At 40.4% G+C, this 72,089-nt stretch overlaps 3 protein-coding genes across 7 annotated transcripts; 2 read left to right on the top strand and 1 right to left on the bottom strand.

Annotated features, from left to right (window-relative positions):
* Window positions 1-6,807: 6,807 nt before the first annotated feature.
* gpcpd1 (glycerophosphocholine phosphodiesterase 1) lies at window positions 6,808-19,066 on the top strand. Of its 2 annotated transcripts, XM_046060461.1 has the most exons (23): window positions 6,808-6,948; window positions 7,176-7,248; window positions 7,515-7,605; window positions 8,015-8,105; window positions 8,262-8,346; window positions 8,528-8,553; window positions 9,363-9,402; window positions 9,530-9,605; window positions 10,568-10,609; window positions 10,869-10,992; window positions 11,878-12,115; window positions 12,256-12,418; window positions 12,502-12,631; window positions 12,795-12,849; window positions 12,937-13,029; window positions 13,229-13,306; window positions 13,621-13,660; window positions 13,948-14,006; window positions 14,096-14,161; window positions 14,272-14,408; window positions 14,629-14,764; window positions 15,454-15,614; window positions 17,878-19,066. In XM_046060461.1, exons 3-23 carry the CDS (start codon window positions 7,548-7,550, stop codon window positions 18,065-18,067), a joined length of 2,088 nt encoding a protein of 695 aa, XP_045916417.1. In that variant the 5' UTR covers window positions 6,808-6,948; window positions 7,176-7,248; window positions 7,515-7,547; the 3' UTR covers window positions 18,068-19,066. The 2 variants fall into 2 exon arrangements, with proteins under 2 accessions (XP_045916417.1, XP_045916418.1); XM_046060462.1 differs by lacking the exons at window positions 8,528-8,553; window positions 9,363-9,402 and having other exon boundaries at window positions 6,835-7,248.
* A 4,685-nt stretch (window positions 19,067-23,751) lies between these two features.
* napbb (N-ethylmaleimide-sensitive factor attachment protein, beta b) lies at window positions 23,752-31,446 on the top strand. 2 transcript variants are annotated; one of them, XM_046061019.1, is made up of 11 exons: window positions 23,752-23,983; window positions 25,938-26,017; window positions 26,264-26,380; window positions 27,169-27,215; window positions 27,685-27,762; window positions 27,889-27,944; window positions 29,092-29,176; window positions 29,283-29,387; window positions 29,470-29,538; window positions 29,639-29,689; window positions 30,216-31,446. In XM_046061019.1, the coding sequence occupies exons 1-11, from the start codon at window positions 23,883-23,885 to the stop codon at window positions 30,315-30,317; spliced, it is 891 nt and encodes a 296-aa protein (XP_045916975.1). In that variant the 5' UTR covers window positions 23,752-23,882; the 3' UTR covers window positions 30,318-31,446. The 2 variants fall into 2 exon arrangements, with proteins under 2 accessions (XP_045916975.1, XP_045916976.1); XM_046061020.1 differs by lacking the exon at window positions 27,169-27,215 and having other exon boundaries at window positions 23,928-23,983.
* Window positions 31,447-33,078: 1,632 nt separating this feature from the next.
* On the bottom strand, window positions 33,079-40,045 carry gzf1 (GDNF-inducible zinc finger protein 1). Of its 3 annotated transcripts, none has more exons than XM_046060599.1 (8): window positions 39,716-40,045; window positions 38,154-39,154; window positions 37,357-37,540; window positions 37,074-37,243; window positions 36,587-36,681; window positions 36,219-36,386; window positions 35,912-36,069; window positions 33,079-33,962 (listed from the first exon to the last, which is right to left on the bottom strand). In XM_046060599.1, the coding sequence occupies exons 1-8, from the start codon at window positions 39,719-39,721 to the stop codon at window positions 33,240-33,242; spliced, it is 2,505 nt and encodes an 834-aa protein (XP_045916555.1). In that variant the 5' UTR covers window positions 39,722-40,045; the 3' UTR covers window positions 33,079-33,239. The 3 variants fall into 3 exon arrangements, with proteins under 3 accessions (XP_045916555.1, XP_045916556.1, XP_045916554.1); XM_046060600.1 differs by lacking the exon at window positions 39,716-40,045 and adding an exon at window positions 39,618-39,702; XM_046060598.1 differs by lacking the exon at window positions 39,716-40,045 and adding an exon at window positions 39,315-39,561.
* Between the last annotated feature and the right edge of the window lie 32,044 nt (window positions 40,046-72,089).

Here is a 72,089-nt window from a genome sequence, read left to right as displayed (position 1 = left end):
TCCCTGTCCTTGGTAGGACATCTGCAAAAGGAGAGTTAGCAACAAACCTCCCCAACAACCGAGTGTGCATCAGCAGAACAGATTTTCACCACTATTGCAGGACCCTGGATCTCCGTCTGATGACCTGGATAACCTCCCGTCCTCACACAGAAGGGTAAGGACTGAGAGTAAATCAGGAAGTAAAAGGCTGCAGGGAAAGCTAACAACTGGGCCTCAAACTCTGATTGTGGGTGACGCTGCTGTAAACGATGTAAGAAGCATGTGCAGTAAGAACACCAAAATACTCTGCTTTCCGAAGGATACGGTGTCTGACTTGGCAGAAAGAATCCTGCATATCGTGGCTGAACATCCTACTGTGAAAAACATCATACTGCACATCGGGGCCAATGATGTTGTTGTGGTGTCCGAACAATAATGCTGCGATGATGTGTTGAGAGGAAACCCGCTTGACACTGTTCTTGATCATAAAAGTTTATTACATCAAGGCGTTCAGCATCAATTACAAGCTCTGCAGCAGCTTGGAGAGTGACCCAGCCCGATGGCCACCCTGTCTCTCTATACATCAAACATAGCTTATATAGGATATGTTTAGGTATCTGTTAGGTACCATAGAGGGGTTTGAGTCTGCAAAATAAAAGGTCAAACCCATAGAAGGGTACAGTGCTATTCTGAGGTAACAAAACAAGGGGTTAGAGGTCAAATTCTATGGAAGGGTTCAGTCCCTACATAACCACCAATCACTGCTCTCCCCGTAGAAGGTCACTGACCTTCTGTCCTGCTGCTACAGTGCTATTTTGAACTGTTATGAGTCAAATGCACAAATATTGGATACCACATTGTGAAGCAACAGTCTGAAGTGTTGAAAAAGGACTTTAATAATCTGTTGAACACGGTCAGCTCTTTGAATGCTGAGGTGTTTATCAGTGGCCCTATACCGCCAATCCGAAGAGGAGCTGAGAGATTCAGCAGACTGATGGCATTGAACACGTGGCTATTAACGGCATGTACTGTCCATTCAGTGCATTTCATCGAAAACTTTTACTTTTTGTGGGACCGCAGACATCTTTTTAAGGCAGATGGACTTCGCCTTAACAAGTCAGGAGTAAAATTGTTCAGCTCCAACCTGTTTCACTTTCTGCGTCACTCATCTGTTCCCTCTGCCAAGGACAAGAGACAAGAGGAATCTAAACAAGAAGAAGACATAACACAACACGCCAGAAACCTTGAAGGAGAGCCACCTCAGCCCCCGCCGGAAGAGAGCTCTGATCACGGGAGACAACTGAGCCAAGAGGAAGAGCCCCCACCTCCCTCACTGAAAACCAACAGTGAGGATTCACCATCTTTACCCCCCCCAATCCCCATCTAGGTCACCCTTATCTCCAGACACCTTTTGTCCCCTCTCCCCCCTGTTGGATTTCACTGATCACATGGAAGACCTGGTTAGAGCTGGGACAAAATTTACTCCCCGCACCTTCCCTCGCTCCACTCCCATTTTCTCTACCCTAAACCCCCCTCACCGTCCACCTCCACCACTGGTTCTAAGTCCTCCAGGTTTGACACATCTGTCAAAAGTACAGCGCCCAACCCGTCCTCCCGCTCCACAATGGCAAAAAAGCCCAGTAAGCTCTGTCTGATATGTGCTGGGTCCAGGCTACAAGGAAAATAGCACTCACGACTCTTCCCAGTACAAGCCGGGCCCAATGTGCTGGTAGTCTTCTCCATCCCTGTCTTGATAGGTAACAGAAAAAGCATGGTGAATGTGTTAAGAAACAGGAAGCACTCCAAATTTAGTATTAATTCCTCGTCAGCCGCAGCCTGTCGAAAAAATTTACTGAGGCTTTCTCCTCAACACCCGCCCTCTCATGGGTCTCATTCAATGAGCTTGTAGATAATTTCAATTCTAAAATTACAAATGTTATTGATGCCAATGCACCAGCCAAGGTGAAGGTGGTCTCTGGTAAGAGAAGATCTCCATGGAGAAATGCCTCGCTGGTTAGAACTCAAAAAAGAGTGTCGAAAAGCTGAACGCAGGTGGCGGGAAACAAATCTCCAGGTTCATTATGACATCTATAAAGAGAGACTTCGCATTTATAATTTAGAACTGAGAAATGCAAGGCGGGCCTTCTTCTCTGACATCATCACCAAAAACACTAATAATGCACGTGCCCTGTTTGCTACTGTCGACAGGCTAACCAACCCTCCTGTGTCTGTAGCCTCTGAATTTCTATCTACCAGAGCCTGCAATGAATTTGCTTTCTTCTTCACAGACAAAATTCAAACAATTAGGCAAGCAATCAGTGCCTCCATGTCAGTAACAGGATATGTCTTGTCCCTGTGTCCGCTTAAAAACAATTCATATAGCATGAGACAATTTGATTCTATTAACCATAAAAACCTGGAGGACATAATACAACATCTGAAATCCTCCTCATGCTGCCTTGATATTCTGCCAACAGGTTTTTTCAAAAATGTTTCTAAATGCATGGCCTCAAATTTACTACAAATTGTCAACATGTCTCTTCTCTCAGGTTTTTTCCCACAGGCCCTGAAAACTGCAGTCATTAAGCCACTCTTAGCAATCTAGACAGTTCACTAATGAGCAATTATAGGCCCATATCAAATCTCCCATTTTTAAGTAAAATCATTGAAAAAGCTGTTTTTCAACAGCTTAGTGCTTTCTTGGCACTAAATTACTGTTTTGATGTCTTCCAGTCAGGTTTTCGACCACACCACAGCACTGAGACGGCTCTCTTTAAACACTGACAGTGGCAGAATTTCAGTCTTAGTATTATTGGATCTCAGTGCTGCATTCGACACGGTCGACCACAATATATTACTAGACAGACTTGAAAACTGGGTTGGACTTTCTGGCACAGTACTAAAATGGTTTGAATCCTAAGGACAGGGACTACTTTGTGTCTATAGGTAATTACACATCTGAGCTGACAAAAATGACATGTGGAGTTCCCCAAGGCTCCATTCTGGGACCTCTTTTGTTTAACATTTACATGCTTTCACTGGCTCAGATTATGAAAAACAACAAAATATGTTACCATAATTATGCAGATGACACACAGATTTACATAACCATTTCACCAGGGGACTATGATCCCATACAGGGGCTGAGTAACTGTATTGAGCAGGTCAACGATTGGATGTGCCAGAATTTTCTTCAATTAAACAAGGATAAAACCGAAGTTATTGTTTTTGGAGCCAGGGAGGAACGATTGAAAGTCAGTGCTCGACTTCAATCTGCAATGTTAAGAACCACAAATCAAGCCAGAAATCTTGGTGTGGTCATGGACTCAGACCTGAATTTGAGGAACCATATTAAGACAATTACAAAGTCAGCCTACTATCACCTGAAGAATATATCAAGGATTAAAGGAGGTATGTCTCAGCAGGACCTGGAAAAGCTTATCCATGCATTTATCTTCAGTCAACTTGACTACTGTAACAGTGTCCTTACAGGGCTCCCTTAGAAATCCATCAGACAGCTGCAGCTGATTCGGAACGCTGCTGCTCGAGTCCTCACTAAGACCAAAAAGGTGGGTCACATCACTCCAGTTCTGAGGTCTTTACATTGGCTTCCTGTATGTCAAAGAATTGATTTCAAAATCCTGCTGTTAGTTTATAAAGCACTAAAGGGTTTAGGGCCAAAATACATTTCCGATCTTCTGCTTCGTTACGAACCATCCAGACCTCTCAGGTCATCTGGGGCAAGTCTGCTTTCTGTCCCCAGAGTCAAAACTAAACAAGGAGAAGCAGCATTCAGTTATTATGCTCCCTATATTTGGAACAAACTCCCAGATAACTGCAGGTCTGCTGAAACAGTCAGTTCTTTTAAATTAAGACTGAAGACTTTTCTTTTTACCATTGCTTTTAATTAAATATTTAAGATTTTTCTTTTTATTGATAACTTACACTGCACTGTAACTTTTACTGTCCTGTTTTCTTTTTCTGTTTTTAGCTTTTTATCATAGCTTTTTTCCATTTAACTCTTTTAACCCTGATTGTAACACTGTAACTTTTATTATATTTTATGTTGCTTTTAAACTTTTTTATATTTCCCTGTTGCTTTTATGTTTTATGTAAAGCACTTTGAATTACCTTGTTGTTAAAATGTGCTATACAAATAAACTTGCCTTGCCTTACATAATTTATTCCATGACCAACACCATCCATAAATTAACTATGCACAGAGAACGAAGTACTAGGAGATAAGAGAACTGCTACCTACTGCTCTCCACCACACTACAGTTATGCAAATTAATGCTTTGGTACAACATGTATTTTGTACAACAGGACTCAACTTGTAAAGATGTTTTTAGTCAACAGTCAAGGATACAGTGTTCATGACATAACTGTCTAAAACATCAGCTATTTAAGGGACCTCATTTTTAAAACAAGCCATATTTTCAGAGAAAATGTGCAGGTTTATCAATTACATATGGAAGACCATTTCTGCAATGGAAGTAGACATCAGAAATGCAGTAGTATTTATCATTTTTTAATATGTAAAGTTGTTTAAAATGTTGGTATGTTTGCAATCATTTCTTTATATTTATTTTGTTTAGATTGGATTGTCATTTATTATCAGAACATGTTATATTTGAGTAAAATGAATCCTTTAGCCATTATTTTGTTGTCAATAAGACGTAGGCCTATATATAGTCATTCAATAGTCATTGATGGCTAGAGTATACTTAGGCTATGGTTACACGTCTACTAAACTTTCACTAAAAGCCCTAATTTAGCCTGTTTTAAGCTAGTCAGAGGATAGACCACAATTAGATGCATATTAGACACTGCCCTCTATAGCCCAGTTTGTAGCGACAGCACTTGTTACCTGACAGTTTTAATTTGAGTAAAGAGCCATTATTTTGGTGTCTATTAGACATATAGCCTACTCTATGTAGTTGTTTAGCTGTATAATTGCTTGTGAGGCCATGGCATTTGAGTTTATGGGGTATTTACAATGTCTCATCAGCTGGCCTGCCTGTTTACTACAGTCAGACACAGAGCATAGGCCCCTACTGAAATTATGGAAGCCCAAAGTCATGAAAATCCTGTAAATCATTATAATGAGAAACTTTCTCTAAATAATGACTTAGTATCTCAAAGTAATGACAAACTCTAAAAAACAATGATAGTACAAAGTCATTATTTTGAGATATCAACTGATTTTAAGAAAGAAAGAATGGTTCGTGCAGCAGTCCTTTGCGAATCCCATACTCGTCCTCTGATTGGCATTGCCTTTTCTTTCACACTTCACACTGCAAATAGTAATAATAATTTATTTTAAATGCAGGACATTTTTGCGAGCTATGAATTTAATGCCATATCTTGAATAGAATAAACACAGTGTTTGAAACAGCAGTAAGCCATGACTAAACATAACAATAACACAAGGATCAATGGGTGCACTGCCATTGATTGATCTGACCTGGCTATTGCGACCTTGATATTTATTCAGATTAAACAAGTAAACAACATGAACCATTTAAACAACACAAAACAGTCAGCCTATAATGTAAGAGTTAAAAGTAAATATGCATTAAATTCCATGAAACCCTGAAACCCCTTCAACTAAATTAAAAATAAAAACACATTAAAAACCTTTCTTGTATAAATACAATGGTGGTTACAATAGAAACATGAACCAACCACGAGAAGGATGCACTTTTTTTCTCACCATCCACAGCTAGGTTCCTACCTAGACTGTGAAAAACTGGACTTCTGCATTTCGAAGAAGTTATTACAGCAAACAATTTAGGGCAAATATTCCGAATACAAAAACATCCTGTTCTGCAAAACGTCATGCTAAGCTAATCAGAAGCAGAGCAGGGCGGGCCAGATCCGGAGCAGAGCGGTATGAACCAGCTTCGTCAAGTAGTCAGCGGAAGTCAGAACACAACGCGAAACATGGAAACAGTACATTCAAAATAAAAGCGCTAAATGCCTGTAAAGGTCGAATGTAGATGAAAGGTTTGAGTTTATATCTGGAAGTATTGTATCTGAGATACATCAAGGATATTAAAGATACTTAGCCCATGTCCCCAGTGTAATTTAACCTACCTAAGAATTTTTGTATTTACTAGCATAAAAACTGGGAGAAACATTCACAGAAACAGTAGTTATGGCCCTGTTAAAATGTTTAAAATCCACCGTAGTGGAGAAAGTCTACAAATTGTGAGCTATGGATATGGGGCTCGATCGGGGCTGAACTGTCCACTGTCAAATTTATAACTGATAAGTGGGGGCATATTTTTCTCATGTAAAGCAAGCAACCTATTTTAGCAGAACAAATGTGCCTAACAGTGTGTGCCAACCTCTTTTGTGTGTAGTGTGTAGCTATTTGACATTTAACGTATATGTCTCAAATTAAAATATGGCAATTTATATGATTTGTGAAGGATTTCAATCCAGAATTCCCGTGCCGTGTTCTTGTCAGCTTTTACACAGGAGCAATAGAAAGCATCCTGACTGGAAACATCACAAACTGGCATGGGATGTGCACGGCCACGACGAAATTCATCCTCAGCACTATAGTTTATTTCTGTTTACCATGTTTAAAATCGCTGCTGTATTAGTGTACATTATCTGCTACATAGCAGAAGGGAGTTACAAACACAATTTTACTCTATAACTTGTTATATTGTGACAAAATAAATCTTCCTACCTACCTACCTAGATACTGTAATTGCCTCATTGCTCAATCCAAATGATTCCTTGATTTATTTCATTTACTGCCACGTTTGTCAATACTTTCTTTTATTTTGAAAGTATATACCGGAAGCCTTCCTCTTCATTTTGGGAAACTGGACACTAACGTTTGTTGTTTGTTAGCTAAACCTCCAAGTAGCTCAGCTTGGTTTAAGATCAGGTCATACGGCGATGTTAGATATTCTTAAAAGGATTACATAGCTAGGGATATTTGGCAGTTTTGTAAGTACTGAGTTACATCCGGGGTTGTTTTTCAGTAAAGGTCAATCTTAACGCTACCGTGATATCGATTCACTACTTGACAAACAGTAACGTTAACGATAATGAAAACATGAAAAAGGGTCAAACTGTAGCTTCTTTAAGCGATTATTGGCACATCCACTAGTTCTTCAGACTTGATCAAACTGGTCCGATTTGTTTTCGCTGACTGATGTCTCTCTGCGGGACAGGCGAACGTGGTTCACTGTGAACTCTTCATCTTTGAGGCTGCAAAGAGCCGACTCAGCCTCAAAAATCAAGAAGGTAACGTTAACGTTGTCATATGATACGTCGGCTTCAGTTCTTTTGAACGTGCTTTGCACCAGTGTTGCTGTTTACAGGACGTAAGCTAGCTAACGTTAGAATTTAGACGTGAAAGGTATGTTAGCAACCAGAATTAAGTTACCTAACCTTAAGTGACGCCAGTAGTCACACTTCGCACAGGACGATACTGTGCTTCTGTACATTGTTCAAACTGTGTTACTGTCATTAAGTAAGACTGTTTACTAAAACCTCTTGATGTTTTTCAGCTTGTTTCTGTCGCCAGTCTTTCTCGGTGAAAAATGTCAGCTATGGAGACCACTCAGGTGACTTTGGCTGTCAGAGGAGAAACATCCCCAGGTATGTCTGTGTTACACTTGACCGTAGACGCAAGTTGCCGGCCACAGTCGACATGTTCTTTAACCTACACATTATACAATTACCTCCAAAATATTATACCGTGTATCCCCAAATATCGACAAATTATCAAAGCTGTTATGTGTATATGTACATATTTCCACACAGAGTTGAGTCTGTTAGGGTTGTGGAAATTCGGTATTTTCCAAGTTTGCTCATATTTATTAGACACAGGACAATATATCTGAGATGATTTGAGGCCCATGTCAGCGTTTCCATTTATAAGTAGGCATCTCAAATATGTTTACATCAAAATATTGTAGGTAAAACTGAAAAGGTTATTATAAATGTTAGTCATATTTGTTTTTAAAAGTTTTGTTGAAGGTAACAGGCCAGTTTTGGACATTTCTAGGGCAAGTGATTGCAGTTGTTGGTAACTGTGAAGCCCTGGGGAGCTGGAACCATCAAAGAGCTGTGTCCTTACACCCTCATGGGAGTGATGGGTAGGTTAAACGTTGTGTGTAATTTCTTGCTCAATAAAAACATGCTGTTAAAATATGTCAGTATGTATGACTCCACCATGGTACACAAAGGTGGTCTGTTTTTCTTACTATTTTATCCTGCTAAAAAAATTAATGTGGATGTTGGCTTCCTGACAGAAATACATGGACCACAACAATCACTGTACCAAAAGGAGTTGTTTCCAACTACCGCTATTTCAAAGGCTTTATTCTGGATTCAAAGGTGAGTGGAGTCTCCTCTCTGTGTAGTGGTTTACTAGGGCTGAACGATATGCAAAAAAAACAAAACACATAGCTTTTATTTTGACATATACTGCAATATGAGTCAAAATTTTAGCGGGAATGATACAATTTGAATTTCATTTTCACTGGAAAAATGTTTTGAAAACCTCTTTGTTTTTCAGCTTGGCGACAGGAAGGGGAGAGACAGGTGCTATTAGTGTGTTTGTTCTGCAGATTTTGAAAGAGTGTGTTAGAAAGCACTAGAATTACTTCAGTTGAAGCTAGGACATGTCACAAGATTTGTGTATCACGTTACCTACATAGGTGTTAATTTCCTTAGAAATAGCCAGTTAGTCAGTGTTGTGGAATAGCCAGCTCTGGGCAGACTGCCAGCGGACTTGCTCTACTGTTTGTGAGCCTCTTCTGAGGCCCTCTATGTATATACTCTAGATGTACACAAACATACCACGGGTCAAATTTCCCTGGTAAAGAATGGGACAGAAAATGTGTCAGACAATTCCCTGAAAAACATTATCGTGTCTAGCTCTCTCTTAGTATTCTCTCATAGTACCGGTGTATTATTGTTTTTGGATGTCAAGGGTGGGGCTCACATTGTGTGAGACTAAAGCCCATCCTGACTTGATTGTGAGACGCCTGACTTTGTAAATTCCTCAAAGGACTTTAAGCTGAAATTACAAGATTACAGAAGTTAACATTTCACATTTATTCAGGCCGTCTGAGTCATGCTTGAAATTGAATAAACTAAAGTGATTCCCATGCCTGTAGCAGCAATATAAACATAAAAGTTCTTAAACTCATGGGCCATGTTTTTCATAATTGTGGACTGTATTCAACTCTGTAATGATAGTAAATTTACAGAGGTCAAAATGTGATGCTACAAACATATTATTGCTATAATTAATGATGGCTTTATTACAGATGAAGACAGCAGCTTAAAGTGTAACTGAAGAAAGTTTATTTTTTTTTTTTTTCTTCACTAACAAATCCACTTTTCAGATTTCAACCCGTGGTCGCTGACTGCCCTAGCTGGGGATTGGTGACTATACCAACTCTTATACCTTTCTCGCAGTCTGGTCCAAAGACAGCTCTGAGGCCAGACAGAAAAGTAGCCAAATGTATCTGATTTGAAAACCCTAACACTTTACCAAACATTGGAATTGCAGAGTGCAGGTGGTCCCTGTCAAGTGATAGTCAATATGTGGGAGACCCATCATCAGCCCCGCACGATGAGCCCCACAGGTATAGAACAACGAAAAACTTTGCACCGTGTAGTTGGGTTTGGTAACATGTGTCATACTCAAACCCCCAACACACCTCCCGTTCCCTGCCCTAGCACTATATGCAACAATTGCCCATCAATACTAAGGTCAGTTCTTAAGTATCCCACTGAAGAAAAGGGTTAGTATTTCAGGGATAGTCAAATCTGACCTTTGGTTGGACGACCCGCATGTCAAAATGAACACATTACCACCTGACTGCAATGTGTTCTCCTCCAACATCCAACAATTTACTGGTAGCCTCTGGAGGATCTTGCCAAATAAGGCAGTGTGTGTATGCTTGGGCAAAGATCAGGGACAACACTTGCTGGAATAATATATAGCCATAGAGGAAACACTGCAGTACAGTAGATGTCATGATCACATATTGTAGATCCCTCTAGTGCACATGCCATTGTGTTGGCAGACAAAAAACAATCACAATGAGCTTGGTAGGAAAAATAGTTGCAACCATGTCTGCACCCTGCTTGATGTCCTTTTTAACCTCAGCCTGGCACCCCATCCTTGTTTGTTTTTTTTATTCTTTATTTGAGCAAATCCTACTGAAACACATTTCCTACTAGAATAGTTAATTGTTCCAAATATGAGGTTTACTTTTATATTCAAGTGTCCTGTTTTGAGTTCTGAGTTTCAAAAACATCCTGCTAAATTAACCTCAACGACATGCTCTTTCTCTTAAATTGTAGTTTAAGATTTTTTTGGAATCAAATGTATTTTATTGCTCAGGCGTCTCTCTTGAAGTTGCGGCAAGTCAAAGTCAGAGCAAACCAATGAAGTCTTGAATTTGGCATCTTGTTTTTAATTCAAACTATGATTTGGGGATTTTCCTCTTTGTACACAGAGAATTCACTGGTTTGACCTGTCCTCCTTTGTACTGTTGAGATTTTTGTATCCTGTTTCTAATGCGCTTTTCCTTTATTGTAGCATCACACCAGAATATCAATGATGGACAATTTGGATTTCGCAGTAAGTTGGGGGGGGGGGCAAATATACTAAGCTAACTGCACAACCAGAACTACTAACTAAAGTGTTCTAGAGTAGCTGAGACAGAAAATGCTTATTGATTTGCAGCAGAGGCTTTGAGATCATTCATTATAGCAGAACAAACAGTTGTCTCCTCCCTGCTGTTATCGCTGCCAGTAGTTCTCTGGTCTGCAGTAATGGGAGACAAAGTGGATATACATTGTCATGAAGTGCTTCCTGTCGGTGTCCTCCCTTTTTACAGATGGGGAGTTTTGTGTTGACTCTGGGTTTCTGACGTGCCAGACAGAGATTCGCCTGCGTCTGCACCATTCTAGGGTGTCGCCAGTGTCCATGACAAAGAAGAAATTTAAGAAGTCACGCTTCAGGTAGGGGTGACCCCAAGGTCGAATTTCACACCACCCAGAGAAAGTCTTCGTCGTGAGACGGCTCAGTGTATCATTACAGTGCTACTATTGAATAAGTGTAACAGAAATCAAGGTACAAGGTTGTTCACTTGTCATTATACAGCACAAGGCTGCATAACGAAACGAAATTTGTTGTTCCTTCATGCTACACACACAAAATATAATTAAGCGTAGGCCTATATTAACATACGGTAACATAAAATAAAACATTATATACAGTTATTTATATACATATATCCATACACGTAGATACCCCGAACATTTCACAGTGCATTTTTTGAATTTGCCTCTGGGGTGAATGTAACTAGCAGCAACCAGATGATATGAAAGTTTCATCTTCACAATAAACAGTCTGAGATTCAGGTACCAGAGTCATCTTGACTGAATTTGAGCACCAAACATCACTGATTTAAAACGCTTCCTCTCGTCTTGCCGGAGTCTTGCGCTGGCAGCTCTGAACATGGACCACCTGCCGAATGCTTGATCCGGGATGTTGATGGGGCAGGTCTCTGTAACGATGTGGGCACAACAGTCTCTGAATTCTGTTCCTTGGTTCACATGAGTCCCATTTTGTCCAGACCGGCTGTATTTATGTTTGTGGTAAAGCATGTTTTGGCAATAAAACGGATTAAAAAAACATTAGTGTAGCGAAGTTTGAAGGAGTTACTGGCTGCTGCTTCTACAAGCGCTGCCGGTTGCCATAGCTAGAGAGAAGAGTCAAACATACAGATGTAACCTATTTTCTTTATGTTTTGCATGATGCATTCTTTTTTTAATATTGAATATATGTGGATTTCCGTATCACCATATTGTGAATTCAATTGATTATTTTGCCCACCTATACAGAATCAAGCTGACATTAGAGGGTGTTGAGGAGGAGGAAGACGAGGAGGACGGGCACAGTCCTTCACCTTGGCACAAGATGGCCACCACTCTGGAGACCAGTATGATCAGTGCCAATGGCTATAAGTCACGCCACTCGCAGCCAGAATGTGGGTATGCATTGGAGCCCTCCCAGTGGATGGAGTACATTATCCACACCATGGACCCAGATAACCTAGAGCTAACGTTTGAGTTCTTTGAGGTAATACTCATGGGAATACTACCTCTGATAAACCCATTTCTTGATAAGTATTACCATAAATATTCTTGACTAACAAGTGCACATGGAAAAAAAGTAAGGAATGAGGCATCATGATTAAATATCTATTTTAACTTTTACAGGAGGATCTGAGTGAGCATGTAGTCCAGGGGGATACTTATGATGGGCAGGTGGGCACAGCTTGCCTCCTCTCCTCTTCTTTTTTGGAGATCGGTAAGGACAACGGAGTAGCCACACTTCCAATAATGGGTCGAAATTCCAGACAGACCATCGGGAAGGTCAGAGGTAAGATTTTGGTTTTTAAAAGTCTTTCTTTGCTCATCAGTTCACACAATGTACACAGCACCTACTTTGGTACTCTTCTCTAGTGGATTACCTGGTGATCCGGCCCATTCAGGGGATGCAGTGTGACATGAGCTCCTCATTCAGCAAGTACTGGAAGAAAAGAGGTGCTCTGGACGTGGGTCACAGAGGAGCAGGCAGCACACACGCAGCCAAGTGAGTCATAATACCTTTGACTTGCATAGGACAGAGTGCCTTGCATAGAACGCAGACTGAAAAGAAATAGCACAACAGTGTGTGTCAGTACGGGTAAATACTTCTGTACATCCCGCATCTGTTCCTTGTCAACAAAGTCTTTTTTTAACTTGTGTTTTTACAGGCACCACAGAGTCAGGGAAAATACAATAGCCTCATTTAAAAGCGCTGCTCAGCATGTGAGTTACGCAGATGATTAAAGCACAAGTAAATGTTTACCTTTAACATTACGTCTGCCTTAATTATGTGCATTTGTGTACTTGTAGGGTGCAGCCTATGTAGAGTTTGATGTTCACCTCTCCAAGGATGCTGTTCCCATTGTATACCACGATCTGACGTGCTGCATCTCAACCAAAAAGGTAAAATAAAGGCCTGTTGTACTTGATGATGGACATGTGAAGTGTTACAATCTGGTATGTTATACTTCTTCTTTGTTGGTATTTTTATTTTCCATTAACTACTCATGACTTGACAAACACACTTAGAAAAATGGTAAGCATACACAAATGTGTCTCTACTCAAAACCAATTCATGTAATTCTTTCTATCCCCTCGACAGAAAAATGACCAGACTTCTCTGGAACTCATTGAGGTGCCAGTCAAAGACTTGACATTTGATCAGCTGCAGCTTCTGAAGGTACAAACCTGGAATGTTGGACAAACGATGCAAATAAACAAAACTTCATTAACCTTTTAGATGAAAGTGGACAATTGTTAATACATAGTTGTTCCAACAAAGTACAAATGGGCAGACTGCAAAAAGTTCAGAGAATTTTTTCATGACAAAAAAGATACACTTGTAACTCGACTGCCAATTTATTATGAAAATCTGGAGCGGACACGAACTACTAAAATCTGCCTACCCCACCCCTTTGCTGAAAACATAACCTGGGGATACAGAATAAATAATTTCAGGATTTTACATAATGTGTGCTTTGTTTTGTTGCACAGCTTGCCCATGCCACTGCATTAAAAGGCCACGATGTCAAAGGTATGCACCTGTTGTTTGTGTTTTTTCTCTCTGTATTTCATCACGGCCTTCGTGCTGGGGAAAAAATTTAAGCTACGTGACATGTTGGAAATCCATGTGCTTTCAAGCTTGTTTTGTTGCATACAGTATGCTGTCATACAAACAAGACCGTCATGAATTCCATTTTGATCAAAGACCGCTTGGTATGCTCCAGCTTGCATCACAACAGAGTGATGAAGGAGCGCTGAATGTGTAAATAGCAGATAATTTGGATGAAGTACATTAACACTGATGTTTCGTTTGTTCAGATCTGCTGGATGATGAAGAGGAAATCGATGAGCATCAGCCGTTCCCCTCACTCTCACAGGTAATTGACTTTATGATGATCATGATTTATTAAAAAGCAGTAGCTGTTCCCCTTACATCACAAATATATTAACTATACTTTGTCCACAGATCTTCCAAGCTATTCCTGAGCATGTGGGCTTCAACATTGAGCTCAAATGGATCTGTCAGATGAAGGTGGTTATACTTAGTACGATCAATGGCATATTTTGATTGTAGAATTCCGTGTAGATAAAAATGTAAAAAACAATCTCATAATAAACTCAATCAATGCTTTTTATTGACAGGACGGGTCATGGGACGGCAACCTATCATCCTACTTCAACATGAATACCTTCCTCGATGTCATCCTGTCCTGTGTTCTGCAGAAAGGCGGGAAAAGACGCATTGTCTTCTCCTGCTTCGACCCGGACGTCTGCAGCATGTAAGCACAGTTGGATTGAGGATGAAGTATGCCCAGACTTGATTAGCCTGTAGAAACTGCATAGTATCCAGAAACATAATAGCTTCTGAGTTATTGTTATTTCGAAAGCATCAGTCATTTGGAAATGTTTAAAGATTCTTATTCTCTTCAGTGTGCAAGAAAAAAAGAAAAGCAGGTGCTCTCCAGCTGCTGCTAACATCTTTTCATGTGTTTTCCTCAGGGTGCGTCAAAAGCAGAACAAGTACCCCATCCTCTTTCTGACTCAGGGAATTTCTGAGCGGTATCCTGAGATGATGGACATCCGCTGCCAAACCACTCAGATCGCCATAAGTTTCGCCCAGAGTGAGAATATTCTGGTGAGCAGTTGTGTCAGAAAGTAAAAATGATGTGTTGATGGATTTTCCCAGGCTTTTTTTAAACTTCAAAAACATGTAACGGTTCTTAAAATGCCACACATAGCTCGTGTCAATGTCATTTATATTCATAAGCACTACTCTATAAGTAGTAGACAATAATGTGTCAGTGTCCATTGCAATGGGAAAGTGCAGATCTTCACCCTTACCAGCTAAAGCAAAAATGTCATCAGTTCACTGCTAGTTTTAGTGCTACAAGTGCACAAATGTAGACACTGTTACGAAAATGCTGTTTCAAAAATAATTCTTAATTCTAAAAATAGCAGGATTTGTATTTTGAAAGGATATTTAGCCGATATTAGAATATTCTGCACCCTCTCTTAACAAGCTGCAGTGTCCTTGAGCAAATGGCTTCCTGACATAGCCCACCACTCTCACGACATTCAAAACGACATAATTGACATGTCAGCTAGCATAGCACTATGTCAGCTGTCTCTAAGACATCCTAAGGGGTTTTAGCAATTGCAAAAATTGCCACTTCTTATGTTGAAAGACCTTATGGAGATAAATTAGCCTATGTGTTTCGAAAACACAAACTTTACCTGTGTTGAAACCAACATGAGAGTGAGTAGGTAAGAAACTGAGATGAATTTAACAAGACCACTTTTTTCTTACTGGACCTCCTTCTTTAGGGGATCAGTGCCCACACTGAAGAGCTGCTGAAGAACCTTAACTACATCAGGGATGCCAAGGCTAAAGGCCTGGTGGTGTTCAGCTGGGGAGAGGACAACAACGACCATGAGACGAGAAGGATGCTGAGAGAGCAGGGAATTGATGGGCTCATCTACGATAGGTAGGCTAAAATGCACCATGCCTATCTGTGGATTCTTAAGACCTCAGCTCTTGTAGTGTAGGCCACAAACACCAACCCTCTCTGTTAAGTGTTAATGTTCAGAATTTAGTGTGTGTGGCCATGTAGTCAGGCTACTCCAGTCTTCTTCTACGTCATCGTCTATTCAGACATTCATTAGCACTCTTTCTTGCTGTTTTAGTTATGATAAACATTCTCATAATTTTGTTTCCAGCTATAATCTGCACCACAAACTGTAGAGTACACCCTGTGCTGTCGTGTTCAGCCACACCCGAGTTATTAAGCATTCATATCAGTTCCATAAATGTGATTACGGCTGCTCCTTGTCATAGAACTGAATTATTACGTGGCCTTTATTTTTTAATCAGTTACAGGGTTCAAGGTTATATAATATTCACTGGCAGACATGTTAATCACTTGGCAGCTGCTGTAGCTGTTGATTGATTTGATTATTCATTGAACATTTTTCTGTGCGAGTGTGAAATTGGTGCACAAGATGTGCCAGTGCTGTTATATAAAGCACATAAAGCTTTGTTGGTTAGCAGAATGAAAGAAAGTATCCTCTGTCGTTAGCAGAGCTGCGTGGTCAGCTCGGCCTGTTTATTCAGCCGTTCAGTTCTGGGTTTTACAAAACAATGACATGTGCTCTACATTTATGTCTGCTCTTTGGCCCAGACTTTTCCAGACCCCCGCAGAAAGCAGACCATAGGCATTGAACCTTTATATTACAACCCAGCAGTCTCTGCAGATTCCAGATGTGACTTCTTTTAACATCTCAAATCAAAAACATGAACATGTCCAGGTTGCTGTTATAACTGTTTCTCTTTGTTACAGAATTTGTGAATGCTTGGTGCCATATTTTGACTCAAGTTCTCCAGATTCCCGTAATGTCTCTCTGGTTCCTGGCTGTGTCTTGTTAATTTACTCACTCTACATACCATGGCTGGTTTTTGGTTTCCCACCTCAAATACTGCCTGACAGCCCGTGTCTTACTCATCAAAATGCAGCAGGAACAAAAATTTGTTTCCTGATAATGATGCAAGATTGACTTCTCATATGCCGTACAGCTTAATAGTATAGTACTTGAGTGACAATGATTGTTTTATCTTTCTGAATTTTCTTACATTTTGGATTGTACTAAACACTGTTGTTTGATTAGTCAGCTGCCATGTTTTTCATTTTTGAGGCTAGTTCTCCTGTTTTCTTGGTATGCTTTGCAAAGGTCTCCTTATCTTGCGCTTTGTATGCTATTTGTGTGACATTCCACTTAATTTATGAAGCAAAAGAGGCACCAAGAGTGAATGGCTTCTTTAGTGCATGAAGGGATGGACTGTTGAGGGTAGATTTGAGCTGGGTGCATGAACTGAATGCGCTTTGGTGGAGGTTGTAAAAGAGAGGTACTCAAATATATAGACTGATAAGCCACTTATACTCTATTTGCACTTATGCCCTGAATGTACAGATGGCATCCACAATATTTTAACACATTAAAACTATTAGAAAAGGTTCCTTCTTACTGCCAAAATGGCGACCAGTACAATCATCCCCCTATCCTAAATGAATGCATTAGTCATTGCTGGTTCCATTAACATGGGTGCATGAAAAGAGTGTAGAGCCAGAGCATTAGCCCTTTGCTAGTTGGTTTAGAGCAGAAACTGGAGTGGTCTTTATATTTTTTTGCATCGTGCCTTATGATTGTTTCACAGTTGGTGACTGAACCCTTTAGCCATAATTTAAGAATGAACTGGGCAATTCACGATTTCACACACATGTTGACTGAGACAACACAGTGAGTGAACAATATATAGCACACAACGAGCTCTCCTCCATCTCGTCTATTCTGCCTTTCACTTGCTGCATTATTCTGAATTCCGAGCGTCCTCAGAATCGTCTGATTTCAAATGACATATTGGAGCGTGCATAGCTATTTGTGATTCTGTTAGTGAGTGACTGACTGAGTTTGATCCACAGCTCAATGAGAAGCAAGCACCGCATTTTGTGTAGATATACTCTATTGGAATCCATCTTTAGATAATTATTAAGTACAGGTAAACTGCAACTTGACTGGTTGGCGGAGGCATACAACAGCGAGGTGGTATTTCTAGTTTAATGTTTGTGAGCAAAATGTTTTTGGATCAGGAAATCTCTGTCACTTTGGTTTTTGAATGCCGAATAGAAATGTAGGCGACAACAGTATAAACTGTCAGTAATCTAACTGAAGGATGTCTCTTCCCTTTTGCTTTAGTATCTGTGAGGCCCAAGGGGAGGAGCCAAACATCTTCCAGGTAGAGGAGCAACACTCCCTGCAGGAGGTTATCACAGAGGAGACCCTAAACAGCCCCAGCTGTTCCTGCTACTCCATTCCCTGCTCCATGGCTCCCTGCGAGGCCCGGACAGGCAACGCTGAGTATGACTCTGGCCTCGGCTCTTCATAAACGTCTACCTCGCTGCACATACAAACTTAAGAGGACACTGGTGGGAATGAATGAATAAACAAAAACATAGCTTACAGTAGGTTTTCCCCCTTCATACATGATCAAGTGTAAAACCACTTAAACCGTCTCTACTCCAGCATACTTGATTACAGATGTTTTTCCTTTTGTATGATTCTTTACAAACGTTTTGTTGAAATGTTTTGCCAAACATTAAAGCAGCCATGTACATGAACAGGGATCAGAGCGGGTCTTCATAATAGTGGAACAATATAAAAATTGGAAGATGCTTCACATGGGATATTTAGCCAATATGTTGCATCTCTTCATAGTCTTAAGTGCTAAGCTTTTAATGTATATATTTCACAAGTGTAACATCACTGCAAATTGTATGTCATAAACTTTATGATGATGCATGTATCCATTACCGTAACGGTTATTTTCATTGTCTGAAATTGCAATGAGTAATAGCTACAGAATTTCAGGTAAGTGGGTGAAATTGATGAATGTTTTATTTGCGACAGTGCACATACATACCACTGTCTTAAGCAGGAAATAATAATTGTTTGTATCTTGCCTTTTGTTTTAAAATCGCCAATACCTCACTCATGTATTAGAGTACACAAGTGTTGAAATGTCTGTAAAGAATGATTAAATTCCTATACTGCCTTCCTACAAATCCTATTTAACGTCACAACACCCATGCTTTTTATTGCATGGCAGATTATTTTTTGGGCACTAATTGCACTTGAAGCAATTAATCATTTGAATATTAAAGTGTGCATTAGTATAATTCAGTGAAAATGCTGCATTTTGAACACAGCAAAACAAATCAGTTATAGTGTACTGTCTGTATATCTGTCTCACTGCACATGTCATCTCTTGACGTCAAACTCTTACGATTGAGCCATGCATGGTCTGTATATTTGTATGAATGAGTCTAAGGTGTAAATTTATCTGCCATTTCAGGACAGAAGAGTGTAAATAAAATCCAAATCTATATTTGTTTATTTTTTCATTTTTCTCTTTCACATCACTTGAGGTTTGGTTGTTGTTTCTTGTATGTTGTGATTGTTTTGAATAACTAGGAGGTTGTAGATCCCGTGAGCTGACATTTATTTTGCTCTTTTACTTAATGGTGTTACAGGAAGTTATAACAACTTCCTGTTTAATGGTGAATAATCGATATTCAATGCCACGCCACAGACACGCCCTTCAACGAAAACTCACAAATAGCACAACTTTTCATTGTCAGTGCCTTAAGATTGCACCACAGCAAACATCTGAAGACGATCCGATAAATTCCCGTAGGAGCTCATTGAAGTACAGACTTTGTAAAAGGCGAAAAATGGGCTGAAAATTTACATTTAAATCAAAATGGTTGATTTCCTGTTGGGTGTAGGCAGATACGTTTTATAGAGCCTAGAAGGACTTTGGCGTAGGTAATTGCTCCAAAAGGCTTTTTTTACGTGTCTTGAAAGTTTCATTCGTCTCAGTGAAACAGGTTGTCGGGGTTGCTTTGTTAAAGGGTCCCTTCCTTTTACCAGTAGGTGGCGCTATGAGTATCAGTGAAAATTGGCCTGTAGATTGCCAAAAATGAGCATTAATGCAAAATGACAGACCTACAGTTGGGTTTAGGGCATTGCTCCAAGAGGAAAAAGCTGGCCATTTTGCCATGCCCACACGAAAACAAATGACAAATGAGTTTTTGAGCTTGTTTAGCCTGCCAAAATGTGCTTCATTTACAGAAAGAAAGAAGAAGAAAAATAATTCCTTCAGTTTCAATAGGGTCCCTGAATGTTTCATGCCTGGGCCCTAATAATTATACACAAAACTAAGCTTTAGGCGCCAGTTAGCTCACTGCTAGATCGTGCGTCCCATGTACAAAGGCTTGCCGTAGCGGCCCAGGTTTGAGTCCAACCTGCCGCCATTTGCTACATGTCATCCCCCACATCCTACACACATTTCCTGTCTACCTGAACTGTTCTTAAATAGGCTTTAAAAGACCCCAAAATGCTTATATATTATTTAGTCACAGTCACAGCGCCACCTACTGGCAACAGGAAGTAAGCCCTGTGTGATAACAAAGTCCTCTAAATTGTCTCCGGTTATAATCATCATTTGATTTACAAGAAATATTAAAGTGTGGTCTACACTTCAGTACCATAGACTATATAAAAAGTACTAGGACATAACCTGTATTTAGCAGATGCTCTCTAGCGCCACAGAGGGGACACAGGAAGTGACGTTTAACTCTTTTGTGAGACGTCCAAAGCACATGATATTTTAGAGCCGCATCAGCAACATTTAAATTGGCTTCTTTTCTGCTTAATATCATGAAATAAGGTAAATATTGTGGGGTCTGGAAACTCCTCATAGGCATCATCAAAACACTGCAGTTTAGCTGATTAACAAGATTAACACATGCACAGTCAGTAGCAGTAGGCACCACTGGGAATATGAGAATATTTCTTTCTTACCTTGGTGGTGACTGTCTTTGGCAGTAGTTATCAGCATGAACCTTGAAACTGACTCATCACTGATCAATCTTTTCAGTTACAACACCCTGGGCAATTAGGATTAAAAAAAAAGCACACATCATTTGGCAAGTGCCAGGTTGAAGAAGATACAAATGGACAAGTAAGGAGAACCAGGCAGCATACATCTTTCTACAACTGATCCTGCAAAATTATAGATCATGAACTTCAACAGGACATGTCTTTGGTTAAGGGTACAGCTTTATGTTCCCATTTGACCATGTCTTGTTTAAGTTACATATTGCATAATTCATATGATTGTATATCTTTACATATTACAGCAGGAAAGGCCCAAGTGAAATTAAGAATATGAATTATGCCTTCTTTCCAAATAGGTATGCTAGTGGCTGTGGCAGTGCTGACTCACAGACATGGCTACTACATTCATATGTTTACATTACATGACATTTATTCATTTAGCTAACGCTTTTATCCAATTGTAAGTCTCGCTTTTAGCAAGACTTACAAACTGTACTAATATTGTGTAATTATTACTGATGCACTAACATATTAGTCCATTATAATGTAGCATGTTGAGGTGGAGTTTATTTTACCTACTTACTGTTGAGAATTTTGCATCATATATTTTTTTAAATGACACATTTAAAAAATTAATTGTCTGTACATAAAACTGTATAACTAATGTTATTGAGTGGAAAAAAGTACAATGTTTTTCTCTAAAATATAAAGGAGAAAATGGTAATACATAGTAGTACAAGTACCTCAACATGTAGGCAACTTAACTGGTGCCATTATTCATCTTAATCTCATTCATCTTTATCCCATGTAGTAGCAAATAACAGCCAGAGGCCTGAGGTTCTTTTCAATGTCTTTAACTCTCTTGTTAACCCTCGCAAATCAGACTGTGTTGTGCCATCTACAATTTTATGTGAAAACTTCCTGAAATATTTTATAGACATAATTGCAGTTTGAGCCAGTTACATTCCCCCTTCTTTCTGACATAGTCAAGCAACTACGTCCTGCAAACTGCCCCCTTGACAGTATTCCTGCACGCTTTTTGAAAGATGTTTTTAGCACTGTTGGATCAAGCATTGTCGCCTTGGTTAATACATCTCTCAGCTCAGGGTGTGTTCCAGTTGCTTTCAAACATGCAGTTGTGCAACCGCGTTTAAAAAACAACAATCTCGATACTTCAAACCTCTCTAATTTTAGACCTATCTCTAAGCTCCCCTTTTTGTCAAAAATCCTAGAGAGAGTGGTTTTTAATCAACTTCAATCATTTTTAGATGATTTTAGTATTTATGAAAAATTCTAGTCTGGATTTAAGCCCCGTCACAGTACTGAAACTGCCCTTTTAAGAGTTTTTAATGATCTCCTTTTAGCTGTTTTGCTTGTTCTGCTTTTAGATTTGACTGCTGCCTTTGATATGGTTAACCACTCCATTCTCATATACCGACTCGAACAGTGTGTCGGCATTAGGGGCACAGCCCTCAAATGGTTTCAATCATATCTGGCAGATAGAAGTTTCTCTGTTCACCTTGGTGAATTTTCTTCATCTGCTGCCCCTGTTTCTTGTGGGGTCCCCCAAGGGACCATATTGGGCCCCATGCTTTTTTCACTGTACACGCTGCCATTGGGGTCCATTTTCAAAAAACACAACATCTCCTTTCATTGCTTTGCAGACGACATACAAATCTATTTACCAGTAAATTCTAATGACAAAGCTGCAACTCAGTCCTTGCTCAACTGCCTGAGAGATCTTAAAATATGGTTGAATCAGAACTTTCTCTGTCTGAATGAAAGTAAGACTGAGGTTGTTGTGTTCAGTCGACCTGGGGATTTAAGTGCTTGTATAGATGTTCTTGGTACTTTAGGAACATATAGTCGTCCATTTACCAAGAATCTAGGTGTGATCCTTGACAGTGCTTTTAAGTTTGAAAAACAGATTAGTTCTGTAGTAAAAGCCAGTTTCTTTCAGCTGAGACTGTTGGCCAAAGTCAAGCCCTACCTACCACGCAAAGACTTTGAAAGAGTAATACATGCATTTATAAAGTCTCGTCTCGACTACTGTAACTCTTTGTATGTTGGAGTGGATCAGTCAGCTCTCCATCGGTTACAGTTAGTCCAGAATGCAGCAGCCCGACTCTAACAGGAACTAAAAAGCGTGAGCACATTACGCTTAGCCTCGCTCCACTGGCTTCGTGTCCACTTTAGGATTGATTTTAAGATTTTATTGCTTGTTTTTAAAATTTTAAATGGGTTGGCAGCTTCTTATTTATCAGAACTTTTACATGTACACACTCCGGTCAAAGCACTGAGGTCATCCAATCAGATGCTCCTTGATGTCCCCAGATCCAGGTTAAAAACTAAAGGTGACCAAGCCTTCTCAGTAGCTGCTCCTAATCTTTGGAATACTTTACCTGTTCAAATAAGAAATGCACAAACTCCTGACACTTTCAAATCCTTGCTAAAGACCTATCTTTATTCATTGGCCTTCAAACAGAGTTGAGTAGTGACATTTATTTTATTTTTTACTTTTTCTACTGTTGTCATCTATATATTATATAGTATATATAGTATAATATATTTGTTGTCTATTGTGGAAAGCACTTTGGTCAACTAGTGTTGTTTTTAAATGTGCTATATAAATAAACTTGAACTTGAACTTGAAATTATTAGTGACACATGTGCTTTAATGGCTCATATAAATTGGCCTATTAAAACATTGGCTTTGGAGAAGCTTTTAATCAACTTTTGGATGTTACAGTATGATGTAAAAAGGTATTGTGCTAAGTATCGACCTCAAAAGTCTACCCAGCTCTATTTTGGAAAAATGAACACAAATGGCTTCAGCTGACTGTGCCGAGTGAGTTATGATGTTTTAGCGCCCTCTGCTGTACAGGAAAACAACGTGCACTGATTATGATGCTTCTTTAGAAATAAGGTAGAGTATTTTACCTTTACGGAGAAGTGAAAGTAAAACGTCATTTCATACTGTGTGAAATGTGATGACAGAAAAGTAATACGTTAAATATAGCTTCGCTAATTGCCAACAGAAACATCGTTACACAGGCTCTAAAACTAGCTTCATGTGTCACTGGGAGTTGTAGTTTGTTTTTGCCTCGAAGCCAACTGCGTTTGTCACGCAAAGCACTCAAACTCCCGCGATGCCACGGTGCTCGCCTAAGCCACTAGCTGGTGCAAGCCTACGCTAAATAAACCCGTCGACTGTAATCCGTACTGTACACAGCGGAATCCTCTGCGGGTATTTATTTTCTGCCTCACTATAACGTTAAGTTTGTTCCAAATAAAGCAAAGAAATGGACAACACCGGGAAAGAGAAGGAAGCGATTCAGCTAATGGCGGACGCTGACAAAAAAGTCAAGTCCTCTGGCTCTTTTTTGGGAGGGATGTTTGGAGGGTAAGACAGCACTGCACCAAAGAACAAACAGCTAGCAAGCGTTAACTGTCAGCAGCAAAGTTGGCACGCAGCCTATTTCTGTGTAGACATACATTTAGTTAGTTCTCGATGTGTTAACCTGCAAAACATTGTACAGGTTTAGTTAGATATTAAACCAGAGGGAGGCGACATATGACGTTCAGAGTAATAATTCCTTTAAGTAATATCAGTTTTCTGAGTTAGCAGTCATTAGCATTGTAAACAAGCAAGCAGATCACGACTGGCTACGCAGTAAACATTTTGCAGGTAACTCAGAAGGTTAAGATATCTGCTTAGACTTTATTTGCAACCCTTTCCTATAGTTTCACTCAGTCTCTGCCATTATACTAAGTGACATATAACGTTAACGTTACTGTATGTCAGTAGACGTTGTATTGTGAAATTGTGTGAACAATTGTTTTTTTATAGTTACATTTCTTTTCAGCTTCAAGTCAAGAAATCTGTTTTTTTGGGGGGGAGGGGGTTGTGACCACATTTTATTGGTTTACCTCTGGTCTTACCCCACGTTTTGCATTCATCGTTGAGGAGACATCAACATATGATAATCAGATATTCATTGTAAATGTATCTCAAATTTACATTCACATAGTGACATGGAAGAAAATAAAACATTAATGGTGTGAGTAATACAGCAAAATAATTTATACCCAGGAGAACGGTCCGTTTACTTTGTACTTAAGCTATAAAATTATAATTGGACTTTACATGCTGAAGGGTTCAGCAGTCCCACTCAGCCTATTTGAGTTTTGCCAGTAAGGTAATGACAATGGCACCAGGCAGGAATAAAGTGCAACAAAAATTACTTGAAGAGAGGCAAAACACTGTTCCAGAAGGAGGTAATAAAAGCAAACCTAGGACGGTTCGTAAGTGCTTTTCCCTATTATTCATTACGCATCATACATTTTTTTTTAAAATGGTTTCTTATTTCTCAAACGGCTCATGACAAAGCTTACAAACACTCTGACTCCTATCCAAGACTTATTATCTACTGTTGACCTTGGGGAGATCATTGATATGGTGCTATTTAAATCTGATAATGCATGTTATCCATCCATCCATCCATCGTCAACCACTTATCCTGCGTACAGGGTCGCAGGATAATACATGTTGTGTTATAATTAAATATTTTACCATGTAATAGAGACAAGAGCAAGCCTTTGTTTGTATAGGCCCAAAATAGAAAAGGCCAGCAGATATTGTCTTTTTTCCAAAGCTCTGTCCTAGGTGATCCCCAGATGTTACTAGTCGGCAAATGTCATGTGTGAAAGCTCTTGGCGGGCTTTATACTGGTAATTCTGGTAATCCTCTGCCGTGATTGAATGGCCAGAGCATTATTACAACTACAGGGAGCTCCCAGGGGTCCACTTCTTGTCATGGAGGGAGGGAGAACTATAGTGCACAGAGGGATTTACATAAACCAGTCTACCAATCTCAGCAGTGCATCTCCCCGAGAAATGAAACAGCTTGGCACGTCATACAGTTCATCATCCCATGGTGCCATTTAGGCATCATTTATTAGAACTTCAATATGTAGGTCAGACCGATGATTCCCCCCATCAGTTTAACTTTAGTATGTTATGGAAGCGTATTGCTGCCTTGCCAGAAAAAGAAAAATGGATCAGTATTTTTTTCATGTTTTAACAAAAACATTTCACGTTCTAACCATAAGTTGTACAAGATATGTAGTATAACGTTATAAATAATAATTTGTATATCATAATAACATGAAAAACCTCTTGTTATAACAATAAACTATTCACGTTTAACATGATACTGATCATTTTTTCTTTTTCTGGCGTGGCAGCAATACTATAATAGTAATAATAATAATAGTATGCTAGGGAGCCTGTGTGAAAATGTGTACTATATTAAATTGTTTACATCTGGTTTATTTTTGTTTCCTTGCTTTGTCTAGAGGACATCACAAAGTGGAAGAAGCATGTGAGATGTACTGCAGAGCAGCCAACATGTTCAAGATGGCCAAGAACTGGAGCGGTGTGCTAAGCAGTTTTCAACTTAAAATTATCCAACTTATCAATTTCAACACACTTGAGAAGCTGTAGGATTATGTGCAGATTTTTTTTAGCACTGTAATTGCAAAGCGCAGCCCTTGTGTAGGTGCCACAAGTTTAAAAAAAAAAAAAAAAAAAAAATGCAGAAAAGTGAGTGTGAGCTAAATGCAAAGTGTACTGTGTGTGTGTGTGAACGTTTCTGTCCCTCTCTTCTTTCGTGTGTCTTCAGCTGCTGGAAATGCATTTTGCAAAGCCGCACGTATCCATATGCAGCTGCAGAACAAACATGACAGTGCCACCAGTTTCATTGATGCAGGAAATGCTTTCAAGAAGTCCGACCCTAATGGTGAGACCGTGTGGTAACGAACAAAGTTCAGACCTAATTTCAAACCATAGCTTACATTTTAGTGCCATAATTTTTATTTCCCTTTTGTTTAACTGAATATTTGTACTGTTTAATATCCACATGTTGACTACAGTTGCTCTCATTTATCACATCAATGTCTTACCATTTAAGAGTTTTTTCATGAATACCATTTATTGTAAAGTTGACTTGCTAGAGGATTCCCTCATCTAGCATTGTGGAGAGGAGGCTATATAAGTGTCGGACAGAAAATATGTCATCATCATTATTCTAGATTACCAAAACATTTGGCATCCCCAGCCTGAATTCTCACATTTTTGACAGCAAGCCAGGGCAATTTATTACTGACTCTCTAGCTATGATCCTGTAGTTCATAAGGAGGCTGATCTCACCTTAGTCTGCCTTTTAGTTGCTTTGCTGTTGATACTTGGCATTTAACATTAGTTGATTTATAGTGGTGCTTTTACTCATTTACTATTTACATTTACTCCTAAATATAAATGTAGCCATAGGGCTGAGGGATGGTAGCTGGCTGATTTATTTGTTCTGTAGGAAAAAAAAGAGGAGGGTATTGCTTGTGGTTTTGTTTAGTATTCTAGTTGTCATACATAACTGCATGCAACATATAAGAACACCTCACTTTTCCCAGTTGAAATAACACCGCTTGTAGACGGATACAGAATGGGGTGCTGTGCAATGTTCTGTTAGATTTAAACAAAACTAACAGCATGTCTAACTGTTCCCTCCTCTTCCCTTTATGCTGGCAAAAGAGGCAATCAAGTGTTTAAATGCTGCCATCGATATATACACAGACATGGTAAGATGCACATGCAGTAGAAAGTGTCCATCTATGTTGCGATTCACATTTGGCCATATCATTTTTATTTTAATGGTTAGAAGTGCTTAGTTGTAACTTCTACTTTCCTTTGACTTACAGTTTTAGTTCTGGATATAACATCATCTAGAAGAAAATCTTCATGCACATTGATGTAGCACACCCTCCCCGCTTGTCCTCCCACTCCCAGATTTTATTTTTGGGCTCATATCAACGTATTCATAGCGCACACATGTGTTTGTTTAATACTGATACTTTGATCAAATGGACTACTTGTTATTCCCTTCAGCTGGGATTAATTTCAAAAGCTAAAATCTTGTAGACATGAAGCCACAGGCTACTACTTGACCTCGCCTCTCTGCAATGAGAATGTAACACAACCCTTTCATTGACTTGAGAGGCGCGTGTGGATAGATCCAGTTAGTAATGATTTCTCCTCCTCCTCCTCCAGGGAAGATTCACCATCGCAGCCAAACACCACATCAGTATCGCAGAGATCTACGAGTCTGAGATGGTGGATATCGAAAAGGTAATATTATATAAACAGAGGTTACGTAGTCGGTTAACACTACTAATAATTATTAATACTACCATTACGAGGCATATTTGTTTTGAGGAACACAAAACAGTGTTTGTTATTTTTATTATTGTGCAGGCTATTGCCCATTATGAACAAGCAGCAGACTACTACAAAGGAGAAGAATCCAACAGGTACTGTTTTTTTATTGTTTTTTTTACTAGATTAAAATATTGTTGATCAGTCAGTTTTCAAACGCCCTAAAATAAAGCCATGTTAATGTTTGATCAATTAAAGCAAAAAGTGATTTAAATTTTCCAAGTGATGTTTGTACTCTGACCCCCAGTGTAGAGGTCTAAGACTATATTTCAAAAGAAAAAATGGATCGGTACCTTAATTGAATAATTCTCTCAGTATTAGCTGTTTTATTAGTAGTTCTATTGATTTATATCAAGCACTGTTCACTTTTATACCAGTTACTGTAGTATTTATCACCCAAACTAGTTGATTAGTGATAAGAAAATTTGATAGAATAATAGTCTTTAAAACTACAATGCTGTAAAGAATTTCCAAGATATAGATTTTTTTAATGTTAACAACTTCAGCAAGTACAAAAAAGTGTAAACAAGTTGTTGCGTGATGGATAGTTTCTATTCCAGTCTCCAAATAGCTTGTCAAAGCGAGGAAAGCACAGCTGTCACTAATAACATTGACAAGCGTGTGCAAGTGAGCCAACGCGCACAACACCATGAACTGACTGCATGGATTGCTGTCATTATGGTTATTAATTACACCTGTGTTTTACCTGCTATGGCATGTGAAAATATCTGTGTAGTGAAAAGTGGCCCGTATGCATAATTATATAACTTTGCAAGTGGAGAGTTTGCAGTATTTTAAAAAGTAGTTAACCTTCATGTGACAGAGTTAGCGTATTTTGAATGTTACAATAAGTCAGAATGGGTACACACATTTGCATTTATTTCAAAATGAGCCTATCATAGATTTCTCAGCCTTGTGCTTTCAATACTGCTTCAGCAAAGAAACTAATATAAATACAGTGTTGTACTGTAAACAGTCTGCTTTTGTCACAAAGGACATTTGGACATGTTGCAGAAGGAAAATCACAGGTGCAAATAATAAAGTTAATGATGGCCGATTTAAATTTACAGTGGCTTCTCCAGGTTCAGGACTTTTCCTTCTTTGATAAGTTAATACATTTTATAGTGTCACATGCTATTGAGCTGTACACTACAAACCTTTGAAATAACACATCAATTGATAGCACATACTCCATATATTATAGTTTGTGTTATGTAAAATTTGTTGTGCAATTGTCCTTAGTTCTGCGAACAAGTGTCTGCTGAAGGTGGGGGCTTACTGTGCTCAGCTGGAGCAGTACCAGAAGGCTATTGAGATCTACGAGCAGGTGTGTACTACATATGATTGTGTGTCATGCTTGCACTTTCTCAATCAACACTGACTCGGTGACGCTGATATTATTAATACATTTTGAATGATTTGGATGTATCTAGGTCGGAGCCAGCACGATGGACAACCCATTGCTGAAATACAGCGCCAAAGAATATTTCTTCAAAGCCTCCCTCTGTCATTTTATTGTCGACGAGCTCAACGCTAAGGCGAGTTTATACCTTTGCGGTTCAGTCTCAGGATTTGGCACGGGGAGTTGAGGTAGATTTTTAACACTCTGTGTCTCTACAGATTGCTATTGAAAAATATGAGGAGATGTTCCCAGCTTTCTCAGACTCTCGAGAATGCAAACTGTTGAAGGTAACTCAATGCTGAGAACTCTGAGGAATCTGATGGCTTACTTTTTCCCTTAATTTATTCAGTTTCTATGAGTAACTTAATTTTCTTTGTGTCTCAACAGAAACTTCTTGAAGCTCATGAGGAACAGAACAGCGAAGCTTTCACAGAGGCTGTAAGTTTTTTTTTTTTTTTTAATACCCTGAGAAAGGTCTGAAGTTTTAAAACAAGGCTTTTGGTGAGCACAGGAATCCCACTGCTTCTGCTTCTTGTCTGTTTTTTTGGATCCCTTGTGTATTAAAGAAATTTGAAGGCTGGATCTCAGGTACCTATTCAGTCTCCCAGGACTGTGTGTTTATGTGAAACTGGTACAGAGTAATGGAGTGCTTCACTATAAGCATACAAAGCTGAGCTAGATATTTCAAAGTTAAGTCAAAGTCAGAGAGGGAAGAGTGCTCATCTACAGTATGGTACATACTGTGCAATATTCCAGTCGGGTTTAGAAACATACATCACTTTTACTGGCTGTGTTAGTTTATACATATACAATGCTGGTGGTAGAAATTGAAATGAACTGAATTGGGTATATTGTGTTGTTTCATCTGAAAATAAATAACCAGTAATGTGTAACAAATCAAATGATCAGAACCTTCTAATTGAAAGGGGAAGTCTTATCTCTGTGTCCCTTGGCCCATCTGCAGGTTAAGGAGTTCGACTCAATCTCACGCCTGGACCAGTGGCACACAACCCTCCTGCTGCGCATCAAAAAGACCATCCAGGGTGATGAAGGGGATCTGAAATGAAAGAAACCTGGGGGTAGAAATGCAGCAAAGAGGGACAAATCCATCACGCATGCGTTCACACACACTGCCACTCACCTCACTGTGTATAGCATCTGGAGATGAGTGTCTGATTTTGAATATTCCACTGCTCACTGCTGTTCTGTCAGAGTACTATCTTTGCTTTCCTTACAAGCATTTCTGAATCTAGTCAGAATGTAAATCCTCTCGCCCTCACCTCTTTCCAGAGGATTGCTGCATACCTTTTCTGCTGAAATCTGTCCTGGGGGATTTCAGAGCGGTATATTGTATTGAAACTGATGTTAGTATTGACAACAAGCACTGCATGTTTTGTACAATTATTGTTTCCTAGTCAGATGCAGCTTGTTTTTTTTTTTTTTTTTGTTTTTTTTTAAATCTAGTTTGCTATATATTAAAACAGATTATTTAAATGTTTCGGTTTGATGTACATAAGATTATCATGGTGTGTATGGATTTCAAAAATGTACCAATATCTTAAATTTTGTATTTGTTGGAGTTGAAGAGAAGGCATAGAATCAATGTTACGGTGGTTCTTTAAGCTGAAGTCATCACAGTCACAAAAGTGATTTTGTTTGCATTTTAACGGGGAGAGACTCTTGAAGGTCAGTGATATGCAAGTGTAGACTGTTAAACATTTGTATATAATCCATACACATTCATACTTACATTAGGATTATGTATTGTTAATTTAGGATTTGTTTATGTAATAGCATTTTGAATTTTTTAATCTGTAAGCTGTGATTTATAGTTTGCCTGTGAAAAGTGTATTTTTTAATCAAAAGCATTGACATGGAAACAGTTACTCCCAATTTGCAGGGAAGTAATCTTGGACTTAATGGGCATCATTAGTCCCTCATTTCATGCTGTGTTGTGACATGAACTTCTCATTGAAGGTCTACTTCTGCAGTGCACCTTCCAAATGGCCAGTTACTAAGCATGTCATTGGGTATAGTTTAGTGGTGGTGTACATTCACTAGTGTGAGCCAGACCAAAGTTTCTACAAAAGGGTCAGTCGCCCTGCATATCCAGCTTCTTCCAGATGGGATGACAATGGACCTTGGATATGATCTGTATGCTTGTGCGAATGGACAAATAAAGATGTTATATCCCAGCTGTTCTGACCTGCCTTTGACCTTACTATGAAACAGAAATATGTTATATGTAATAAACTTCCACTTGCTTTTGAATACTCTTATGGGTATATAATGCAACATATATTTGATTCGCAAGCCTGTCGTCAAACTGTATTAAGTGTTTAGGTAGGATGTTTCATATTGTACACCTGACGATCTGGTAATTTGATATTGTTCCAAGGAATGTCAGAAACTTGACAGTTTTCAAGGTCAGCCCTGAATGGATTAATTGATTGTAACACTGAAATGCAACCTGTACTATCAGGTATGTGTCATTTAATAACTTGATGAGGAGTGGAAGTGTATTTTAAATAACCTAAATACAAAAAGTCACATTGAACTTGTGAATTCTTGGCCTCAATAATACCTGTCTCTCCTCTCCTCTACACAAGCACAATAATACAAGCTTGTATGTATATAACATGTCAGGAGGCACACTTTCTGTTTTGAAATTTGGGCAATATAATTTTTTGTATTGATTATAGAGCACTAACTGCATATCATCACAAATTCAGGAATTGCTCCAGTACTATTTAGCACGTCCCATGTGTTGCCTATGGAAAGTGAAATAAGAAAGAATAATTTTTTCTATCATAACTCGTGTAAATGTATTAAAGATAATATTTTGAGTTATATTTATAAGACTACTAAATACATTATCTGTTGCTTTTGTTAGAATGAATATATAATCAAATTCATATAGTCCTCTATTGATTTATTACATTCCTGTGTGTCATTCAAACATCTGATTGGTGGAGCTTGTCGGGGTGGTAAATAAAAAAAGCAATCATCTTTACAGTCTACTATGTAACCTAGTTCTGACATTGCTGTGACACGTCCTTATACAAGAGCGATCCAATGTCCACATTATGTTTAGTGTGCATTTCCTTTCTCATGCCTCTATTGGCAGATTAACATGTCAGCCTACCCTCTTAGCAAGTGTCCAAATTGACAATATTGTTTTGATGGTAAATTATTAAAATTTACATTTTATTGTCACGGGACCCATTTGAAAAAACGACACCAAGTGATTTAAAAACAGCCTGATCATTTTTCAGTGAGTTAAAAATGTCAAACTTCAGAGGTCATTTGTCTTAAAAGTTTTCTTTTGTAATTGGAGGCAGTCCAATAAAACCAGTCTCCTAAAGATAACAAACAGTGCCAGACTTGTGAAGGATTTAAGGTACCTCATGTACATTCAGATCAACATAAATCGCCAGCAGAGTTGCAAAAAGTATGCTGTCATTCCAAAGGTGTGTGGAAAGCTACCTGAAGATTCACTGGGGTGCTGTTCTGCAGCTGCCAAGGACTGACAAGGTTCCCAGACCATCATAAAGAATATCAAAGCTATAACTCCTGCAATACATGATGTATGGGGAACTGATATTAATGTGAGTGGTAAAATGTACTGAGCCTGATGTCCAGCATTATATGTAAAGAATCAACTTACTTTTATTAATATTCATTTCAACTTGTGCCACAGTTCACCCTTTGTAAGATATGTTATTTCATTAATTAAGTATGTACCTTAGTTATATCTCTTAAACGTGACTAAAGCAGTTTTGATGACATTCCAAAACAGTGTGACAAACACTACACATCACATCCAAGTCTGTTAATGAAACACTTTAAATGATGTATCAATAATGATGAAACACCACATGGTCAGAACACACATTCAGACACTGATAATGCTCGTGTACATACAACATGAAAAGGGATTTGAAATTCCCTACAACCAAATATAATTATTTATATTGACATGCATGTTCTACACAACATCTTCAGCTAGGGAGACTTTAGGTTCAGCTAAGGGGTTATCTGCTGTCCTGTCACTTGGGACAGCAGTCGTTTGTTCTTCTCCACAAATGTTGTCATCGATAATCACAGCCTGAACATTAGGCGGCAAAATGTCCGTCTCAGAAGTGGCCTTAGTCTCTGAAACAGGAGCCAAAATGGTCTGTGAAGCAGCAGCTTCCAGGACAGATGGTGTAGAAACAGTTGGGGTATCTGAGACTGACACCAACATGCCATCAGAAACAGGAACTGAGAGAGTGGGTACAGACAGAGAAATGGTGGAAGCTTCAGAGGACAAGGGAATAGCGTGTGCCATGGACACTGGTATAGAGAAGGGGACAGGGATGGCGGATCCATCTAAGGAAATGGGCTGGATCTGAGTCCCAGGTGGCACCTCAGTGTGGATGACCGTGATCCCGCCGAGGGCTCCGTGGCTGACTAGAGCAATGGCCCCATGAGTGGTCCATTCAGAGGGGATAGTGACTGGCTCAGCCGGCACCACAATGTCGTCAGTGTTGTTTTTACCAGGACTGCCAGAGGTACCAGTACTAGTAGCAGCACAACCGCTTTTTCTACTGGTGCTCTTTTTCTCGCCTGTCTCCACTTTTTCTTTAGTGGGAGTTTTGGTTTTCTTGTCCTCCACATTTCCCTCCAGCACCACAAGGTAGGTTTTCCAGGGAGCATCGGAGTCATGAATCTGTATGTTAAAAGAGGTCACGTTATTTTCACAGCAGCCTGATGTGTCAAAGTAATTGAAACACAAGTTATTAGGTGATAAACACGCATTGGTGGTCATTGTACAAAAGCCTCAATCCTTAAAGGGATAGGTTCAGGTATTTTTAAGTGAGATTGTATGAGGAACTTATCCATAGTCAATCTACCTACAGTAGAGAAGCAGACAGCTGTGCATAGCATAGCTTTCCTGCCGGTACTTCGGTCTGCTTCTGGGGACGTGCTACTATATATACTGACAATGGATAAGTATCTCACACCACCTCACTGCAAAATACCCAAACTATCCCTTTAACAATGCTCCTTTTTTGATCGTGACACAGTACAAGTTTAAACGAGACCTATTATATATACAGTGTGTATGTGTATATATATTTTAAAAAATGTCGGAGGTTCATATTAAGTATGTATATGTAAAAGTAATCCCTGTGAGTAAACAAGTCAGGCTTCTGACTGCTCCGAATACTAGGTTTCAAACGTTTTTTTATACTTTCATGCCTAGCTGACATCAGAGCAGCACAAATGTCGTTATACAGTCATCTGCTCAGGACACACACCCATCCACCTGCTTAGTCTGTCTCTGTTATTCGACTGCTCTGCTCATAAAGGCCCTGGCAGATAGGAAGCAATTTGTGCTGCGATGGCCGCAATTCAACTATGTTGAAGCGAGCACACCAAGCGGTGCGCTGAGCGTTTTGTCGATGCAGCAACAAACCACCCAGTCAGCATTTGAAAATAATGGGTTTCATAGCTCAGAGATGCTGTTGTCGCAGTGTCTCTGTCCAACGCTGTGCCAGCGCTAAAACATAGTGTGGAGATCTGGTCTGGCTATGTGAGACTACTCTGCTCAGGACTACTATTCAAGTTTTTGGAGGTTGTTCAGTATGAACGGAGAAATTGCTTTTTCGGTTGTGAAGGAAAGCCAAGTGCTAACTGTAGCTTCTGTTAGCTAGTTAGCTGTGCAGCTAGCGGTCCTAGTAGCTAGCTGACTCTGCCTCTACTGGGAGCTGCACACGGCAGCAGTAATCAGGAAATCAGGATTAATCAGGAAACGCCGCAAATCACAGAGAGCTGAGGCAGAGCAGCTGAAGGGCAGCCGAAGGACATCGTAAGAAAAAGACAGAAATTTTTTCTCTATAAAATATGATCAGGTTTCACCAAAATCAGTGAATGAAGTTATAAAAGTTGTATGTTTTTGTAGCATATTCAGTATCCGTGGCCCCAGAAACAAGAAGGATCTATCTGCAGTCTAGCACGTCACACCCATTTTACTACACGACACGCCTCCTGAGATAAAACATACTTATTTTAACCCAAACCATTAAGTTTTCCTAAACCTAATGAAGTAGTTTTGCTCAAACCAAACTGCAACCGTTTTGAGAGTGAGTCATGTAGTAGGCCTGTATTGTAGTACTGTGGACCCGCAGATAAACCTACTTGGCAGCTACACTCCCCTCTGACGTCTACTGTTTTTCCAAACTGTCTCATTTGTGGTCTGATAAACAGTAAATTCATCAAAATCAGTGCTCCTACGCCTTTTCCAAGCTATACTGTAGCTGTCATATGCCGTTCAGCACACCGGCAAGAGAATGACGCGGTGTGGGTAGTGCAGGCCATAAGCACTAGGTGCTGCGCCCCTCCACAGGCTCCCTGGAAGTTGGCCAATCTAAAGAAAGTGAGCTTTTAAAGAGACAGGTGCTAAATCGTCTTGTTTCAGACAGAGGTCTAAAAGACCAGTATGAGATAAATAAATAAATAAGGAACTGTGAATCATGCAAAGCTACTCTAGTGGAATCCCAGAATAAAAATAAAGAGCTGGATATTAGCATAATAGGTCTCATTTTATTAATACCCATACTATTGAAAATACCCTTTCTGAAGGTAGCTGCTGCACACAAGATAAGCACTGCTCACCATAGTGTGCCTGCGAAGGGTGGACTTGTCTGTAAAGGTGCGTCTACACAGACCACACATGTAGGGTTTCTCTCCTGTGTGAATACGCTGGTGCCTCTGGAGGGCATTGAGCTGGGTGAACTGCTTGTCACAGTCTTTACAGCTGTACGGACGCTCACCTAACAATCAACACAGAGAGAGCAAGCATACAGCAGAAAACACACATGTAAAATTTTTAAAAATTGTAAGGAGGGAACAGTAAGGAAGAAAACAACAACAAAAATGGCAAATTAACTAGAACTAAAATGCCAGTGGTTTATACAATTACCTGTGTGTATTTTTAAATGCTGGTGAAGGGAATTCCTTTGAGCGAAGCCTCGACCACACTGTTCGCACTTGTATGGCTTGGATCCAGTGTGGATGTTTGAATGGTGTCTCAGATATTCTTTAGATGCAAAGCTTTTCCCACAGGCCTCACACATGAAGGGCTTCTCGCCTAACAGGAGAAAAAATGCTTCAGAACAATCTTTGCACATCAGTCTGGCATGTGTAGACAGCCTTGTCTTCATTGGGTGCAAGCTTCGAAGCCCACTTTTAAAAAAGGTTCCAAACAGAGGCAGGATTAACAGTTCCAAAATCTACAGTCAAACTTAGGATGGCAATGTAGAAATAGTTTTGAAATGAAATCACGCTTACCTGTGTGTGATCGCTTGTGATAGGCCAACATGTGCTTCTGTGTGAACCGGGCATCACACTCATCACATGAAAATGGCTTCTCTCCAGTGTGAGTCCTACTCATAGTAAAACAGACAAGTTTAGCCCTCATCTATGTTATACATATAAACATATGTCATTAGTACATATAAATGAACATTCACATCTCTCATTGTCAAGTCATTATTACTCTCTGTTTTCCAGATTTTTCTAGCTGGAAGTGTTTATTTTTACAATTGATGACTGACAGTCAAAATCTGACTGGAGTTTCCCTGTGATCACTTCTGTTTTGCATGTACATGGCATGCCAATAAAGCAGTAGGATGCTAAAGTCAAGGTAATTGTCAAAGAGAGGCAATAATTACTTATACTCTTCCTCACTAACTCAAGATTAAAACCCTTCCGTTACAAACCCGCCTGTCTTTAGCAATTACACAACCTACACTCTAATTAAGGATCAGCTCTGTACCTGCGGTGCATCTTGAGGGCAGAGTTCTGGGTAAATCTGGCCCCACAGTCTGTGCACTCAAAGGGCTTTGCACCCGTGTGTGTCCTTTCGTGCAACAACAGGGCAGTTTTGGAGCTGAGTCCCTTTCCACACTCAGGGCAGACATGTCGCAGATTGTTACGTTCATGTACCTGAGCAGCAGCAGGGTTATAAGACAGAAATGATCAAATCAGGAAAAAACATGCAGATATGTGTGACTCAAGAAATCAGAAATTTTAATGCTGTATATTTCATTCATCCTCACCTGTTTTTGGTGGCGGACAACATCTTTCTTTCGTTTGAAGGTCTTTGTGCAGGAGTCACAGGTAAAAAGCCTCTCGTTACTATGTACATGCTTTTCATGGATCTTCAGGTTGCTGCGGTTAGCAAAGGTTTGCAGGCAGGTCTCACAGCGATAAATGACATCTGCTTTCACTCCGTGGTACATACTGGCCAAATGAACAGTTACAGCAATATCAGAAGACAAATGTTATCTTAGGTATCATGATAAGATGCATTGATGATCATCTCACCTTGTTGTCACTGCTTGTGAACAAAATAATTCTTATAATAACAACTTACGTCACACATTAATCCATATAGTTAGAAAAGGACAAGCCAACCAAACATTTGACAGTTAATTTTGCCGTAAGCAAGCCCACAACTGTTGAAAACCTGTGTATGGCAGAGTGTTTTACGCCAAAAAGTACAGCGGCGCAGCTTGTGTCGTCACAGATCCTTATATAGCCCATAGAGCCACTGGAAGATTGACCGGGAAGCTAAGGTAAGACCAAATGCCTACTAGATGACTCACATTTCCCACCATAATTACAAGTGTGACATTGGAACAGTGCACATACTCCAAGAAGAGTCAACAACATGGGGTAGCACACTATAAGACCAACAAAGAAAATATCAAAATTGTTTGCAAATGCAAATCCTTAAGATCTGTTACAGTCCTGTCAAATAGAGCTTTTCTGGCCAAAGTCTAGAATACAAGTTTCAGTCCGTACACACTGTACATAAAGAACTATGGTATCAATCAATACCTATTATAACTACCTGATGTGCTTTAAGTAGCTTTTCTCATAGTGGAAGGTCCGCTGGCACTTGTTACACTGGAACTGGGCCTTGGATGTTCTTTTTAATGTCTCCTTGGTCTGTCCCTCCTCCTCCTCCTCCCCCAGAGATAACACCAAGGGGTCTTCAGGATCATTACTCTGCACATCCTCCTCAATGTCCCAATCATCCACATCAGAGACTGGCATTCCCAACGATGACTCGTCTGCTTTCTCTGGCTGATTCTCTGGCTGAGCGTCGGCTTCAGTCCTGTCCTCATGCTGCTCTTTGTCTTCATTGCTAACTTGGTTTTCATTGTTAAGAGCTGATTTCTTTGTATTTAAACACCTCTGAAGGACTTTACGCCCAGCCAACCTAATTTTTATCTGTCTTCCTTGTCTTTTTTCATCCTTCTCTGAGTTCATTGTTTTAAATCTTTTTGAAATGACTTCTTTCTTAGAGCTCTGTGGAGAGAGCCGCCGCTTAAGAAGTAAGCTTTTGGGCTGCTTCTTCCCTTTGGTAATTTTTTCTTTCTTGGCTCCATGTAAATCATCTTCCTCTCTGACTTCTGGTGCATTTGTTTTCTTTGTTGGTTTTTGTAGGATTCCAGCACTCATGGCCACATCACAAACCTCTGACAGGTCCTCACAGTCCAAAAACTGTGCCACTGCTTGAACATCACCAATCTTGTCTCTGGCAACCTCAACTTTACCAGTGTACACAAATTCCAAAAACTTGGAGAAATCGTTTGAGTGCATATTTGAGAGTAATACTTTGTCTCGGACAGCATCCTGAGCCAGAAGGACCTTCTTGAAGTAACCACTTGATGCTGCAAGTATCACCTGGTGGGCCTGAAACTCCTGCACTTCTCCCTGGTAGTCTACCTGCACTGTAACATCACTCAGCTGTCCCTGCAGACACAGCTGATGCAGAGAGGCCAGGATGTTTTCATGGTGGGATTTAGAGGTGAGCTGGATTACTTTGGCCACCATAATGGATTTATGCTGCAGAAAAAACAAACAAATGGAGTAAACTTGTGATGATGAAACCACAGATTGTGTAAACTAGCTGTAAATTAAGATAAAATCTACCGGGAAGGCAAAGAGAAGCTAACTTGAGTTAACATTAAGCTAAATGTTTGGGGAGTTCGTTAAAATAACTAACCTCTCTGACACTTAGTGCAATCCCTAGTATCCGCAGCCTAACTGCCATGACCGCTGTATAACGTTACTTATATTTTTGTGCTTTTGTCTTGATATTCATCTTGCTAGGGTAAGTAACGTTAACTGCTAACAGCAACGTTAGCCTCACGGCACAATGGTAAACAAGCTATGTTAGCTGACATAAACTGGGTAGCATAAAACAAACCGGGTGGATGTGTGATAAAAATACACATCGAACTCAGTGCATGAGTGAACGTGTAGCAGCCACAGAGCTTACACATCAACACGAAGCGACTTTTCTTACCGTAAGGTCGGTAAAATGGCAGCCCTTCACAAATGCTCTCTACGGCGGAAAGTATTTCCTGTATAAATCCCGAAAACGGCTCTTGTCTTTCTACTTACCGACATCCGGTGCCGAGATGGCTGATTTGGGATCAGTCCTTCATTTGTGGTCGTGTTTAAACGCTGAACTGCCGAGTGCAACTGCTGTTCCAGGATCAGGTTAGCAGGTTTACTGACTATAAGCGCATAGCGTTATCACCTGTGGAAAAATACCTCCTCTGGCATCCGTTTAAACGTTACATTTGAGGCTTTAACGTTACAGGTAACAGTTAATATTGTTATTAAGATAGCTAACAATGTATGATAATTTTGGCTTTGGGATTTCATTTGAAGTAAAACTCTGCTTTATTTCCTTTCTAATTGGTGTAAGCCCCTACCTTGTGAAACAGGGTAAAGGTATATATCAACCGTTGCATTATTGCAGAATTTTAAAAGGTGACATAACGTCAGTGAAGTTATGAGGTTACCGTAATCCTAATCCTACCGAAATGTGTTCATTAGTGCATTACTGTCTCATATTCACACGGGGGCGCCATTGTACTGATGGCCACGACATGAAATAAGCTTCTAGTGTTGGAAAAGCAGTTTTGCCTGCATCTTTAACGGACAAATTTGCATTTTCTTTAGCGTTATCAATTTCCACACAGACAACTCTCATTCTAGCAGATAGTTCCACTGGGCTTAAAACATTTTGTTTAATACCCATGATATAGGCCTACAATCTCTGTAGTCTCTTGTAGTTATATGAGAATGGTTCCAAAAACAATTCAAAATAGGCCAACACGCTGAAGGATTTAAGCTAATTCATTTACATTCAGACCGGCATAAATCATCTACAGAGTTGCAAAAACTATGCTGTCATTCCAAAGGTGTATGGAAAGGTACTTGAGGATTCACTGGGGTGCTGTTCTCCAGCTGCCAAGGTTTTTTTTCCTTCCAGAGGAAATCCATATACCTTACATTTGTCTTAATGAATTCTGCAAGCTAGCAATCTTCTCTGTTCTGGTGACTCATGCTTCTCTCTGGACCAAAGCTGTGCAGACTTCAGCTCTGACCTGGAACACTGTGTTCGTCTGGCATACATTACTCCTCCGCCATACACACTCAATACCATATTTTATAGATTACACTTTTCATACAACTGGTCCTTCTTGATTCATTATTATATTAAAGACATAAAACATCTTGCGATTCAATAGTCTGTAAGTGTATGCTCATGGGAATCAAAAGTATTTACATATATATTAATATGGTATAAATTATTAGCATGAAAATAAGCCTAGAGTTTAATGGAATACTGAATTACTATGTGCAAATTAATGAGACAAGTCATACAAATTAATTATCAGTATGTTACCATACTTTACTGTGACTAGAGGAAGGAATACATTTTCCTTCGGGCTTTTTTCATTTGACTTTTCTTGTCTAAAAGGAGGACTCTACATATAATAGAAAAGTTGGCTGATCATAGGAGCTGCTTTAGCTATATGATAAAATAATATATTAATATTAGACATTCATTGCATTTTTCAGTTGGGTCACATTTTCATTTTCCTTGTGCAGCATACTGTAATGTGTCATGTATTGAAAGGTCAGCAGTTTCACGTTGTAGGTAATGTTGATATATTATGGTTTGTGATGTTGTCACAGGATGCTTTGTCAGAATTAAGACATGGCAGAAGAACAGACTTGAGGTTTCTACATGTCATTACTGGTGGACATGTGTAATCAAGGGGGAGAACATATGCTGCATCAACGAAATAACAAAAGGTCAGACAGTCATTTCAGAAACATGCCATTTTAATCTACATCCAGCAGTGATACTGGTTGACTTTTCAAACGACTCCAGGGCATGTTGTGTTATTCAAAAGCACAAAGCTGGGGAGATAGAAAGTGGATGTCAGTCAGGGTTCAGATGTTACCAGTCCATGGCATGCTTGAAGTTGATAGCCAGCTGCATTGCCAGGCCATCCAGTAAAAAAATAAATTCCCACAGATACATCATCAGGCTGTCAGTGAAGATGATGATGTGCAAATTCTCGCTGAAAGGTGACAGGCTCAGCAAACAAAACATTCTGCCGACGTCGGGCCGTGTTTGCTTTGCTATGGGTAGACTCCTCCAACTCCACACAACTGAAAATATCCGTGCTGACATTCCCCAGCGCACACACAACGTGACAAAATGTGCACTGTTTGAGAGAAAAAGTAAAACTCAAAGCCAAGGCTGATTTTAATTTGAGGCTACAGAGCACACACACACTGTAAAAAAAAACAACAAAAAAACCAGTAGAATTTAGGAGTTTGGCGGCGTTGGTTGTGTCCGGGCTCGGTTTGTGTGCTTGAGTCGGACAAACACTTTAATTTGGATGCAATGAGGGTGAGCGAGTGTCCTTGCAGGACCTCTCTTCAGCTCCTAAACTGGGCTGACTCATAATCCCAGCAGATGAACTGAACCAGTGATGGTAAACACCAGAACATTACATGGAAGTGCAGACAGTGGTGGTCCAAGAATAACCGCAGCATTCTCTTTGTGCTTGACCATGTAACCACACAGCTGATGCCAGACCAATCAAAAACCAGTCCAGCTCAGTATTCTGTGGTGTCTTTCTCTTCCCCTCCAGTCAGTGAACTCAGTTAACAGAAAACATATTTCATGAATTGATTTTTTTTTTCATGCTCTTAGACTCGTATTTCAACAAGCGTTAATACTTTTTTTAATCAATGGCATGTTTCTACTTTGACACTGGGATACACTTGATTGATTGATTATATGATTGCAGACTTGTAGGGTGCTTTTAGTTGTTTAAGTAAATGGACATGAATCTCCACCCATATTTATGTAAGGAAGACATTGGGCAGCAGTCAAATATTGTACATGTTTGTGCAGTCATGTCAAGGCCAAGGTTGCTTTGCCAGGATACACACAGCAGTACAGACCTGTCCCTGGTAGTCTCTCCTAACACGCCAAACTAACTTCTTTCCCCTTTCTACTTCTCTTTTACTTTTTCACTGGCTGGGTGCCACACCACATTCAGCCTGTCCAGAATATTGCTGGAACCCCTAAAACCTCAATGTAACATCCGGACATAAGAAACCAATGATTCACAAAGATTGCAGAAGACTCTTAGTGCCATAATGTGGAAATGTGCTTCTTCTTGACTAAGACTGATGAGAAATCAAATGTTTTAGCCGCTTTAGCAGCATGGTTCTAGATATGGCATTGTCTGTCGGTCCACTGCTGTAGCCCAAACTGACATTTCAACTACTGGATTGATTGCCATGAAATTTGGTGCAGATATCTATGTTGCCCAGTGGACAAATCCTAATGACTCCGGTCATGCCCTGACTTTTTTACTAGCGTCATTGTCAGGTTAAAATGTCTATTTCTCCAGCAGTTGTGTTATGACCAAATACATGCATAACTAATTTGCGAATGTCAGCGTGCTAACATGCTTAACAGGATGGTGACAATGGTAAACATTATACTGTGCACCACTGTGCTATATCCTGAGTTCCAGTCACAGTTGGAGGCCAGAATTTCCCAGGGGAAACTTCTGACTTCCCACCTCAAAGCCTTCCAGGTGCATGACGCCAAATGTAAACAAGAAACATGGCTGACTGTGACAAACTGATGTTTTTTTGTCAAGTGTGCACACAGGTGAACTCTCAGCAGTGCCCTTGGTGTTAATTAAAAATATGGCTGTTTTAATGAAACCGAGTGACATAGATATACGTTCCTTGTTAACTGTGTTACCGTCTAGCTACATAAGTTTTTTTGGCATTTTTAACATTTTGTAACTTTTGTGTAGAGAAGATGACTTTCAGATACTGTTTACTGTAACCAGCCACCTAATAACTTTGGCGACATATGTTGACTTTGATTTATATAAAAAAAACACATAAGTATATGATACTATGTATTATTTTCATTAAATACAGCCAAATATTTATAATACATATAAAATTATAAAAAAGTATAAATTTACATATACAATATGCGCTTCCATGGGTGCTGCCATTGTCTTCATGAAGTCGGGGTAGAATGATTTGCCGAGTTCACCAGTAGGAACTCCAACTCTGAGTGGCGTTTTGTTGTACTTTTTCTAGTTGGAGGTCGGAAACTTTCGAGTTCCAAGTTGTCTGGAAGTAATAAGTAATAAGTACAGCCTCACAGAGCAGCTAGCATGGATGTAGACTCTCAGTCGTGATCTCAACTTCTTTGACTGCAGGGTATTGTAAGAAACAACTTCACCCACATGAAGAACATACAGGGCAAAAATAATCTGTGAATGGTATCTGTCCTCGCCCTCTCAAATAGGCTCTATTTCACCAAAAAGAGATGTTTTTCTTTTTGTGCCTGGCTGGTTCAGAAATAATACGTTCCTTTCATTGATGAAAAGATATACGGCATTCAGAGATGAAATTACTTTCCAAATGGCCTCTGACTCACCATCTCTATTCCCAGTGCTCTCTCACTCTCTTTCTTCACCCTCCCTCTCTAACACCCCCACCCCCCACCTTCACTTGTCCTTGTGCATGTTCTATCTATTGTAACTGTATACAGCACTTAGCGCTTCAGACGGCAGACAAACCAGCTCAAGGACAACCACCCACTCTTGCCCTGCTCATAAATAGACTATTTCTCCAGGCTTACCAGTCACCTTACCCACTGAGCTTGTGTGGGTGCTTGTGGACATTGTTTAGCGCGCACAAAAATAGATCTCCACTGCTGCTGTGTGAGGGTGGATTCGGGCCTCCAGCCTGCAGTGAGAGAGACCAGTGTGCACAGGGAGAAGGGTTGTTGTGCCTTTGAAAATTAACAGTAATGACTCACAAAGTCTATCCCTTTATGATGTGTGATTCTATCATCCTTTTTGCAATTTGTAGCACACTAAAGCAGGTGGTGTCACCTCCGCAGAGCTTCCCAGAATGCAACACTCCCTGACTGTGTGGGACATGACCGTCAGCACATTCCTGGAGAGCTGGATCCCCAGAAGCAACAATTCCTTCTTCCTCTCCCCCCTCCCTTCCTTCCTGCCTCCCTCGTGTCCTCTCCTTCGCTTCCGTGGATTGCATCACTTGTCTGCCTCCTGGCCTCCTCTGCTCGGACCCTTTAATCACATATGGCACACACATAGACACACACACACAAAAGTAAATGTGTGCACACCACAGACACACACAAATGCAGACACGCACACACCCATTGTGGGCAGAAGGAACCCTCGTCAGTCCTTACGCTGGTTTTGTGGCTTCAGTTGGAATTTTATGGTTGGTTTGAGCAGAGGATTCTGGAGGCTTTCCAGCTGCCCTCCAAAGACTCCGCTCCCCTCTCTCTCTCTCTCTCTCTCTCTCCATCTCTTTGTTCCTTTCCCTTCAGCTTTCCTCTCTTTTTCTTTTCCTCCTATAGTCCCCTGGCTTCACCCGCTCGCCCTCAAGGTCAGAAATATCCTGTGGTTTAGGTTTGATCCCCTTGGATATGCCTTCCCTCTCTCCCTCTTTGTGTCTCTCCCTTCCGTTCTGTCTCGCTCGTGCTCACTCAGGCACACACAAACAGGCACACACACACTTACTGTAAGCATACTGCACCTCTCTAAGCATTCCCATACAGGAAACACATGCTGGGATCAGCATAGGCGGGTCTGTGTGCCTTGCAACTACAAACACACACATTCCCACCCACCACGGGTCAACGGGCTATCCGAACATGTAACATTTAGGAAGGAAAAAAATCATCATAGTTCTCTGAGCTGAAGTTGTCTGAAGACCTTATCCATCTCAAATCTGATGGTTCAGAAACGGTAAGCAAAAGAGACTGATCCTCAGCTTCTTCCTGTGGAGTCACAGTCAGCTGGATCTCATCATGAGGGGACTGTACTGACTGCAGCCACGTTAACCCCGTTCTTATGGGTTCACCTATTCTCTGGGCTGTGTAACATGGCAGAGTTCCAGCACTTGTGTAACAACAAGGGCCTTGGCTGGCTGAAAGAACGTCGGTATCCTTTCATATCTGCAGGTTAATGGAGGAAAACAAGGTCTCACCCAGTTAAATCCCTGAGTATCTTGAGTGTGTGCATCAGTCATGGTCATACAATTTCATCCAAGTTTTCTACTGGAAAATAATGGAACTATGTTGCCATGAAGCAGGTTTCTTCCTTTTCTTCGCATTAGATTTTTGGAGTTGTACTAAATCCAAACTGAGCATCTAAGGACAGTGAGTTTCATGCGATGTACCTAATGTAAAGCCAGTTAAGCAAATTTGGGCTATATAAATAGGATTGACTTGACTTGAAAGGAAACAGCAAACCTGCATTGTTCCAAATACTCATATGGAAAATTGTTCATATTTTTGACAGGTTGCCACCGCCTGTATATCAGTAGAATAGTGTGAAAACACTGGCAGGAATGTGTATCGCGTCACCTGCATACTTGTGTGCGTGCCATACACTCCATAGCACTACTAGTGGTCATAATCTCTACAGGGTACCATTAACTGCCAATTCACATATCACGTTTAACTTTTTTATTCAATTAGAACTTTGTGTAAATAAATGAATTGTGTGCATTGTGTCCATGTATATAATACTTTCACAGAGAGCTAAATACTGACCTCGGACCCCATTAGACATTTGGTCTTTGCAGGGCCCGTAGTGTTAAAATAAACCGCATCTCATTTTTCCTTAGAAAAGTAATTTTTTTAACATATATATAGCAGTAAGATGGAACATGGGGTAGGTATTCTGTGTGTTTTACAACCATATGGGACTCTTCTCATTCATTTCAAAGTCATTTATACTACCACTTTGCAGATACAAGGGCCCTCTGGCATGCCCAACACTGCTGGTATATCTGGCCTTGAGCTGAGGCAATCACTTGCAGGGACAGGAGGTTTGACAGCTTCAGATTGACGCATTAACAGGGAAGAAGAAAGACTGTCCCAGTAAAATAAACCTGAAATAGTTCTCGAGAAACTCTGCACCCTGCTGCTCGGTTTCAGCCTGTTTAGATAACGGCTCAAGACAGATTGCTTTTTAAATATGCAACCGGTCGTCAAATATACAGCGTCAAATTAACTTCAGGGTTGCCTCCCAAAGGTCCGTGTTCTCCATACTGCATTTGTCCATTTTCTATGGGAAGTCTCCTAGAAGCCAAGAAGACCAAAGACATGAAAATACATATGTGAAGTGAAGCCCAATACGGCCAACTGGCTCAACTCATGTAATATAGCTTGCCTGCAGACATATAGTAAGATGCCTGGACTGTTTGTTTACAAAAATCTCCCTATAGCTTGATTCTTTACATACTTTTAAATACATAATACATTGCTTTGTTTGATTTATATACTGTAGACACAATTACTTTCTTCAGAAAGGGCTAAAATAAAATACTATCTCATACTGGGTGACAAAATAAGGGAGGTATTTACTGTACAGTTTCCGAGTATCCAAGGTTTGAAGTAAGATTTTGAATGCTGACCTATTTCGTTTTGACTCTTCGTGGATCACCACACTATCCCATTAATCCCAAGAAACACAGCCTTGGTTTCATTTAGTATGAACCCTGCTGTCCTTCAACATTCTGTTGAAAATGTCCAAAAATGGAGACGAGAGAGGAAAAAGAGCAATGGGGGGAGGATGGAGGATCTGTCAGGCTACTCCAGCGATGAGTCCCATGACTGACACATTTACTGTGGAACAAGACAAGTGTGTGAGTGTGTATGCGAGATAGACACAGGGAGTGAGAGGACGAGATGATAATGCCCCTCTCTCTCTCTCTCTCTCTCTCTCTCTCTCTCTCACACACACTCACACACTCACACACACACACACACACACACACACACACACACAAACTAATATGTTAAGCAGAGAGTGTCTCTTTCTGTCAGCTGAGTGAAGTCACGGGACTGAAGCTCCAGTTCACTAATCTCATTCCATCCAGACTGGCGAGGAATTTTGCAGGGGCACATGTATCTGCAGCAGGACTGCAGTGTCTTTATATCCTGACTGTAAGCCTTGCTGCAGACACAGATGTGTCACTTTTTCCATAATGAGCTCTCATTTGATCTGCTGCCATCGAAATGGCCTTCCGTCTGAGACAACTGTCACTGTTTATCCATATTATGAAGATAACAGGGCCATCTTCTGTGGTTTGGTGGTGTCAGATGAGTGGAGTGTGGAGGAGATTGTCAGAGAGGAGGAGAATGATTCATTGTGTTGCTCTATAATTGAATGATCCAGCATTCATTGTAGGCATGATGGTGAGATCATCTCCCACCATTAGACCTACAGGTCTTGGAGCTGTACTACAGGACATCAGTGTTGTGCGCAGACATTTCACAGATAATACCAGTGGTTTTGCATATCTTAGCCTATTAACTACAATTTGCAAATCCTTCACTTTACTTCTGACTATTTTCTAAAGCAGACTCTAAGTGTTTAGATTAATATTCCACCTTACAGGAAGCCACATGGTTTCCATTCCACTACATTGTGAAAGTCATTTAGCAGCAGTTTGAATCTTCATTGAAACAGTAATCAATCACACTAAACATTTACATCTTAATGTTTTTGTCAAAGGTACTTTAACTTTTCTTGACGGCACATTCAGGTTTTAGAATCCCATGTTTTTTTAGCATCTAACTCTCAAATCAAAGGTTACAATCATCTAACTTTCACCAAAAATGTAGGGGTGTTTATTTTAATGGAGTACCAATCTAAAGTGGGTTTCAACAAGTGATACCCGTTGAAAAATGGCTGGTAATAATGTAAATCTTTGTAGATAAAAGGGGTACTCCTGTAACTTAGTATTAAACTTGATGATTTGTGAGAGACAGATTAAGAAAAGAATGGTCACCAATTGGTACCACAAATATCTAAAATTTCCTGACCTTTAATCTGGTATGGGTCGAGCTCCAAAAATGCTAGATCCAACCATTTCCGTAATGCAACTCAATAGCCCCTCGGTTTGTGATCCAGGCTTTCTGTCATAAATCTGTTGTTTTAAACCATATAAAACATGAACGTAGTCTCCGTGACATCACCCACAGGTTTCTGAAGAGCGATTGTGAAACTCAATTTGGTTGTCTTCAGCTGTCGCCATCTTGGCAGTGCTTTAAACACGTTTATTTTTCCTGTAAAGTTGGACATTTTAACATGGGGGTCTGTGGAGATTTATTTGCTTTTGGAGCCAGCCTCAAGTGGCCATTCGACAAACTGCAGTTTTTGGCACTTGTGCGTTGGCTACATTTTTCAGCCCCGGAGGTTGCCACTTGTCTCAAACCCAATCCAAGGTAACCCTGATTACATCACCAGGGTTATTTCAGAATTGCTAAAGCTCCTTCAGAATATCACAAGATGTCATACCACTGTTTTCAAATATTTGTTGTGCATCTCATGACGAATAACGTTATCTTCATATGTGTGTGCCCCCTTAATATGATGCTTTTATTGTCTAAAAGATGAAAATTCACTGTCTTTGGCTCAGGCCAATGAAAGCATGTTTTACATACCTTTTATCTGAGGGATAAGATTCCACAAGTAATATTTGTACTTTAATGGCCTTTATTTTTAATTTAATTTAAGCATATATAATATTTTAACATTTAACTATTTAACATGTTTGATTCACAAATGCGAGTGATATATGAATGAACTTAGATTAACATGTTGCCTAGGGTTAGTATGTGTGCCTAGGGTTAGTATGTGTGCCTAGGGTTAGTATGTGTGGTTGTCTGTCAATCATTTTACGTCAGTGACATTGTCTGTTTTTAGATTTCTAGTGTTGGGCAGCCATCTTTTTGTTTTCATTAGGTCACTGGTTATAACCTTAAGTACCTTGCATGAGCATGACAGAGAATGATGCAGTGACTTGGGAAGTTTACTTTGTGAGAGACACAATTGAGAAGGCACTTGACTTCCCTTAAGAAGCCATCTGTAAACTGTGTGTGCCTACAGTACAGTACAGTACAGTACACGCTGTCCCTAATGTTAACACCACAGATAATACTCTCAGAGCTTCATAGATTAACTGCCAACACAGAGATGATAACTATGCTGTTGTCACGGCCCTCCCTGCTGCGACCTAGCCGTGACTCCTGATGACTGTGTGTGTGAGAACGTTTTTGTTTATTTTGTTCCCTTCGGTGTGGCTGTTGTGTTTTGGTTTGGTTTTTTTCTCCTTTCTCCCTCTCTCCCTCATCTCCTGGTCTGCAGGGTAGTTGGGGGATGTGACTGTTGCCTTGGGAGCTGATTGCCAGCTAATCCTGTTGCCGCACCTGATCCTCGCTCCCTCGGGTTCCAGTCTTATTTAAGTGGGAGCCTGACATCCTGTCCTCGCTGGATCGTTAAGTTGTACTCGTACGTCTTGACTACCAGCTCTCTGAACCTGTCTTTAGTACCTGTTTGTTCTGCCCTATTGTCAACCTGTCGCTGACCTGTGTTTTCTGTGCTATATAAAGAGACTGATTGATTGATTGATTTTCTGTGCTCAGGAACTCCAACCCGTCTGGAACCGATATTCAACCCTATTAGAAGACATCTGGATTGAACTTCCTCGCCAGTCACCTGTCAGCTCCCCTTTGCTGTTGCTCACGCTCACCAGCCAGTCTGTTCGCTTGCTCCCTTGCCCAGCTTCACAGTCTTCTGCCCTGTCCGTTAGTCTACTCCCGTAGCCAGCTCTGCTCAGCTAGCCCCAGCCCCCATCAGCCACTACCTGCTCTGCCTTTCTGTCTGAATAAATTCCTGAAAACCTGTCCGCAGCGTCCAGTCTATTTCTGGGTCTTTATCTGAATTATGACAGTTGTACCTCTACAGATATGGCAAGCATCTCTTGTGCCTTCATGGCTGTCTTTCAGTCAGTTGGGTAAAATGTCTATCATCCTTTTTAAATATTACAACAATATAGAATAAGATTATTATACTTGGGAACTATTGAAGTCGGATGGCAGTTTTGGTTACACTGTGTTACACTGGTGTTACTGTGACATTGTGAATATGTGTGGGTTTGTAAAGCGGTAGCAGAAGTAAGGTGGGGGTCACCTTGACTTTGCCACTGCAGTGCAAATCAGTAATTTAGAGAAAGTAATCTTTTTCACATTTGTCTAGCAAGTCTCACATCAGAGCACAGAGAAGCAATTTACCCTCTCAGCATTGCACAAAGTAAATACACAAGCTCATAACCTCGCCTCCTCCCTCGCTCCCTCTCCCCCCTTTGCCTTCCTCTGTGTGCACGAGTGATAAAAGGCACGAGGACAGGAGAAAGACTACTATGTACACAGGTAGATGGACAAAATGATCCGGTTTGCCTCATTAGAGAAAAACATTATGTTCTCTGCAATCCCAGCAGAGCCGGGTTGTCATGGAAACCAAGCAGCATTGTCACAAACTGTTTCCGTGGGGTTATTGTCTGTCTCTCCACATTTGCTCTTCATCAGGGGCACTCAGATCACTGATATTCTACACCACGAGGCTATGACTCATACACATCTTCTCTTTTTTTTGCATCTGCAACAAAAAGGGGTGGGAGCAAAACGATGCACACGCACACACACGCACACACACATGCACACACATACACACATACACACCCTTATACACATATACACACATATGCACACATGCATATACTCCAAATTAGCTTAGAGCGTATGTGCAAACGCACACAAAAGTGCACAGCAACACAGACTTTTTGGATACCAAGGTTTTGCTCTTATGCCTTTTTCATAACATGACAGATGCACACCACATGTAGTCCTCATTTCTGAGAGGTTATCTTTGTGTCTGTCTGCCTTTGTGATCTGGGCAGTTTTTTCCTCATTATATATCAGGTAGATTATGTGCTTTAATCGCCCTTTAGTCTCACAGATCGGCTGATGTGCTCAGTGTGTTTCCTGCTTATCTAGGCCACCAGATGTCAAAATCTGGAGCCTTATGGAAAGTCAGAACAGCATCCTCAGCACCGGGCAGGGAGAGGAGATGATTGATGTGGAGGAGAATGCCAGACTTTGTAAGCAGGAGAGAATCTGTGGAGGGGTTGTGAGAGGGGTAAGATGCAAATGTTTGCCAAAGATGTTTCAGGTACACCCAGGTGATTTCTATTTGAGCAGAGGATAAGGGGCCCAGCATACTCAGGCCACTGTAGGACACACAATCACACACACACATACACACGCACCCTGAGGTGCAAGGCAGAACAAAGTGATGAGTGACCCACTATCTCATCATTCTCCTGCCATTTCCTACAGCTGTTTCATCAAAGCCTTTCTTCTGGCACCTCTTCATGTGCCTGCCTGATACACACACTTACACAAGTACACCATAGACTGTATATAAAAGGCGCACACACATACAATCCCCCTTTTCTTCCTTCCTCTCCTCCTCTTTAAACTGGCATTAATTACATATGGCTTAACTACATTCTACATTCCACATATGGATCTATGGATGTAGGCTAAAAACATGTTTAAGACATTTGATGTGGATTCCGTGTCAGAGAGAAAGTCTTTAATCATTACGATCCCTCCACTGCAGCATCTTCCCCCAGTTATTGCTCCACCTTGCTTATACAGTACAGTTGATCATATGCTTTCAATGCTAATGATTCTCAAAGAATGCATATGCGATGGTTGCATGTATGTGCAGCCTTTTCAATCTTTTATACATATACCGGGTGTAACCTTGTATAATATAAAGCAGTTAAAATATATTGTAGAAGTAACTCCAACCATTGCTGGTGGCCTTGGTCTTGCACCAGCAGCAGTTTACGCATCCATTTCTCTCAGAATGAAGACCACATTGCCATTAAATCCTGCTATGAAGAGAATGCTGCTGCTGCTTGGGTCCTGGTACACCTCCCTGGCTTTGCTTCATGGTTGCATGCTGACAGATAAACACGTTAGCTGTGATTTCTCAAGCTGCCATTGATTTGCTCTGCTATCTGCCGTTTCAAGAAATGTTTCAAGCTTTAGCTGTGTTTGTGCAGGAAGAACAGCAACCCTTCCTCCCTCTGCTCTGTACTGTAGAAAAGATCATTGCAAAACCTGAGTTAATTCTTCATGGGAATTGTCTTGTTTTGTCAAGGTAAATATTCTGCTCTCTTAAATTAATCTGGTAAGAATCCAGCCATGTGAATATCTCAACATAACACCTTTAATTGTCAAGCTTAAGCACCACCTGTCTCCTCCATGGATGTATTTTCAGCATGCACCTGTCATTTTGACCTTGAAAAGTCTGCCTGCTCTATTTATTTATTTTTATCTATTGTTAGTACATGTTCAAAGCTTAATGTTAATCATTATATTTTTAATACAGGAACACCTTTAGTTTTTTAGTAAAATTACAAGTCTGTGTGACTTCCATTAATGTTCTAGCCAACATATGTTTAGAACTGTTTATATTACAGAGCCATGAAACAAAAACACACAAGGACTAAGTGGAATAAAAATTATTCCATGACCTTGACCTAATGAAAAAAGGCTTGGGCGGTGGCACACATGCAAAATGTTGACATCTTGCGAGCGCCACTCACCAAAACAATCTGTATCTATCTTCCAATGCATTAAATGAACTAATGCGTTGTGAAACTGGCTGTTAAAGTCACTGATTGCAAAGTGTGGAGCTGCTTCCATAACAGAACAGCATGTAACACGTAAAGGCAGCTATTTTGCAGCCAACTGCAAATCAAACATCAGCTAACAAGAAAGTCAGAGAGCCTTGTATGAATCTCACCGGAGTCTTGAGCTCAGCGGTGCATAGCTGATGAGTTTCCTGCCTAACTGCTTCCAACCAGCCAGCCGCTCCCTGGCTCACCAGCCTGTGTATGACTCATCACATGGAGCATGTGATCGCTCTCTTAATGCACTAACACACACACACACACACACACACACACACACACACACACACACACACAGTCTGCAAGGGGTTTCCCTCCCCAACAGTGCATTACATGCATTATGAAACCCCTGTCAAGCATTCAGAACAGGGAAGCCCTTTGTGTTTAAGTTTGTGTGAGTCCATGCACATGTCTGTGTTTGATAGTGTTTATATTATTGGCAGTGTGAGTGGATGTGTGAATGGGGTTGTGTTGATTTTCCTACAGGGCCACCGTTTGATGAGGGATGAGTCATCCGGATGGAGACCCAGAGGAAGACTGGCAGGTTGGTGATTCACCCTGCATAAGAAAAAGTGTGTGTGTGTGTGTGTGAGTGTGTGAGTGTGTGTGTGTGCCAGTCTACTGTGTATGTGTGTGTATATATATATTGTATTTTTTATATATTGTTTGTGTGTATATACACATGCATATGGATATACACACAAACATGTTTGTAAACATATGCTATCATTACTAGTGTATACTTGTATATATACTATATATGTGTCCCATGGGTAGACAGCTTGCTTTGAGCTGTTTTTGTTTATCTTCTTGCAGAGTGGGGCGAGTCTGTATGCGCATAATCACAGAAATGCCACAGGGAATTGTTGACTCCATTAATCCCATGCGCAGGACAGCGTTCCTCATTCCACACCACACGCCCTCAAACTGACACTCTTATCAGCCGGCTGAAACAATGTGAATGGCATAATGAAACATGGATTGAAGATCTTGTTATTTTCTTGTTGGATATGTCTATACCTTCAAAGTGAGCGAGGGCAACATTCTGCAGCAGAGAGCACTTAATCAAAGATATAAGAGACTCAGAGGACCAAATTGATATTCTGGTGGATCCGAATCTGCATCTTTTTCTGTTATTCCAAAGTCTTTTGTGTCTATTGAGAAACATCCAAGATTTTCTGACCGAATTGCATTGTTAAGATATTCATTTTGATCATCCTTCTTTGCAGCTTTCATGAAACTGCTTCTGATGAAGACACGAGTTGTCAATAAACTTCCGGAGAGAATCTTACAACAGATTATAACAACTTTCAACAACAAGGAAAGTGCTTTACATAAGACATGAAGGCATTAAAACTTTTTCTGTCATGCCCCCCCCTTCAGAAGCCGAAAAAATACACATGTAAATGGATGAATTCTTAAAAATCATTAACAATAATGGGGGAGCCACAAAAGGAGTCACTTTGAATTTCAAATTGAAATAAAATAAATTATTCAGGTAAGCACGACAGCATCAGCAAACTCTTGTTTTTTATTTCCCTACATAAATCATGTTCATTTAATTTAGTTAGTTAGTTTAGCACTCCTTGTTTTCCCCCTCATCATCCACACCCCGTGCAGTGGCTCTATGCCCCCCCCCAGGGAGGCCCACATCCCAGTTCGAGAACCACTGCATTAAGGCAAGATATAAAAGAGGCACATAAAGCATCATGACAATTGGCAACAACTTCATGCTTTGATTACACAAGCACCGCTCACCAAGAATCATTTTTGTGTTACGGATATAATGGGTACATCATAGCATTCAGAAGTCCCTATACCTATACCTTGAAGTCCATAATGAGCGATCATAGGATGAATGCAGCTGTGGTTAAAGCAGTCAGAGTCTATCTCTTTACATTAAGATGATTGATTAGCAAGGCGGAACGCTTGGCTGATGATGAGGCAGTTATCTAGAAGAGACAACAGCAAGATCATTAATCTTCCCCCGTGATTAGGATGCAGGGGTGAGTGTGTGCGTGTGTCTGTCAGGATGCCCATGTGTGGCTTTTTGATGGGTGAAAGCAGCACTTGTTTGTTCACAGCACCACTGATGAGGATTTATCAAAAAAAGGGGAACACGCTGTCTCTCTGTAGGTCTCTCAGACACACACACACACACACACACTGATTTGCACTCCCAAGGGTCACCTTGAACTGTACAAATTGGCTTTGGTTAGTTGAGGTCTCAGCGTCGGCAAATTAGTCAGCCACTGAATCTCTTTGAACGTCTGAACTCGATTCACTTTCCCAACTGTCTTTCCAAACATCATGCTTTCTTTCTTTTGTTCTCTACCTTCAGCCCCCCTCCCATTTTCTGTTTTTGCAGCAAGTTTTCTCTTTTTCTTACTAATTCCCCTTTGCTTGCCCTTCTCATTCATCAAAAGTGTATCTCTTTGTCATTCTCATTTTTTTGACTCCCTTCACTCACTCACTCACTCACTCACTCACTCACTCACTCACTCACTCACTCACTCACTCTATTCTTCCTCTTTCACTGCTGATGAATGAAGTGGAAAGTTGTCCCGCAGTATCACTAAATGCAGCTGCTGTGGCATTTCTTTACTCATTCATTCAGAGGGCTGTTAAATACAGTTCCGCTTTTCAACTGTTACTTTCCCTCCGCTGTTTATGTGAATGCATTACTTCAGCTTTACTTATCGTCGCGCTGAATGAGCTTGTTTGCTCGACTTTTAAGAAGAATGATATTGCTGTGTCAGAAAGGTAGCTGAGGCTATTCATTTCACACGAGCTACAGTGTCATTGGAAACAAGCACACATTTTGTAACTGACAGGCATCTGTGTATAAAATGGAGAAATGTCTTAACTATCAGCTATGTAAATAAAAAGTGCATCAATAAAATCCCTTCCTCTATGAATGACAATGAGTAATTATACACTTAGAAAATAGCATGTTAACTCAGCTTATGGATATTGTATTTGCCTTTTTATTAGCAGCTAATGTTTACATTTCGGTCTTGTCAATACAGCATTTTGTATTCTGCATGAGATGAGGGCCCTGTTTCAAAAAGCAGGTTTAACAAACTCAGAGATTTTGCTAAACCTGCTTTGCCCCATCAAATCTACAGTTAAACTATTTTATCTATCTATTTTAATAACACCTTAATAAGGCACAGTACACACACAGCAATAAAGCCATAGACCTATCAATTCTCTACAGTGATGCCAGGAATCCCAACCAGAGGTACTTGTACTCCAGGGGGTACATGGAAAGCTTAACTAATTCAACAGGACTAACTCAACAAAAAATATATAAATTGTGATTTGATTAACTCATATATGTCCAAATATTTGTGTTAAGAAGGAAAATGAAAAGCTGAAGGGGATTGCAAATCCACTGTCACCACGTTTTGCAATTGACTGATTGCAAAAGGTTAGCAAAAAAGCAGAGAAATTTAAATTGTTGGCTAAACATAGGTTAATATATGAATGGCTGTTATACAGTAGTTAGCTGAATGTATTGGATAAACATTGAAATAATTAGCTTAACGTAATGAAAACCTGTTGAAATTATTAGCTCAAAGGAGATGAAGTAGTTAGCTACAAGTAATAAGTAAACAGTTCAAATAGTTAGCTGAAAATAGTGGATAAAGATTGAAATAGTTAACTAATAGTTTAGCTTAAAGTGATGAAAAATAAAATTAGTTTAGATTGTTTAAATTGTTTGCTAAAGAGTTGAACTACAAGTAAACAGCTGAAATAGTTAGCTGAATGTATTTGTTAAACACTCAAATAGTTATATAAAAGATCAGCTTCTGCCACTCAAAGTGGTATGAATGACCAAAATTAACTTAACATTGACAATTAAATTATCTCAGAAATACTTAGAAATATAATTAATAACATCAAATAACATCCAGTTAAAAATCCATTCAGAACATATTTGGAACTTGACACTTGGTTTTGATGAAGGATTACTTGAGCTCACCTGACAGGGCTGTGGGAGTACATGCAGTTAAAAAGGTTGGGAGACACTGCTGTGCAACATTTTCTCTTTTATCTCTAAACATACAGTATATCAGTTTCAGAACATGCTAGATAGCACGAGCAACAGACCGAAGCAGTGGTCTCTTTGATCAAGACCAAGTGAGTCCTCATCTTTTGTCTTGCCACTGGCTGCGTTGGCATGGAAACCCCAGCAGAGCGGGGAACACTGTGGTCGATCAGCAAATGGGTCACATGGAGATAAAAACAAGCAGAGACCCAGACATGCGCACACAGACAGAGACGCACACTTGTGTGGCAACCCCTTTAGCATCAAGTGCAGTGTTACAAAGTAAAGAAACCCCTGACCTATTTCACCACAGGCGAAAGAATGAGCTCCTTTCTTTTGCACAACATGCTTATGTTGCAACAAACTGAACAGTTAAAGTATAAGCCATGAGCCATAAGTTACTCTTGATTAGACTTTTTGGACCATTGCAGAGAACTGTTTATTTCACTTTCCTTTTGAGCATTCCTTTTAAGTCATGTATTATTGATATCTTATATGGCTGTCGGTCTGGAAGATGGAAAAGCCATTTGGAAGGCAATGCACATTTGTAAAATGAGCATTCGCCTCTGAGCCAGTCTCAGCTTCCTGCTAGTGATGCTGAAGTCAGAAGGCAGGAAGAGGGTTAGGGAGGCAACGGCCTCTCTGCGAGTGCCTCCTGCTCGAGGAGAGCCCTGCACGGTGACTCATTACTGGTGATGGCAGAGAATACTCACTGCAGACAAAAGCACAGGAAGTGGGGAGAGGGAAGAAAAAGAGAGGAGATTAGGGAAAAGAGAATAAGAGAGAAGAGTGAAAAAAAGTCATGACAGATCATTCTCTGACTAGATGCCCTCCTGGCCAATTCACAGCCTGAGACAGTGTGAACTTGGCTCCAAAGGACCGTTAATGGTCCACAAACCAGTCAAAGATTTAGTGTTACAGGAGTTGTGTTTGCCTTGGTCCAATGCCACATCTTGGTGACCTTGAAAAAGAATCTGCAGGGCAACGTGATGCAATAAAACATTGTGTTTACTGCAGCAAAATCTGTGGAGGCAAGTTCGCAGAAAATAACTTCTCTGGATAACAACGTTTTGCAATTAGTAGTAAATAGTGATACAAGTGATGTAAAGAGATATAAAGAGTGTACACACACATGCAGACACACACATTTCAGTGTGTCTGGCTGGCTCTCCTACTTGGTTTAGGGCTGGCATTCAGTTACATCATTCTTCAGAGAACGGAAGCTCAGATTACAGGAAAGGCAAACACAGGCCTCTGGGGTCTGTATGTGTGTGTGTGTGTGTGTGGACTTGCTCTCCCTGTATGCTCTTCTTATACAACCAATCAGAATGCCAGACACGATTCTCTCTATGGATGCGGTTTCGTTTGGGTTCAGATTTCATCATTCAATTCAACACACAGTTTCGGGGCTGTTTGTATAGTTGAGATTTGGGTGATGTGTTTGTCTCTGAGCAATACACTTGTATGCATCTTGCTGAGACTGTGGTAGCATACACTTTATTAATTGATTGATTTAAATATGTAAAAGTAGTTTTGATATGCCATTAAAAATATATCTCGGCAACATGAAATGTACTTACATGTAGTAACTAAATTTTTTATACAAATTCATATACTGTAGCAGCAGCATGGAGGTATAAAGGAGGGCTAAATGAGCCAATAATTTGCAAATGTCGGGCTTAAATAAAAAAAAATCTAAAGAGGTCAGTGGAGGTCCTTGCACAAGTTGAGCCTGCACTGTATTTACTGCAAAAATCCTCTGCATAATCTTATCTAAAAGGCAACATATTAGTGCTGGATTTCTCCCTCAGTAGGTAGATATGATTGTCCAGGCATTAAAGCAGTTAAAGACGCAAAAGACTGCATAATTACCATGGAGACATACAGTAGCTGAGAGCGTCATCATCAGGCAGGCTGAACAGAAGATAAAGTAGACGTCAGGACACAGTGCTCCACAGTTCACCAAGCATCTCCTCCCTTGTCTCTGCCACTGAGCGTGTGAGTTAAATTAGTGCTGTATAATTAACAAGACCAAATGGGCTCGCAGATGTTCCAAAGTCAATTGAACATCAATAACTCCGGTGACTGTCTCTCTCTCTATGTCGTTCACTTTATCTCTCAGACTCTCCCATCCCTCCTTTTCTGTCTGTCTCTCACTTTGCATTTCTCTTTGGCTATAAATCATAATCTGTCCCTCCATCCCTCTCCAGCTCTCTTCAAACTATGGAGCCAAGATGGATTTCACAGTCTGTTTGAAGCTGGTTTTCAGCCGTGTGGATGGATGGGTACAGTGTGTGTCTGAATGTCCACTGCTGATGCTGCCATTTCTCTCCCAGCACCTCCAGAGCTGGCAGAGTGTCACATATGTCTGCGGCTCTCTGCTCTCTGCCACTCAAGGTTTTCATGCTCTGATCACAATAATTTGTGCTGGCCTTATTGACGTGTGATATAGCTCTGTGGCATATAGGAAGAGTGCCACCCAAGCATGCATTCATATGACATACTGTAAGTAGACATGCTGCCCTGTTTGGCTCACATTTTGACTAATATTAATGCAGACATTTCACAGTAGAATTTTAATAAAGGGGGTCTGAATCCAGCTGATTTTCTCCCCGACTCCGACAGCATCTAGCCACACAAATAGTTTTCGTTTTATTTGTCCATGTTTTGAGATATCTGTCTGGTTATTCATGTCCCTGATTCCATGCAGGTTTCTAATTATCTGCATGTGGGTGTGTCTCTTAATTCCTCAACATCTCATCTCTCTCATTTCTCTGTCAAAATAGAACGATCAGAAACCTGGGTAAGGTGTTTAGAGGCCGCAGTATCCTAGTTTCAGAGTACTCAAGCTAGCTCATCTTGGTTTCTCAGAAATGTGATAATGTCATGGCCTCCACCTCTGCATAGCCTGTCTCTCTCTTGCCTGTGATTGCCTAAGTGGAGTCAGGTGTGCCGGACCCAGAGCTGAGCTTCACCAGCTGCCTTCAATTCTGCAATCAAGTCTCCTACAAGAACTCAGCTCTGCCACACTTACCTTGCCAGATCTTAGTATCAGCTGATTTTGTCCGCTCCACCCCGGGCCCTGTTTCTAGCAGTTCCCCTGTTTGTTTTTGCATCTTGATTCTGGTCCCTGCTTTGTTCTGCTTAATCTCTGGACTCTGCTCTGGCACTATGCCATTTTTGGCATCCAACTGTCCGGACCTCCATGTTTCAGACCATCTTCAGGATGAAGCTCAGTCCCGGTTCATATTCATTGAGCTCTATATAAAAGTTAGGTTCAGCCGCTCTGCAGTAATGGATAAGACCTTATCTAGGTTTCTGATACTGGTATATGATGTTTACATGCGCAACACATAACCAGGATAATCCAAACACCAATCACCATGGCATTATGTAAACATGCCCTCTGTCTGTGTAATCAGGTTTCATGGGGTTAGGCAATTTAAATAGCCTCTGTGAAAACTACCAACTGTGTGTGTTGTGAACTAAACAGACTAACAGGGACACTTATCTTTGAAAAAATTTTCTAAACACAAGGTTCACTTATTATTACTGACACTACTTATCGCACAGACCTCTTCAGCGAACAGAACTCAGTTGATATCACGTAGGGAACTTTGATCACATGATAAGTGGCTGTATGTGCGACCCTATGCTAGACAAGAATGTCTCATCAAAACCCTGCAGCATGTGTGATGACAATGTTATCTCAATTCTCACTTTCTAAATTATTTGTGAATTGCAACTATGTTATGGTTAAGGTTGGGGAAATATTGCACTTATGCCAAATAGCACAGTTAAAGAATTGGTTTGATTTTTGGAAATATGTTTATGCGGTCTCTTACAGTTAGATTAGCAGATTGATACCAGTGTTGAAATGTCGATGGTGCCAAGACATGTGTTATGTTCTGACAGTCCACAGCCACATAAGGCAGTCCCCACTGGGATGCTTCTGGTGGTGCCTGCTGAGTTAGCAGGGTCCATTTTGGAATATAGTGGGGGCAGATTTAACATCATACGCTTCTTGTATCCAGTGAATTTGAACCTTGAGTTTAGAACATTTTATCACAGACATGTTCCCAAGGTCAAGTCAAGTTTCCTCTCTAAACAGGGACACTGTTTCTGGAAATGTATGATGCATGCTCACACGTCTAAATGTCTTTGTAATGCTGTGAGCACCACAGACAAAATTAGCAGATGTGTAAATCAAAACCAAAACTATCTGCATGGCCAGATTCCACTGGCGATAAATAAGAAAATACATCTAACTCTCAGCTCACAAGGCATTGGGGAAATTAAGCTTACAGCACCTCAACATATGACACTTAACACTAGGACGTTGTCCTAATAAAAGACTTGCATCCACACATTGATATGCTGACTCGATTTTGCTCAAACTAGGCCAACATCCCACATGACTTCTGAGGCTTGGAGAAAAAAAAACACACACATTGTAGTTTTTCTATGCAAGGATTCACAGAGCATTACAATCTTTTAAAATTTGGCAAGAACAGCAAGTTCTGCTCTTAATTAGTTCAAGAAATAGTGCACTTCCGCCCTAAGGCTTTATTAGCAGAGAATTAGATTGAGCTATGATTATCTGCACTGTGGTAAAATTGAAGCAAAAGGGCACAGCATTCTGCACATGCTGAACTGTGCTGTATACATGAGCTTGCTGAAGTCTGAAGGCTAATTCACAGGAGGGCAGGACAGAAACTCCCCCTTAGTGAATGCAGATTGAATTCACCCCTGCCTGGAGAAGACTGTCTCTCCTTCTCCTTCTTCACTCTGCAGAGTCTCCTTCGCACACTTTCTGTAATGCAATTCAGCAAGGTGACAATAATGTGACCCACATGCAAAACCTGCTGGCCGTATGCAAAACACAGTCACTCAACTAGGGGAAAGACAAAGCTGATAAGATGGCGAAACAGAGCACATTGATTGCTTGCTTGATACTGAGGATTCTAATTTCACTTTCGTAACTCTTTCATAAATCATACCCCGAGATAGTTATCTGTTAGCCAGCCATTGCAGATGTCGTCCCCCCCTTGTCTTTTACTCGAGATGATCAGGTGCAAAAATGTTGGTATTATATTTTTCTCTTCTTTTCTGAATTACAATTATGCTCTTTTTAATTGCTGTACCACTTCCCTGCCTCTTTATTGCCTTTCTCTCTGTAGTTCAGGCTCTCTAACTGTGGCAGCCGGATGACTCATGCACACTGATAGGCTGACTGACTTGTTCTGTGCCACTCTGTTCCCCACAGTATCATGAATTTTTCCCCTCCCCAACTCAGGCTGAGAGAGGGGGGAGATGATAAAAAGGGTGAGGGTAGAAGGGAGGTGGGGGAGCCATAGAGACACACTGAATAAGACTGAGATAAACTTTGACTTTTAGCTCTTGAATGAATTATCTGAGACGAGAGAAAAGAAGACAGAATAAGAGAATTGGGGAGGGCAAAAAATCCCCTTCTCTTCCAGGAGTGCTGTGATGTGGTGTGTGAGCTGGGTGAATCTATGGAAATAACCAGCTCACTTAGCAATGAGGAGACGGTGTTTAGCCAGACAGTAGCATATAGCCAAGGTAATGTTGGTAAACGAATAACCCACAGATGATCCCAGTGGTTTTGGAACATCTGGCCTGTGATAACCCAACATGAAATACACTTGAAAGCATTCTGTGCACATCTACAATACAAACAGTTTGAAGGTACAGTTTTACAAACCACAAGCTTCTCACAAAGAAAATAATAGGGTGCCAGCACACACATACCATAGCCATATACCTTTCACTCCTTGCTTTACCCACTACATTGCAGTTAGTACATAAGCAAATAAAACAATCTAGGAAACTACATTTTAATTAAATTTCTGTCTGCATTACTGTGTGACTTACACCCAATGACTTTGCCATCGTGCTGTCAGTGCCTCTTTTCTCAAAGTCAAATGATGTAAATTCTATGTAAAGTTGTACGCAAACCTACCCTTGAGTGATGCACTTGAGGCACCTGTTAACAAGTCATTTGTCACTCTGCAGTGTGTTAGGTGATGCAAGAAATCTGAGCATTTCAGAGATTGTTATTTGTCAACGTGCCCGTTTAAAAGGTTTGCATTAGCAAAAAAAAAGAAAAGAAAAACAATAATAAAAAAACCCAAGAGGCAGAGACCCACGAGTGATGTAATATATGAAAGTAAGAATAGTTTGTACAATACTGTCACTTGTTGGCTATTGGCCATCCTTTACTGCAATGCAGTACATCACCACTGCAACAAGGAATCAAACATCTAGTTTTCTGTCTCTGTGAGAAATATTGGAAGCAGAGGAACTCAAACCAAATAAATTTAAAACTGACGCCTCACTGCTTCAAAAGACGTTAGAGGGATGAAATATTCACTGAGGCATCCTGATTATAAAGTGATTAATCAGTCCATCCAGGCAGGCCCAAATGGAAACACAATCTTCAAACACTGCAGAGAGGTATTAAGGTTGGTTGGAATATTTGACGACGATCTCATTATAGAGGCCAACAGCATGTAATCTTCTCTTCTTTTTTTCTCCCTCTTTGACTCCCTGTTTCAGTCTCTTGTGCTCTTATTCTTGTTCCCTCAAATATGCAAAGGAGGCAGTTCCTCCCATGTTGTAATTAGCACAAAATATGCAAAGCATATCAAAAGTTGGAATTAACAAGTTTCATATTCACAACAAATTAGGTTTTTATTGAGGTGTCTCCTCCCCCCAGTGCAATACATTTATGAGTTCACTCATGTTTAATTGCTGAGCCTCAAAGCTGACCTTGAAACAATGAACTGATATAAAAGTCACAATTTTCAATACAATTACACTCTGCCAGGGAAAGACTGGTTTATAATAGTTGGGAGTAGGGAGGTCGTACATAAGCAGGTTGTTCTTTTGATCATGCTAGAGATGATATGTAAGTACACCAGTGTTGGTGCTCTCTGAACTGACTTAACATCTGCTATACGCACTGGAAAAGGTCTAATGTCTGTAACTCAGAATCGTACTTTCAGTGTGTCAGTCCCTAAAACCCACATCCATTTATTAAACTAGGCCTGCTGAGTCACACCACACACATACACACACATAGAAAGATGCCTCAGCCACATTTGTGTGTCTGCGTGTGTTTATGAGCAGCAGGTCTGAATGAATGTGTAGGTGTATGCAAGTGTGCTTGCACCTGTACATCCATGTATGCCTGACTCCTCGTGTGCGTGTCAATGAGTACTCATCATGTCATTATGAAGGCACACATCATGCGCTCCCGAGATAATTTGCTGTTACCAAGCATGAACCCTCAGGGGTAATGCATTAGCTTTAAGTCATAAACTATACTGTTAATGAGTCAGGGGTAATGTTCCTCTTGAGGGTGGCTTTCAAGCATTTGATTATGACTGCCTGGGTTAAAAAGGACAGGAACACCGTCACCTAGAGAAAGGGAAAAATGCAATATGTCGTTAGTACTTCTTCACCACTTTTTATCTCAGTCTGACCTAGAGGATGACCCCTGCAGAATGGCTTTATGGACTGATGGCAGGAAACGCTGTGGTTATGATGATAATTGCTCTTGTGAAGAGATGGTGTTCATTGCCGGAGTGTGCATTGATGGGGAAAAGCACAAACAAAAACCGGAGGCCAACATGTTAATTTCGATAACCACACTCCATACCCACTCGAACACCCTCATCACATACAAATACATACTTGAGCTCATGCACACAAGTAGTCCCAACTTCCATGGGATTGACTTAGCGGAGAAGAATCAGTTTAACCTTTTCCCTCTGAAATACTGAGCAGCAGTTCATATCTTGTCACTGCCTATCAGTGTTGGAGGAATGAATCCGGCACGGCTTCCAAGAAGAGATTCAATTCCCATCCAAGTGTTAAATCCACCCTTAAAATTATGTGGTTGAGATTCCAGTGATGTACTGGGACAGGTGTATAATAATAATTAGTGTTCCTGTCAGCGTGAGTACTCAAGATGATTTTAAGGTCTTACCACTGTCAGGCAAACAAACTTGCGTTTTAAAGATTAGCACAAAGATTTGGTTTGATCTTCAAAACATCTGTATTCTTGCTTTGTGTCATTGTGGTAGTAATTTGTTACTGAAGGTTGCACATACTGTACATACTTTACTGGACATCTTTACTGTCTTATCAGTTCAAGGAAATCTCGTCATGTGCCTTATATCTTTTCTAGGCTGAAGCACAGCTTGGTGTCTGAATGCCTGAAGTGAAGTCAGCCCTCATCAGTAACAATCAAGGTGAGGTCCCACTCCCCAGGCAAAGCCGAGCCACCAGCCACATGTTTCTCACTCACCGCCCTGCCTTGCATCATGTTCTGATCATAGCCACAACAAGAGACATAGCATTGGAAAGACAGCGGGCTGCAGTGCTCGGGGCTGAGGCAAAAACTGCAAAACTTTGCATCAGAACTTTTTTAAAAACTAGGTGTGTCCAAAATTGATGAAAAGTTCCCGAACGAAAGTCAAAATGAATGTGTAAGGACTGGTTACATGTGATTTCCTCTATAGCTACATTTGTAGTTTTTCCTAATGGCCTACAAAAGGATTGAATGGAAGCGTTCTGCTGGTTTGAGCCAAACAGCTACATCACAGGTCTGTCTGATTTGAGTCTGTATCCAGCCGTGATGAATGGAAGTGCTCTGTTACTCCCCCATCAGGAGACAGGCTTTCCTGTGGCCCAGTCCATTAATGCATTATAAATGAGACCACTAGCAACTTCAGAGAGACGTGAGGCATGTGAGACACCACAGACCAGTGCTTCCTGTCTTCCAGTAAGGAGCGGACGATACCGCGTGACCTGGCCGGCAGGAAACCATGTGACACAGCAGTCCAGACCACCAGTCATAAAACTGAATGTAAGCATATATTTTGAATTCTTTCCTAGCTTTGTTTGGACTGAGGTATAGGAAAACCATGTGACAGTTTAATTACACAGTTCAGCAACATTCAGCATTGCCAGAAAACACCATTTTTTCTAGCCTAATAATAAAACAGAAAGACAGTAAGGACAGAGCATGCATGTTCATATTAAGTGTGTGTCTGACATGCAAAGTCACATGTGATTGGTAGACATGCCTGCTACAGGATACAACATATTGGCTAGGCTCATTTGGCTCTCAGAGCTTTATCAAAGGCTTGATTTTGGAATACTTTCTTCAGGTATAACGCAGTAAGGAAAATCCTGTTCTTTTCATCCATGGCAAAGTTACAGTGATACCGCGTTTGATGTCTGAGCCAAGAACTCTCAGCTAAAGCACGGCTGCACTTTGAAGTTGCTTGTTGTGCAGGCACAGTTGAGAATTCATTTAATGTTCTCATGGTTGCAGTGTGTCACATGATGGGTCTAAGCATGAAAGCTGAAGCTCTGTAACAGTTAGAATAAAGATTTCTCTTTTAAACCCCTGGCTCTGTGCTATGTGCCACCATATGCTCTCTTTATCCTGCCCCCGTGCTCATGGCAGCCACTAGCTATCTCTTACAGACGCAGAGCAGAAATAGAGCATGCACCACATTAGGTAGACTGGACGAAAGTAAGAGAGATTGTGCACTTCGGCTGTTAAAGCCCCAGAGCAGTGGTTATATGAACAGCAGCAGACATGCTACATACACCACAAACACACATCTAAAGTCACACACCTGCGCGCGCGCGCACACACACATATGCGAAGTTGCACTGGGAGAGTGGGAGCCACAATGGAAACTCTGAGTCATGAGCACTCTCTTGCCATTCTGAACCTAAATCATTGTGGCACTGAGTCACTACAGAGCTTCCTGTGTGTTAATTTGAGTGTCTGCATGTGTGAGCGCGGACAAGCTCGATCTACGGCCTGGACTGTATATTTAAAGATTTGGTTTTGGTTTTTATTTTGTATGCATGTACAGCCTCGTCTTACTGCAGTGTTTTCCTTCACATGCAGAATGTGCTTGGTGATTGTATTGGCACATACAATTTATATGATGAATGCAAATGTGTTCCCAGCGTGTGTGCACATAAACATGAAGATCAACCTGTACATGAAAACTGTACATACTGTATCCTGTGCTGCTGAGGTGCTTGTGTTGCAATCATTATGTGAAGAGAAGAGAAGAGAAGCCAACCTGGACTCTTAAGCATAGACCCCAGCCCAAACACGTGTCTGGTGGGCTGCTTGTCTTACAGATCAAGGATGTAGGCAGTCAAGGATACTACAAATAGTAACACTGAGGGGGACTTTTTTTCTCTCTTATTGCTGTCTCACACATTTTTGTCATGCTCACCTTTTATGTCTTACAACATCTTTGCCTGCATCTTACAGTACTTTATCAGCATAGTTCAGTACATAACAGGGTTGACATATCAACATAACACTGGTCAGCAATCACACATTTTCCATAGAGATAATGAGGGCTTTTAACATTCCTGTTACACCAACAAGATTGTGCAAATACATGCAGGCACTCACTCTCACACACACACACACACACACACACACACACACACACACACACACACACACACACACACACACACACACACACAGAGTAGGGATATGCAGAGGGCATAATGACCTGTGGCAACACTAAGATGTGTTTGTGGTTGCAATGGCTTGATGAGCAGAATGCCTTTATGAAAATTAATGTGATAAGACCTTGTACATTGTGCTCCTGCTTCCTAGCCATGATCTGCTTTGATTCGATGCTATCACATAACACTTGGCAACCGGCGAGCAGTCAGGATTACATGCTTGCCACAGAATTTAAAGATAGCATTTATAGACCAGTCACCACCCAGATATATAGCAGCTCATTGAAATGAGAAAAGAGCTGTTGTAAATGTAAATTATGGACCCAATGTGAACTTGTGCAGTTCACATTGTGGCCGTCATTTTAAGCAATCATAGAAGATAGTGTGGACAGCAAATATCCTTCTGAGACCACAGTGAAATATTTTTGTTGCCATCACAATTTCCAGTTCTTAATCAAAAGTCATCTCAGTCTGAGTTTGGGCCCAAATTGATTTGAAAATCTGTAGGAGTGATTTTGAGACAGGAAGGTGGGAGGCTTTGAAACTGAAACCAGCCCAAATGGAATCAGATGCATGTTCAGCCAACCGCCATCAGCCCACTGCTGGCTGCCTAAAAGCTTCTGACCTTTGAGAATTAGACGGATATGGAAATTGTTGCTTAACAGGTTTTGAACACACATATGGCCTGCATGAGTATGCACATGAATATACACACAGGTTATTGGCTCTGGTGACTATGCAAAGACTCAATAAGTGATCAGAAAAATATCTACTCAAATGTGTTGCAATTCAAAGGTACATAACAGCACTAATTCAGTCTCAAGTGGAATACATGTTGGAAGTTGAACCTTATTATGTGCATTCTAAAAGGCATGATCCACCAGAGAGAGCAGGTAGTAACTGAGCATTTTGACCCTCCTCCACTTCAGGCAGTCAGACCAGGAGGAATGAAGCGGCTGGCTGCCTCAGATGACTCATCCCCATTGATGAGCTTAACAGCCATCAATTCCACTCTAGGGAGCAGGGCCCAGCACTCTCCCCCACCCGTTGCACTTCAGCCTGGGCTAGGCTTCCTCTGCACTCCCCCTCTCCCAGCAGAAGGCCTGGAGCTTAAATTAGAGCTCTGGCAGCGGGCCATGTGAGAGAAGAGCTGCGAGCAAGCAGGAGCCATTCATTCCTCTGGAAGCCTGAGTCAGATTCATTGTAACACAGAGACAGGGCTGGGGGAGATAGTTTTCTTCTGCACAAAGGTTCCATCACAGTTTGAGAAAACTGATGTCAAAATGCAACTCAGCACAAATGACATATTAGCTGAGGGCTTTTCACATGGAATCTTCTGCTGTTCCACATGATTTCAGTGCTTCATCTTTGTCATCTATTTAACAAACTATGTGGTTCATTGAAGCAAAATATGCATCCTTTCATTTCATTTGTTTTTTGTGCATAAAAAATAAAACAATGTACAGTAAAATATGTCACATATACATGGAAACATTCACCTACAAACACATCTACACGTGAACATATATACTGTGTATATAAAAATCTGTGCTAGGCATCACAGTGGCCAAGAGCATACCACGTACACTGCAATATTCTTGATTCACATCTGGCCTGCAACCTTTGTTGCAAGTCAGTCCCCTCTTGCTCTCCCCAAACTACCATCTGCCTCTTAACTACATACTATCAATTAAAGCCCACAATACCCAAATACATCTTTCAGTAAGTCTGTCTTCAAGTAACTCAGCATTATCTACTATATAGTCCAAAATTCAGAGTTATTCAGGAACTTCCTTTTACTAGTTCATTAATTATCAGGTCATTCTTCACTTTATTATAAAGTGTTACCCAAGTTGGAGTTAGAAAAAACAGTGCTCCTACATTTAGATGAAAATTTGACTAAAGTAATGCAACATATTGGAAGACACAATAGTTATTGGTTTTAAAAGAAGTAATGGATCCACATACAGATTTTTGGGGATATTTAGTTAATATAACTTTAGCATGTGCTAACATTAATGATGTTTTGCATGCAGCCTCTGTGGCAACTCTTACTGCTGCTATCCTCAATATGCCATCACCCTGGCAACATACACACAAATCATGTCTGAAAAATATCTTGAAAGGAGTGTCCGGGCCTTACAGCAATACAACACGGTGTGCAGTATCTCATACTTTGATCAGCAGAAATCAATACAAAGTGAAAGACTTATTAGAATAGTATCTGCAATCCATAGTTGTATAATATTTGATATTTTCTTTCATTCCACTCCCTTTGTTTTCTGCGCCTCCAAAGTGTGATGTTATCACTGTCTGAGGAGATTGCCCTTTGGTTCACTCCCTCATTTCTTGTAGTTATTACATCTGAAGTCAGAGAGGTCTCCTCAACATATTGCACAGGTTGTAGAAAGCCATCTGTTAGATTTCATATAATGTAGCAGCCCGCTGGCACTCATGGCACACTTCAGAACAATAATACACCATATCCAAACAACATCCCCAAAGTAATTTACACAGCAACATCTCTGACAGGCAGACGATATGTGCTGTAGCTGTGCCACATCTGATACAAAATTGCATCCCAGTAGGACACGTTTCAGAGAGTGATATTAGATACTAAAGGGGCTTGTTGATGTCTGCAGGCTTTTGTGACTTTTAAAGCAAAATAGATGCAAATGTGTGAGCATCTAATTGCTCTAATCAAGATTCTTAGCATCATGATCATTATAATCGACGTCTGTTGCCGCAGCAGTGTGGTTGCTGGAGTCACTCTGATCATTATTAACGTTCTTTGACATTGTAAATAATCAAAGAAGGGTTTTGTTCTCACACTCTTCTGTGATTGTATGAAAGCAAAATGGTCTAAATCTGCTTAATAGTTCTTCAAAATCACATTTCCTGTAGCAATAATTGACATTTTTTCAAATGTGGCTTATCACAGCTGAATTAATTCAGAGAAAATAGTGGATCATCAGCACAGTTAATGGTGATGTCAGTGGTCAGGGTGGAATGTCACTACAACATCTGTTTAGTCTGACGGAGAGCACTGTGAATGAAATGTCTTTCTCTCTCTTCTTTCCTAGAGTACACACGTAGGAACTTTGTAAAAGCAACCATATGGCTATATCCACTCGGGAAGAATAACTGGCCAGACTACACAATTTCCAGAGGTTTTTTTCTTCTCGTATAATATACTTCATTATATTACAAGGGAGATTTAAAAAAATGCATCCTGCATTTTTGGTGATTGTTTTTAATTATGTTATAGAACAGCGGTTCTTATTTTCGGTCATTTCTCAGCAGGAAATGGGTAGAATTTTCCAAGGCTGCAATAATTACATCATGCTTGTGTTATTTGCATCTGTGTGTGTTTTTGTGTATTGTGTGTGAGCCTATGTGCATAAAAGGAAAGCGAGGAAGAGTAATTAGATCTGAGAGAAAATGACACGCGGGAGGGAGGGGTCTGCATCCTGAACACATCAACTCTCCTGAGTGTGTTTGTAGCATGAACCTGTGTTTATTGTTTACAGAAAATACTGATGATCTATGATGGGGATTTTTTTTATGCCTACGGAAAGTATCGTGTTGACAAATGACAAATTTTACAAAGAATCAATTTTATCTTTCCCCCTCATCTGTTGTTGGTATGGCAGTCTAAATATCACATCCCAGAATGCACTGGCTAAAATCATGAATACTGGTATGCGAGCAGCAAAATTACAGGTGGACAGCAGAGTACTCTCTCGGTTCTGTACAGTCAGGTGGTGAAGAGGGCAAATTCCATCCTGTCTGACTGCAGCAACCCTCAGGATTTTCAGTACCTACCTACCTACTCTAGAGATTCCCCAGATTCAAATTCATTCATCCCCCTGAGTATGTAGGCCTACTTGATGATGTATTTTGATTGCAATGTTATGCTGGTCATACTTTATGCAGGGGGATGAAAGGATAGTCATCATTGTATTGTTCTTTGGTTTCGCTACTCTTACTTACTTATGTGATTTCATTTGTTTGTTTTTTAGGTTGCACTTTATGCTGCAAAACTTGAAAACTTGAACCTTCAAAAACAAAGGAACCTGGTGGGAATGCAAGTAGGCAAAACTTTGTCTTTTGCTTTTATTTGCCTACACACACACACACACACACACACACACACACACACACACCTGTGAGGTCAGCATTAAAGAACAGGCTGTCAGAGTCAGCAGAAAAGAACAGCAA

Source organism: Micropterus dolomieu, linkage group LG10, assembly GCF_021292245.1.
Source record: "Micropterus dolomieu isolate WLL.071019.BEF.003 ecotype Adirondacks linkage group LG10, ASM2129224v1, whole genome shotgun sequence".
NCBI lineage: Eukaryota > Metazoa > Chordata > Actinopteri > Centrarchiformes > Centrarchidae > Micropterus > Micropterus dolomieu.
This window is presented reverse-complemented; position numbering and strand designations above follow the sequence as displayed.

Coding starts and splice junctions, on each gene's coding strand:
- gpcpd1 (XM_046060461.1), top strand. CDS start 7,548: ATGTCAGCTATGGAGACCACTCAGGTGACTTTGGCTGTCAGAGGAGAA. Junction 9,606..10,567: donor CCGCACGATGAGCCCCACAG/GTATAGAACAAC, acceptor CCTTTATTGTAG/CATCACACCAGAATATCAAT. Junction 13,030..13,228: donor GCTGCATCTCAACCAAAAAG/GTAAAATAAAGG, acceptor TCCCCTCGACAG/AAAAATGACCAGACTTCTCT.
- napbb (XM_046061019.1), top strand. CDS start 23,883: ATGGACAACACCGGGAAAGAGAAGGAAGCGATTCAGCTAATGGCGGAC. Junction 29,388..29,469: donor TCGACGAGCTCAACGCTAAG/GCGAGTTTATAC, acceptor GTGTCTCTACAG/ATTGCTATTGAAAAATATGA. Junction 29,539..29,638: donor GAGAATGCAAACTGTTGAAG/GTAACTCAATGC, acceptor GTGTCTCAACAG/AAACTTCTTGAAGCTCATGA.
- gzf1 (XM_046060598.1), bottom strand. CDS start 39,362: ATGGCAGTTAGGCTGCGGATACTAGGGATTGCACTAAGTGTCAGAGAG. Junction 36,682..37,073: donor GCCCTCAAGATGCACCGCAG/GTACAGAGCTGA, acceptor TACTATGAGTAG/GACTCACACTGGAGAGAAGC. Junction 33,963..35,911: donor CCCTTCGCAGGCACACTATG/GTGAGCAGTGCT, acceptor TTTAACATACAG/ATTCATGACTCCGATGCTCC.